General features: G+C 56.8%; 2 protein-coding genes across 4 annotated transcripts in view; one reads left to right on the top strand and one right to left on the bottom strand.

Moving 5' to 3' along the window:
- Positions 1-6,519, top strand: part of PPP2R2C (protein phosphatase 2 regulatory subunit Bgamma) — a 140,740-nt gene extending 134,221 nt beyond the window's left edge. The window contains exon 9 of the mRNA XM_046656491.1: positions 3,750-6,519. Within this exon, the coding sequence (XP_046512447.1) occupies positions 3,750-4,041 (292 nt within the window). The 3' untranslated portion in view covers positions 4,042-6,519. The remainder of the gene's footprint in view (positions 1-3,749) is intronic.
- An 11,477-nt stretch (positions 6,520-17,996) lies between these two features.
- On the bottom strand, positions 17,997-49,869 carry WFS1 (wolframin ER transmembrane glycoprotein). 3 transcript variants are annotated; one of them, XM_046656488.1, is made up of 8 exons: positions 49,716-49,869; positions 42,117-42,352; positions 32,742-32,824; positions 32,046-32,190; positions 30,096-30,266; positions 28,407-28,487; positions 24,921-25,066; positions 17,997-20,580 (listed from the first exon to the last, which is right to left on the bottom strand). In XM_046656488.1, the coding sequence occupies exons 2-8, from the start codon at positions 42,346-42,348 to the stop codon at positions 18,772-18,774; spliced, it is 2,667 nt and encodes an 888-aa protein (XP_046512444.1). In that variant the 5' UTR covers positions 42,349-42,352; positions 49,716-49,869; the 3' UTR covers positions 17,997-18,771. The 3 variants fall into 3 exon arrangements, with proteins under 3 accessions (XP_046512444.1, XP_046512443.1, XP_046512445.1); XM_046656487.1 differs by having other exon boundaries at positions 42,117-42,349; XM_046656489.1 differs by lacking the exons at positions 42,117-42,352; positions 49,716-49,869 and adding an exon at positions 32,935-33,159.
- Between the last annotated feature and the right edge of the window lie 11,981 nt (positions 49,870-61,850).

Below are 61,850 nucleotides of genomic sequence, written 5' to 3'. Positions count from 1 at the left end.
TCCTGGGTCCTGGGTCTTTCTGCCATGTGCTTGCTCCTGCCTCTCCTCCCCACCTCGCAGCCCTGTTACATCTGAGGGACAGGAACTGGGGACAGCTAGCCACGCAGACCCTGGGGGCTGTTGCTCCCCTCTGTCGCCTCCCAGGCTGCATGGGGATTGCAGTGACGATGAACAGCCCCGCCTGCAGCCCCTCTGCACCCCCAGCCTCGGGACCCCATGGCACTGGGCAGCGGGGTGGCCCTCTTGCCCTCCCAGCCTTGGTGGCAGCACTGGCTTCATGCAGCCCTGTCCTCTCTCGTGGCCCTTAGGAAGCCGCATACAGGGTGGTCCGCAGGCGGGGCCTCAGGAGCCACCAGCACTGACGTCCCTTGGTCTCCAGGAGTCTCTAAGCGGCTCCGTGGGGCCTGATGCCGGGCATGTCTTTCTTCCGTGGGAACAGCTCTCCGCCCTCCTTCCCTGGCCGGTCTCAGGTCGGAGCCACGGGTGAAGGTGGAGGGCGCTCCCGGTGAGGACCTGGCCAAGGGTCCCGTGCACACCTACCCAGGGGACCTGGGCATGGGCTCCAGTGACTTCAGAACGCCTGATCGTCTCTGGTTCTGGGGCGTTTTCAGGCTCAGCCGACCCCCTGCTCCCACACTGGGGGTCACACTGTAGCCAAGTCTCACGGGTCATAATTTAGGGGGATGTTTGAACTTCCCCAGGCTGAGCTGACGTCCAGAAGCGAAGTGGGGGCTCCCTCCACCCCCAGCAGCACGGGGTGGGCTCCCCCCCTCCTCCGGCCGGTGTGCCTCCACATGGGTGTCAGCTAATCGTCTCAACTGCAAACTGGTCTATTCACACAAATTAAGGCTTTAGAGGCGGAATTTTAGAACAGAAAAGAATGGAGCCAGAAAATACATTAGAATTCGCCACCTACCTCCCTTCTCCAGAGATTAGACAAATTTCTTAAAAACGCAGAACTGTTTGACTGTCCCACACTCTGGGGGGGCCCATCCCCACCCCCACCCCCACCGCTCTGCTGTCCTCAGAAAGCCTCAGAGAAGGCCCCTCCACTCACCGCTGGGCTGTCCCCCATCAGTGTGCACAGGGGTGGCCGGGAAAGGAACTTGCATGCATTTCTGACCTCTGAGGGTGGTTGGGACCATGTGTGACCCTTCCATGGCATTTGTTCATTCGTTTCCTTCATTCATTCATTCGGCAAATCCTTAGTGAGCACCTGCTGGGGAAGGTACCTTCTGAACCTGCAGGGCTGGCCGTGAGCAGGAGGTTCTGGCCCTCCCGTCCATTCCATTTACAAAGCATCTACTGCATCTCGCGGGGGCCAGGAGCACCCTCCCCCAGACCAGGGGCTCGGCCGGTCAGGTTCTGCTTGGCTGCTGCTGAGGCTCCCCACGGAGGCAGAGCCAGGCCCCGGGGACTGGACACAAGACACGCCTGCCCCGGGAGCAGGCACAGGCGGACGCTGGCCCACGGCGATTAGCGCTGTGAAGTGGGCCCGGAGGGGTCCCCCACCTGCCCCTCCAGCTCCCGTCTCCACCTCTGTCCGCAGAGCTGTGCCCGGAAGCTGACCACCATGGCTGCCCTCTGGCTGCTGGCTGGGTTTAACCAATGGGGACCCTAGAAGGAGACCTGAGACAGGAGACAGAGGGCCTGGGGTGTTTGTCCCACCTCCCTCGCTGTCCTCTCGGCTGATTCTGTCCCTTTGGGCACAGCTCCCTGTGTCAGCAGATACCCCCCGCGCTCTCTCTCTCTCTCCCTCTCCCCTTTCTCTCTCTCTTTCACTCCCCAGGCCTGGGGGTGGTGACAAAATCTCCAAATGTACCAGTCCCAGTCCCTGTGATGCCCTTAGAACATTCCAGAACATTTGTGAATAGTCTTTCTAGGGAGCTCTTCTCCAATCACCCAGTTGGTGTGTACCCTCGGTCCCTTGCCAGGACCCAGGGGAGCCTTGCCTCAGTCCTCCTGGAAGCCCCTGGGACATCCGAAGAAGAGCCACTTCAAGGAAGGGGTTCCACTCCTCATTGCCCCCAAATGTCCCCCTGCCGATCTCTGACACAAGGTCAGAGAAAGCAGTGTGGTGTCGGGACGTGGCACTGACGCTGCAGACCATGGCTCTGGCTGAAGTCCAGCCTTGTGGTGCGCGGCCATCTCCCGGAGCTGCACAGGCTGGACAGGGGAGCCCGAAGCCCCTCGTGGACAGGAACCAAAAGGCGGCTCTTGGCCCAAACTTGCCAGGCCTCAGCCCTGCTAAAAGCTTCTCTCTGTGAGGGATCAGAACTCCGAGGGCCGACTCATCAATGAGAAGCGAGACAGCAGAGGCCCTTGTGTCATGGTGCTGTGTTATCGCATTAGGAGGTGGTCAGATGTCGCTCCACCCTCTGCCCTCTGCTGGCGAGACCCAGGCGGCAGAGGGGCCTCCCCACCCCATACCCCACCCATCACCATCCAGAAAGGACCGACATTAAGAGAAGCTCCACAGGCGAGATGACAGTGTGACTTCTAGTCACAGCTTGTCCGTTCTCCTGTGGGCACAGGAGGCCGACGTCCCCTGGTGTCCCATAAAGATGCTGCAGGTTAGGGTCTCGGGTACCACACTCTCCTGGGGTCAGTCTGTCAGCCCAGGTTTTCCCACAGGAAGGAAACATGTCACAAGAAGATGTGTCACTTTCAGCCTGTGACACATTCACCCGGGGGCCCCTGAGCATCTGAGCCTGCCCAGCCTGGTGTGGCACTGGACGACCTCTCGTGGTCCATCCAGGTGGACCTCTGCCTTCTCGCATCCTCTCCACTCTACTGGTCCTATAACTTGGGTGATACTGAAGATGTGGCGCGTGTGCGTGACCCTTGTCAACCTAGGGGTCCACGCGGCTCTGTCTCAGGCAATGACACTGTCCAGAAGCACAGATCAGCTTCCGAAAGGGAGAAGGGCATTCCAGTCTGTGCACGCCTCTCCTGAAGGACATGGCAGGGAACTACTTCCCAGCCATCAGAATTGCTTCCTGGAACCCCCCTCAGTTAATTCGACGCCCCCCCATGCTGCCCCAGGGCCTCTGCTAGGCAAACCCCCCAGCACCTCCTCTTGGCCCAGGCCCATGTAGCTGGTATTCCTTCTCCCTGGGCTCTTACTGTGCGGATGAACTTATCCTTTGTCTCATGCAGCAGGAATCCCTCTCCTCAGGAGAGGAGAGCGGAAGAGAAACAGAGTGGATGGACAAATATAAAACTCTCTGTAGCGGGGGCGGGGAGGTCTGTGAACATCTGCACATCAACCGTGTGCAAAGAGCGTTCATTTAGTCACTCAACTACTCAGACAACAGCCCGGGTCCTTGCTGGGAAGGGCAGGTCTGATTGGTTCAGGGATCTGCCCTTTGTCAGCCACAGAGTTTACTTCTTAGTGTCTCTGTTTATTTCCCCTCTGTTGTTGCCTAGTGTCGTCGAAAGTCCAGGGCTGTCTCTCCCAGACTAAAGGGAAAGTACGGGGGCATCTTCTTATGATGTTTGAGAAGAGCACTGAAGGGGTCTTAGCTCCTGGCCCTAAGTCTGTGTTCTGATGGCAGTTGAGATGGGAGGGAGAACAAGAGACCCCCAAGAGGCAGATGGAACTGAGGCAGGGGGGCCCCACGTCTCCTCCCGCGGGCTCCCTTTCCAGGGAGCGATGGCCCTGCAGCCCCCAGGGTTATTTCCTGAGAAGGGCCGCGTTTCCGTCTCCCGAGGTCCTCCCCGCCTGACGCCTCTCCTTCTCCCGCCAGCGTCATCATGACCGGGGCCTACAACAACTTCTTCCGCATGTTTGACCGGAACACCAAGCGGGACGTGACCCTGGAGGCCTCCCGGGAGAGCAGCAAGCCCCGGGCCGTGCTCAAGCCGCGGCGCGTGTGCGTGGGTGGCAAACGCCGGCGGGACGACATCAGCGTGGACAGCCTGGACTTCACCAAGAAGATCCTGCACACGGCCTGGCACCCGGCCGAGAACATCATCGCCATTGCCGCCACCAACAACCTGTACATCTTCCAGGACAAGGTGAACTCCGAGATGCACTAGGCCCTCAGAGCCTGGTCCCGCCCGCCAGCCTCTGGCAGTGTCCCCAACCGTCAGACGGCGACCAAGGAGAGGAGGAAGATGGCAGCGGCAACAAGGACAGCCATGGCAGTGGGGTGGCGGTGCAGTCAGTGACTTTAGCCTCGTCCCTCCCCAGCTTCCCTGGGCCAGAACCGCCCTTGCCGGTGATGGTCTGTTTAAACAAGGACGACAAAGGATTCACAGCCACAAGTCCTAAAATGGACGTGACTGTGGGCCCTGAAGTTCGGGGTTCTTTCCTTCCCGTACTTGACCTGCCTGCGGTCTTTACCACATTGTTAGGATTTTTCATCTCTGGGTTAATTTTTCACTCCAGCGCTTCCTTTCCCGGGGAACTGGGAGCCGCTGGGAGCTGTTTCTCTCCTGCGCCTCCCTGGCCCCAGATCTTGGCTCCGGGGACAGATAATGGGGCGTTTTCAAACAAGCCAGCCAGGGATTCTTTTGATTATAAGCGGAGCGGTTTCCACTGTCTCCTTGCTGAGGGTCCCGCCTTTGGGTGTTGGGTCGCGGATTCATGCTGAGAATTTGCGGACGCAAGCTCCTCCTCTAGGTTCTTTGAATGTCTTTCAATATCTCAGGTCCGTGAGCGTTTCCTGAGAGGGAGGGGGAGATCTACCCGTGTGTGTGCCTGTTATCCTCCCGCCCGCCCCCCTCGCCGCTCGGGGCTGTGTGCCAGGCACGGTGCTCACCCCTTGGGCGCACTGATTCAGTCCCTGTGCCTGCTCTGCGGGGCACTCCTGCCCTCCCTCCACAGTCCCAGGGCACCTCGTGGGAACTCCTGCCGGCTCTGTCCATGACCTTTCTGAATCCCCATCATGACCCCGTGAGGTGGGTGTTCATTCATTTCCTCCATAAACACCCACTGCTCACCGAGTGCCAAGTGCCAGGGATCGAAAGGTGAATAATTTATCATCCACTCTGAACACACGAGGAAACTGAGGCCCGAAAGGATAAACAGTTGCTCAAGGAGTGCACCAGCCACGCAGTGGGGTCGGGACTCCCGTCCAGGTCTTCGCACAGGCGCCTCCTGATCCATTGCATTGGTGGCTCATATTAAAGGGACAGTCTAGCTTGGAAGGTTCTGGAGACGTCTCTTCATCCCGTGAAGCAGGACAGAGCAGGTGGGATGATGACGAGGGTCCGAGACTCGGAATGGAGAACGGAGAAGACCCCGGTGCTCCTCGCCGTTGGGTAACTTCAGGACTCCCCACTCTGCCCCACGTCTGCACCCGAGCTCCTCGCTCAGATGCACTGAACTGCCTCCAGAAGAAAACTGCATGATCTGACCATTTTAGGATACCTTTTCTTTAATGACCACACCGTCTCAGAGGACACTTTCCTGAGGGCCACAGTGTTCCTCCTGCTCTGTCAAGACCAGACCCGCCCACCGCACCAACCATGCCCACTTGTTGTCTTTGCCCATGGATTTGCCACGGAAGCACGTGGCTTTGCATTTTGATTCCAAAAGCAGAGTGCAGAGGCCCAACGGAATCCAACCTTTTTTAGCAAGATGTCCCCTCATCCGGGAACTAGACCCCGCCCGAGATTTTTCTCAATGGATAACGGTGTATTTTTGTGTGGGTCAAAGCACAAAACGCATGTGCGCTCACTTCCGGCCATGATATTTACACGAGGAAATGGGTCCATTGATATTTTTTTCTTTTTTAATCAACCTGAATGAAGAATGTTTGTTTATATATCACTGTAAAATCCAGGTGACCTGGACAGTATTATATGTACATATCTACTCTAATTAAAATTAACAATCACAGGATTGGGTTCCTTCTTTTCCCCTTTATAAAGAGGTTCAAGAATGTGGTAAATTGTATAGAAATCTTGCTGAAGCCAAAACCCAGCTCTGAGGGCCTTACACAATTACTCGGATATTTGGCACAATCCATTTCCCTTCGCTGTTCAGATGCTGAGAGGACACCTGCATTTGCAGCCGGAGGTCACTGACATTTACCGTCCACGGCGTACAAACCAGACACTGGACGTCCGCATATGCTTCCTGGTTCCTGACTTCTGTTTTAAACTTTGGATATTGAACCAAAAAGAAAAAATAAAAAAGGAAAGAAAGAAAGAAAAAGATCTCAGAAGGAAAGCATTCCTCTGGATCCCCAGGAAATAATGATGTGCGATGCAAATTGTGAATAAGATGTGTTGAGGGGGGAGGGGCAAAGCTAGAAATGGCAGAAGGGCCAGTAAAATCGTCACAAACGTTGCTTCCTTGCTCTGTGTGAGTTTTCCGCTCCTCTTGAGTGTCCGGGCGTGCACATAGTCGTTGTGAAGTTGTCGGTGGCTTTGATTTTCACGTGAGTCCCCCCAGGACCGAGCCAGGCGGGCAGGAGGGGTGTGCGGCGGTAGCGTAGACGGACCCGGTCGCTCTGGACTCTAACTCATAGGTGCGTTCCTGCTTTCTTTGGTGTCTCACCAATTAGCCAGCTGTTGAATAAAATTATAAATATGTTAATACCAGCTTTTTCCAATAAAATAACAAATGTTACATCGAAAGCGAGGCTCAGAAGGCTGCTTGTTTTCTGTGAGGCCGACCCCAGGGCGGGGTCCCAGAGGGCGGATGGAGACCCATGGGCGGGCGCCCAGGGGGAGGTGGGTGGGCCTCACTCAATGCTTGGTGCCTCCAGCCCCCAATGCAGCCTTGAGCCCTTCCAAGCTCTGAGGTCATCCCTGGGGAGACAGGGCTCTAATAATCCTGGCCTTGTGGGTGTGGGTGTGGGGTATGGGTGTGGGGAGGGGCGAGATGAAACCAGCCAGCCCTGCACGGCCCGGTGCAGCGCCGACACTCTCCATCAGGGCCGCTGGTCGTGCTTTGTATTGTTTGAAGCAGGTGAGCAGAGCCCACCACAGTTTCCAGATATTCTCACTCTTTCCCGGGATCTTTTTTGACCCTCACATCCAACTCACCCCTGGGAGCCCAGGCCTTGCCTCTCCATTTTCAAGAGGGCGTTTCCCCCTTCAGGCCCAGCAGGAGGAAGGCAGGAGCTGTTCTGCTGGGTCTGCTGGCAGGACCGACCTTGGCTAAATTCGCCATCAGCCACACGGCCCTCAGGACAGAGCATGAAGGAGGAGAAAGCTGCTTCCTGGCTGTGTGACCTTGGACATGTGGCTAACCTCTCTGAACCTCACATGTAAATAGAGAGCAGTGTTGCTCCTTCTCAGTTGGGATGACTGAAGAGATAAAAAATACGTTATTGAACCCCGTGTTCCACGGTGTGGGGTCTTCACGTGCAAGATCTCGTTTAGGCTTCTTATTATCCCTTTTGTAGGGGAAGCGGGAAGTACTGTTATTAGACCCCCTTTACACATGGAGAAACTGAGGCTTAGAGAGATTAAGGAATTTAACTTGTGCCCAAATTCAGCAGTATGTGGTAGAGTCTGGATTCAAACCCAGATGGTGAAAGTGCCAGGCACATGGCAGGTGCTCAAAAGATGGTAACAAATATCACGGCCTCGGCCCCACCCAATGCAGCTTCGACCGGCACTGCCTGGGCACAGGCTCCGGGACTCTGCTGGTGAGATTCCGGTTGTGCGCCTTGAGATGGCGAGAGTATCCTGGCTTATCCAGGTGGGACCAGCCTGGCACAAGAGTCCTTGAAAGTGGAGAACCTCTGCTGGCTGTGCTCAGAGGGAGATGCCCGACAGAAAAAGGCTCAGAGGGATGGGACACAAGGACTCCACCTGCCGTCGCTGGTTCTAAAGGTGGAGGAAGGGGCTGCCAGCCGAGGAACGTGGGCCCCTCCAGAAGCTAGGAAAGGCGAGGAAATGGACTCTCCCCGGAGCCTCCGGAAGGAGTGCAGCCCTGCCCACACCTTGACTTTAGCCACGGAGACCCACGTCGGACTTCTGACCCACAGACTGTGAGAGAATAAATGTGTGCGGTTTAAGCCACTGAGTGTGTGGTCATCTGTCGCAGTGGCCCTAGGAGATGAATACACTCAGGTACCCTCGTTCTGATTCCCCAGCCACTCCTATTGGTGGATTGCTGCCCACTTTGAGCCGATGAGGGCCCTCAGAGATGCCCAAGCACTTGCCTGAGGTTGCACAGCACGTAAGCAGGCAGCAACGGCAGGATGGGACTCCACGTTGCCCTTCTTTAGGGTGGCCGGGGTGAGACCCTGCAGAGAGCACCTGGCAGTGTTCAGGGGCCAGATGGTGGCAGAGAGGGGAGGGCAGGGCCCTTAGAGGTCCAGGGACTAGTGGGGAGCTCAGCCTCAGGCAGGGCAGCCAGGCCAGCTCTGTCTGCGCCTGCACACGTGGACGGGCCTCTACTCCATGCCAGGCCCTGTGGGCAGGCCACAGAGGGGAGCCTCCGAGCAGGTCACGTGAAATCATGCACACTCTGCTTCCCTCCCCGACCTCTCCCACCTGCAGACCATCGTCTGCTCGGATGAAAACGTAATTGTCCTCCCGTCTCTCCCCGGCCCTGAAAGCTCTGAGGCTGCTGACCCGCGCTGGGCTGTGTCCGTGAGCCTTGGCCTGGCGTGTGGGCCACTTGGGGATCTGCCCGGCTGCCTGCCGGCGTCCTTTCCCTCCACGGTCCGTGTCATTACTGTACTCACAGCGCGCACTGCTGAACGGTCACTGCACTAGGCACCATGCTGGAGCTCTGTGCACATCATCTCCTTTCATCTGCAGTCACCCTCGGAGAGGAGGCTGTGATTTCCCTCGTTTTAGAAATAAAGAAACTGAGACACAAAGAGGGGGTTGACTTGCCCAAGGCCACAGACTTGTGAGTGCTGGAGCTGGGATCTGACCCCAGGCAGCATATCCCCAAACCGGTCCTGGGCTCTCGCCACCTGAACCACCTCGGGTCCCTGCGGGCGATTTCTGTGGATGCTTCCAGGCCCCTGCTCAGGCTCTTCCTCTGCCTGGAACTGACTTCAACAGCCTGGAGCCCCCGGCTGAGTCAGGCCTGCATAAGTTCAGCCACTGGATGCAAACTTTAACAAAGGATTCCCAGCTTCCAGGGGCGGTTTCCTAGCAACCGAGAAGCTTTTAGAGCTCAAAATAATTGCCCAAGTCGTGAGTGATTCATTTCCAACAGCCATGTCCTTTTTTTAAAAACAAAGCCCCATTATCTCTACCTGGATACTGTCAGAATTACACAGGGGGCCCACACAGTCAAATGACATGATGAGTTTCAGAGAGGGACTGAAAATCTGCAAAAGGCAGCAACATTAGGAGGACAAAAGTAAAAATGAAAATTGAAAATAATCTATTATTAAAATTATGCAAAAAAGTCCAAACATGCAAAATCGATATGGGTGTGAGGAGAAGTGAATTCTTCGTTTAATACGTTTGTAAAGCCTATGAGAGGCGCAAATGACCGTGTCATTTATGAATGTTCCCAAATAAGAACTAACTGCACCTTGGAAGGGTCACCATCTGTCTTTGCAAATCTACTTAATCACTCATTTATTCATTCAACAAACATTTTCTGAGCACCTACTATGCGAACAGCAGTGAGGCTAAGTGGCTCAGAGCAGGATGCTGGAGCCCAGCTGCAGGGCTCATCTACAAAGGGTGGAGAATGACGGTACTCACCGCGTGGGTGGTGTGGGTTAAACAAGGAAGTCTTTGCGTAAGTGGTCAGCACAGAGCCTGGGTCCCCCGGAAGCCCGTTGATGGCATCATCGCTCTTCTCTCCCACTTCAGTGAAGTCTTGCTAAACCCTGCAGCGTGGGAGGAATTGGGGGCAGTCTGTGTCCATGCTGAGGATGAAGAGGCCTGGCTGGGAGGGCCACAGTGGCGGCCCGCGGGAGGGAGGAGGGCGCGGGGGAGGTGGGGGGTGGGGATGTTACAGGCCCTTAATTAATACTGGCCCTGATATCGGTTCCCCTACAGTGAAGCCAGCATATATGGGGTAAAACCCAAAGCACACATCCCAGTCCCCTGCTTCTTTAGCTACACTCTGCTTCTTTAACCTCTGACTCCCCGAGCTATGGAGCCAAACAGAAGTTACAAATTGTTGAAGCCCAGGTGGCCTCACACTGGGCTCCCACTAAAGTTGGGCTTATCACAGTGTGGGTCCTTGAAGTTTATCACAGGAAAACTAATGTCCAGAGAATATCGAGAAACCGAAGCTTCCCAGGCCGAACTCCTCGGCTTCCTGACGTCAGAGTCCACCACGGAGACAGACCGGCAAGGGCAGCCACCTGCAAAATTCCCTTACCTCCACCTCCTTGCAAGCAGCAAACCCTTAAAACCCTTTACTCATTTCTTAAGGGGGAGCTAACAATTCTTAAGGCACTGGCCGTTGCTTTGCTCCTTCTGCCTGGCAAAGAAAGTAAAGCCTTTCCTTTCCACTCCAGACTCTGTTCTTGTTCCTGGGATTGGCATCGGGATCAGAGACGGAAGCTTCAGTAATAGCGAGGAGTAGAGGGTTTGCTGCAGCCTGGAGCCAGCAGGCTGACCAAGACCACCAGCACCCGCCAGGATGGTCTGGGGGTCCGCGTGCATCCCCGGACCCCTGGAACTGCTGGCCGGAATCTGGATGCCCTACAGCCAAGCAGGGTGGGAGGGTGGTGGGCGCTTGCTGTTTGTTGCCACCAGCAGCCGCGTTCCCCTCTCTTGGTAACTGGGTCCTGAACTGGTTGGGGGAAGTCCCTGCTCCGTGTGCAGGCTGGGGGAGGTGTCAGTGCAAGTAGCCTGGCCCCTCCCACCATGGGGCTGGTGTGTGGCCCCTGGCCCTCGAGAGCTGGTGGGAGAGTGCGTGTGAGGCCCCGTGAGATGGAGACCCCAGGAGCCGTGCAGTTTCTGTCACTGACATAACAGTCCGAGCTAGTAAGGCGGCTTCAGTCTACAAGGCTGGCAGGAGCTGGTGGGGACGGGATGTATCTCTGTCCCTCATGGGTGTGGCCTTCCCATCACTCTCACTGGACAGGAATTAGGCACAGCACAGAGGAGGCTGGGAAATGAGGCTGCTCTTGGGTACCCAGAGGCCCAGCTCAAGGTCAGGGCTCCACTACCACAGAAGACGGGGATTTGTGGATACAGAGAGCAGCTGTCTCTGCCTCAGACAGAAAAACGAGGTGGTGCTGCTCCTTCCAGTGCCTGAGCCCACACAGCCCGAGAGAGGCCCTGGGTCTCGCCCTCCCACGGACTTTTCCACCAGAGTCCATTCTGTGACTTGCCACCAAACCATCCCAACAGGTAGAAGAGATCCGATCACTGTGCTCTTGTAACGTAACACGGGCTGCTTCTCCTACGGTGGTGAGCGCCCAACGGCTGGTCTCCCACAGGAACGACCGCTCAGGACAGAGAACGTCCCCTTTCTGGAGGCCCAATGGGGACCACAAGCGGGCAGATCCCGGAGAGGGGCAGCGGGGCGAGGGTCCCCATGGCACAGGTTCAGCCTGAGGGCAGGTGCAGGCGAGGCCACAGGGGAGGCTGACACACTGCCCAGGAGAAAACCCCAACTCTTTGAAGGATAGCAGGCAGAGAACAGACATCCATGCATTTCCAAGAGGCACTGGGTGTGGGGTCTCAGGAGCTAGGCAGTGGGGTAGCAGGTGCCCGGATCTGGGGACCCGAGCCCTGTCCTTGGCCCACATCTGACACCCTGTGACTCCTGCTTGGGGAGACCGGTCACCATCAAAGAGCCTGGGCCTGTCATGTCAGAGCAACAAGCAAGGGGAACTGGGGAGATGAGCCCTTGGGCACACCATGGGGGAGGAAATCCCCAGGGACTGAATGGTGGAGGCGGGCGAGAGTGACAAAGAAAAGTAGAGTCCTGGGTTCAAGAAGAAACAGAGATTAGGATGTGAGCCAAGGCCTGAACAGTGTCCCTGGGCCGAGGAGCTAACGACCACCAGATTCCCCTGTCCTGGGGCTCCCCCACCCGGGGTGGTCAGCAGCCCTGAACGCTGGGGCTGGGATAAGGCCGGTGCTGGGAGAAGAGCTGCAGGGATGCAGCGCCGGGGAGGCAGAGGCAAGAGGGAGAGCAGAGCGTGGACGGCGGGGCTCACCCAGGGGTGGTGTTTTGCCACCCAGGTATTTAGGGTGTTACCGAGTACTCGGCCTGCAAGCTGGATAAGAAGGAAGATCGAAAAGGACAAGAAAGTGGGCAGCGAAAGAACCTGCAGTGTCTTTAGGGCGTCGAGCTAGTTGTGGCAGGTGGTCCTCAATGGCAGGGACAAACGTGCAGCCTGTGGGGGGAGACGAGCACAGGGCTGGGGCAAGCTCCCCTCCGCCAGGACCCTAAAGGAGCAGCGAGCCGTGGCTGGGGGCCTGGGGGAGGGAGCTCTGCCCTGTACACCAGACTGACCGTGACGCTGTGTTGTACCCCAGTCTGGCTGCCGTCTGCCCGGCCCAGGTGAGTGACGGGAACCCACGGCAAGTTGTGGCGCAGGTTTGGGCCGGAGCTTTGGAAGGGACGAAAGTCCACCCGGAGACACTGGCTGAGGAGACGGCCCGGCAGGTGCAGGTGGGAAGTCAGGTCCCCCTGGAGACTGCGCCCACAGCAAGGGCGGCAGATTTAGGCTTAGATTATTTTTAAGAGGTGACTTAAGCAAGTTCCCAAGGACACTTGACATTTTGGGTGGTACAAATAGGTAATGACTCTGCGGTACTTTTTATCCCAACATTTAATTATGAAAAATGTGGTTGAGTACCCTTTTAAGAACATCCTTATCCATTCTTTTCATTCCTTTCTAAAAAGTAACTACTGTATCTAACTGACATGCCTATCCTGCCCCTGCTTCCAGAAGGGGCTCGAGGTCCCTGAGAACTTCCTGCTTCCAGGGGCACCTGTCATCAGAACACAGAGCTCTTCTGTCCCCTGACAAAATAGGCCCGTGTGCAGCAGGAGTGCCAGCCTGGTGGTCTGGTGGGTAAGCTCTGGCGCTCTTACCTCTGCGGCTTGGGTTTGTCTCGCAGTCAGGGGACCACACCTCCCATCTGTCAGTGTCACACTGTGGCAGCTGTGTGTTGCTGTGATGCTGAAAGCTACGCCACCGGGATTTCAAACACCAGCAGGGTCCCCCATGGTGGACAGGTCTCAGTGGAGCTTCTGGACTAGACAGACTAGGAAGAAGGAGCTGGCCACCCATTTCCAGAAAAACTGGCCATGGAAACCCTATGAATAGCAGCGGAGCACTGATACGGTGCCGGAAGGGGAGAGGATGGCGTGAAAAAGACCGGCAGGGTTCCCCTCTGCTGTCCCCAGGGCGCTGGGAGTCTGAATCCACTCGACGGCACTGACAGCACAATGACAGAGCACAGATGCTTCCCTCCTGGCCCATCCGTATTGCTACATATGTGCACTTCAGCTTCAACTACACGGGAAGAACTTTCAACTTTACACTGCTCCGCGTCGCTGGGAGGAGACCACGGGCGTAGGGGCCAGCAGGGCGGCAGCGCGGCTTGAATCCCAACTCCATCAGGACTAAGCTGTGTGAGCCGGGCCAGAGCACTAACCTCTCTGGACCTGTTTCTGCTCCGTGTGAGCTCCCGTGGCTGCTCTAACAGATCACCACAAACTTAGTGGCCTAAAACGACACAAGTTTATTATCTTCCGGTTCTGGAGGTGGGAAGGCTGGAATGGGTCTCACTGGGCTAGAATCAAGACGTCAGCAGGGCTGGTTCTAGAGGCTCTAGAGGAGAAGCCATTCCCTGCCTTCTCCCGTTTCTAGAGGCCACCTGCATCCCTTGGCTCATGGCCCCTTCCTCCATCTTCAGAGCCAGCAGCGTCGCCTCTTGAATCTCTGACTCTGACCCTCCCGCCTCTCTCTTATAAGGACCCTTGTGATTACATGGGGCCCATCTGGATAATCCAGGATAATCTCCCCATCTCAAAACCCTTGATGTCCCCCATCTGCAAAGTCCCTTTTGCCTTGTTTAGGGGATTAGGACATGGGCATCCTTGGGGGGCCGTTATTCTGCCTGCCACATCCTCAGGATGGAAATGTCTCTCTTGCGATGGCTGCTGTGATGATTAAAGGAAAAAAAAACATGTTAAGCCCCAGCACACAGTAGGACTCCATGAATGCTGGCCAATTGGACAGAAGCATCTAAGACGCTCACGGTAGGCGATTGTCACACTTTATTCTACCTGCCATTATGTCCCTTTATTTATTGGCTGACGGTCCCTCTCCCCTCAGGGAACATCACCCCCGCCAGTGCAGGGACTGTTCTGTTCACTGCTGCATCCCCTGTGCTGGGGAAGAGCGAAGCACACAGTGGGGGCTCAATATTTGCTGAACGAATGAGTATTAATTTTTTTCACCATGAATAAGAAGCCCTGGTCACCAGATGGAGACTGTGCCTGTCAAAGTGTGCTCTCCCCAGGCTTCCCCATGAGACTGTGATGGCACAGAAAGCTGGTATTTGTTTCACTCTGACACCCAAACAGGTGGCTCAGGAGTTGGGATGGTTAAAGGATTCTGTCATCTGAGGGCAGATTCGAGAAAGATGAGGTTCTGCTTGGTGGGCAACTTTGAAACAGGCAACTGAAGAAATCTGGGTTCTGCCACCTGGGAGTGTGGGCACATGATGTGGGATCAGGATGTAGGAACTGAGTTCAAAAAACGGAAAAGCATGTGGAAAATTGAACATCGAGTAATCGGTCTCTAGCAGCGTGTCCAGGAGGCGGCAGGGTGGTCTTTCTGACTGTTTTCAACGCCCCCCAGAGAATGGTCAGTGCAGGCTCCGTGAAGAATGCCCCTCTGGGGCGTGGGCAAGAGGGGGTCTCACCATGCTGCCTTGGAAACTGGCGCCACACCCTCTCCAGGTGCTCAAGATGGCGCCACCCAGTTGGGTCTTTCCTGAGCAGCTCAAATGCTACTATTGCCTCATGGAAGCTCCAGGAGACCCCACCCTCCGCAGATCACACAGCCCCGCCCCCGTGCTCCCACAGCCCCCCGGGGATGAAGGCCCAGCAACGAGGTGCCCAGACGTGGTGTTGAGAGCTGCCCCTACGGCCGGCATGGCCTTTCCTGGAAGATCTGAGGGACAGCCCCTCTGTGCAGTGTTTTGAAAAGGGAATTTAAGACCCAGAAAAATGGTGATTTCTTCATGGCCCGATAAAAAGAACAAGATTTGGTTCCCATCCCAGCTCTGCCACCTCCTAGCCATGTGACTTTGAGCAAGTCCACACAAGGTAAACATGAACTTTTAAGCATTCTCATATGTCAAATGTGGAGAGGGGGAGGCGTGGGACCTGGTTACGAGGACCAAATGACCTCACGTAAACAAAGTGCCAGACCCACAGCAGAGCTCTGAAATCTGAGTCTCTTTCTCCTGGCAGAGGCGGGGTCAGCTCGGGGAAGCAGGAGCCTTTGCCCCCAACAGTCTGACCTCCATCCACCCCTCCATGTGTCTCACACCTGGTCCTGGGCCCGCAGGCAGCGGCTTGTTTATCAACAGGAAAGGAGGATGGCGAGCACGTCATGGAGCCTCGGGACCACAAGGGCCAAGGGCATTCTGATGTTTTCCGCCTCGTGGAAGCTGTCCAGAGCCGGTCTCCAGCACTCCAGGGCTGTAGCCACCAGGCCTGCTGGGAAGGGAATGGACAGCTTTTCACTTTTTCTTAGCGGGGCCCTGGCTTCGGGGCCAGGAGGGGCTCCCAACTGCCTGCGGAACGGAGGCCCAGTTCCAATCTGGCCTCTTGACCGTAAGCTCTCTCCTCGGGAAGCCCTGGCATCCTGGGCCATGCCTGAGGCCTTCCAGGGTGCCCCGAGTGTGGACTAGTCTTCCTCTGACCTCTCCAAACCAACTGCTCCCCTTGCTGTCAAAATGGGGCAAACCCCACACCCTCCCAGCAGCCTTCCTGCCCCCATCTCCTACCACAGGCTGGAAGGTCCCCGCTCTCTGGGCTCCCACACTTTTGACTCTGAACCAGGGCTACTCACGTCTGACTTGTGCGATTTTCCTTGGGGCGGGCCCTGGGTTTGACTCCAACTGTGGGATTACAGCGTCTGCTCAGCATCATAGTGCAATAAACATTTGCTCAAGGGCGGCAACGAATGCATTCAAGGCTCATTAATTAAGTTAAACAAAGAATGTTTTAGATGGTAAGTCACAGGTATTGGCCAAGCTTTTCTGGACATGTCATCATGAGGAATTGAACCCGTGACACAGGGAGGGAGGCAGGACGTGAGTCCCAGGGCGTGGGGGTGAGGCGGGGGGGCAGACAGCATCATCAGCCCCCAGCCCCTGTCTGGATTAAGCCACTCCAGTCAGCACCAGTCTAAATTTGGTTATTTTCACAAAGTTTAACTTTTTAAAAAGCCAGAAGAGGCGCCGGCCCGGTGGCACAGCGGTTAAGTGCGCATGTTCTGCTCCGGCGGCCTGGGTTTCACAGGTTCGGATCCTGGGTGCGGACATGGCACCACTTGGCAAACTATGCTGTGGCAGGCGTCCCACATATAAAGTACAGGAAGATGGCACGGATGTTAGCTCAGGGCCAGTCTTCCTCAGCAAAAAGAGAAATATTGGCAGCAGATGTTAGCTCAGTGCTAATCTTTCTCAAAAAAGAAAAAAAAAGCCAGAAGGGACAGTTTGCCTCGTGAGGGACTGTCTGAAGGTTCTTAATTGGTTCTCAAGCTCCATGAATGTTTAACTCCTTTTAAAAAATTCACAAATGTTTACTGAGCATTTCCTAGGGCCTGACTATTCTAACCACAAGAAAATTAACTCGTTTAACCCTAAAAAAAAGAAAACCCATGAGGCAAGTCCTGTTATATCCCCAATTTACAGAAGAGGAAACTGAGGCCAGAAGAGGAAACCATGACCTTGCCCAAGGTCACACAGCTGGGAAGGCCCAGAAGTGGGTTCAGACCCGGCAGCTGGCCCCTTGTTCTCACCTGCTGTGTATGTTACACGTGGACTTACAAATAACACTCGTCTTCACTTCAGACTGGAGTTCTGTACATTTAGTTTCTTAGAAAAGTTTTCACTGTTAAGAAGTTTTAGAAACCACTGGCCCGGCCCAGACTTCTCGTTTTACGGATGGGGACACTGAGGCCGATAACAGGGGCTGAAGGGCTCCTGGTCACACAGGGCTTTGTGATGGAGGCCATAGAACTGGGGCAATACCCAGTCTGGGGCCACCCTCATGAGGCCACACTGCCCCTGCACTAAGGAGGGGGCTCTGCCGGGGAGCCGAGCAGGGTGGTGGCCCAGGGGCCAGGCAGATCTCAGTCCAATCCTGCCTCTGCTGCTAACATGGGGCATGACCTCCTCCCTGAGCCTCAGTCTTCTCTTCTGTGGATCAGGGTTGTCACACAGTGAGGATCGGACGAGGTCATCTGTGTTCCCTTGGAAAGCAGCAGTGGCTCCCCATTCCCCACTGGACACCACCCCCCGCCCCCGGACAATCAGGGGTGCATCTGGGAGGCGAAGTGGAAGTGTGAATGCATTTCATGGCTCACAAATCTGTGGGATCAGAGAGGGGGATGAGGGGTGCCAGTTTTGTCCTCAATGTCAGAGAAGAAACCAAAGACCTGGGGGACTCAGACAGACACATATCCCCCGCCGAGGGACCCTAAATGGCTCAAGTTCTCATTCTAATTCTATGGAAGTACCATCGTCTGCCACTGAACATGGGATATGGTTTCACAAGCACATGGCTGAACGGGGGCAGCTACCAAGCATGAAGGCCCACTATGCGCTGCTGCATCAGTGACGCAGGTGCACAAATAACTGTGACCACACGGCTTCTCACCCAGGGAGAGCTGAGTGGACACCGGGTGGTCGCAGCCGGCCCTGGGGGCCCCGGCCTGGAGGTGGTGCCGGGGTCTGCTCACTGGCAGGCGGGCTGTCAGCTCCCGAGAAGGGCAGTTCTGCTCTTTGCAACTCACACCGCACCTGGGTCTAGTTCAGAGCAAGTGTAGACACCTGCTGATTCTCATGCATGTAGAAGAGACTTTTAAAGAAAGGAAAGAGGAAAAGGACAGTAATTGCATCAAAGGTTTTATTTCGGCTGCTTTAGGACCTTGGCTTTCCGCTCCGGGACAGAACTCGGGCAAGCTTTCTAAGGACAGGGAAGGGATGCCCCGGGGTCTTAATATTTCCCGGTCCCGGTGGATTCCGGCAAGACCCTCAGAAACTCCCCTCTGGCTCTCCACTGGATAGGAGAGCCAAGAGGTGGGCTACAGACCCAGAGCTCAGCATGGGCACGCTGTGCTGGGGCTGCCGCTTCTCTGGCCCCGATGGATGGAATCCGGCAGGGTCCTGACCACATGACAGAGCTCAGGCAGCCTTGCGCAGCCCCCAGGATCGGCAAACAGTTGTCAAGGCTTAGCAGCCACCAAATAAATAAGAAGAGCTGTCACGGAGTTTACAAAGCAACACATTTGGTTCTTTAAAAAACAAATCCAACACAAAGTAAATAAGGGGCCATGGGTGCTGGGAGGTGGGGTGGGAGGGAGGACACCATCTGTAAAGTGCTTTTCAGGACACAGGAATCCCAGTCTAGCCTGGCATGCCAGCCCACTCTAAAGGTCGGGATTGTGGGTCAAGACCGTGCATGCAATTTCCAGCCCTGCTGGCATCCAAAGGAGACAGAGTTAAAGCAGGCCACTCACAGAAGTGTGAGCAGACCACACGCACACAGAGGCCTCCAGAGCTCGGCATTTGCAAATGGAGCACACACACGCATGCACACTTAGTGTTAGTACTGTGCCGTCTGGCTGGGTGGCCACACGAAGGAAAGGCCCCTCAGCAGGGCCGCGATCACACTGCCGACAGGAAGGGGAAGAAGAAGAAGTCGAAGGCAAACTTGACGGCACTGTGCACCGTGCTGCGCCAGTCGTGCTCGATCTTCACGTGCCGCCTGGCCGGCAAGAGCTCAGCCATGCAGTTGAGGCAGCTGATGGCCTTCAGCTCGAAGACGGGCCACTTGCTGCCCAGGCGGCCCTCGAGAATGGTGCTGAACTCGATGAGGCTGCCCTGGCGCAGGTTGAGCAGCACGTTCTTGAACTCGCTGCTGGCCCGCAGCACGATGTCCTTGGTGACGTCGTCCTCCTCCGGGCTGCGGCTGCCATTGGCGCCTCTGTATGGCATGCCCACAGTGATCTCGAACTTGTAGCGGTCAAACTTCTTCATGTGGCAGGGGTGCTTGGCCAGGAGCCGGAGGCGGCAGAGCTCCTCCTCGGCCGTGGAGGCGTTGCCGGGGCTGCAGGAGGGGTAGGGCTCGCCGTACAGGCAGCGCATCCAGTCGCCGATGAAGAACGGGAGCATGTTGATGGCCGACTCGGCGCTGTTGTCGATATCCGTCACCCGGACGTACTTGAAGCGGCCCGTCCATGTGACCCTGTGGCCCTCCAGGTGGCTGCACAGGATCTGGGTGCGCGCCATGTTGGTCTCCTTCCAGGCGCGCGGCCCGCACAGGAAGCCGTACTGCTGCCAGCTGAGCGTGGAGTTGTAGACCGTCATGCCCTCTGACCGGTACACGTAGAGCCAGCAGAAGAGCACGATGGCCGTGATCCACACCAGGATGAGCTTGACGAGCGAGCTGCGCGTCAGCGACTTGACCATCCCCACCACCGACAAGTTGGCCTTGGTCCACCAACGCAACAGCAGGGGGATACTGCAGACCACCATGGTGACCACGATCTTGGTGAGCTCCAGGGACACAAACCAGCGGGCGAACTGCACTACGCCCATCAGGGCCAGGCCAGCCACCAGGATCGGGAGAGCGAAGAGGAAGAGGAAATAGCCGATGGAGGCGCGGACCAGCCCCAGGCCGGTGGACTCGAGCAGGACGACCACGGAGAGCTCGCACCACATGAAGCAGACCAGGTAGGGAACCAGGTAGCAGTAGGTGCCCTTGAAGCGCCTCAGCCGGGCCATGCGGAAGAACAGGTATAGCAGGTAGACGTAGAGCAGGCAGGGGATGCTGACATGCAGGACAGAGAAGTGGCCGAGGGGCACACTGACGAAGGGCTGACCCAGGAGCTTCAGGCAGCGCCAGTCCAAGGGCACCGTGGGCAGGAGGGAGAGCAGGCCGGCGGCCACCTCGGTCAGCAGGGCCCTCCTGGTGTAGGGCTCGGCACAGGTGCTCAGGCTCAGGTAGCTGGTGATGGTGAAGAAGATGGACACGATGGCCAGCTCTGAGCAGGGGATGCAGTCCTTGCTGGCGATGGGGAAGGAGAAGATGACGAAGACGACGGAGAGCAGGAAGTGGACGTAGGGCTCCAGGTGGTTCCAGCTGAAGTTCACCTCAGCCTGCTCCACGTCCAGGTTGGGCTCGAAGCGCAGCAGCAGGCCCGTGAGGGTGCGGAAGCTCTCCCAGGCCTTGCCATCCTGGAAAACCTTGAGGGTGCAGATCACCATGGAGACGAAGGACAGGTAGAAGATGACCAGGGGGACGAAGAAGGCAAAGAAGTCAACGGTCAGGTTGCTGATGATGAAGAAGAAGATGAGGGCGTTGATGTGGTGGGTGGGCACGATGGTGGACAGCCAGTGCATGCCCGCACGGGAGGCCACGTCGATCAGGTACTCTTTGATTTCCATGATGGCGTGCAAGGGGTACTTCACCACCTGGGGGTGGAGATGAAGACGGGCATGGGAAACACGCCAGGACAGGAGCCCTACAAGCTGTCATCTCAGCACTCCGTGTCAACGACCCTAGCTCTGGGCGCAGTGACAACTCACTCCTGCCGTTTTCCCACCACTGGGCCTTTTGTCCGAGCGGTTCCTTGCACATGGAACACCCTCTCTATGTGGTGACATCCTCTCCATGCTTCCAGCCTTCCGTTGATTCCACCCAATCCTGAAGGTCCTGGCGCCCCCTCTTCTGGGCCCCTGGAGCCTGTCCCCGACTCCCAGCTTTCTGCCAGGTTTCCAGGCTCCCGCGTGCTAGCACCCCTTGCAAGCCCTCAAGTCCCTGGAGGAATCCACCTGGCTCCCCTCTGCCCTCCCGCTGGTAGAGATGACAGAACCCTGGGCTGTTGGTGTGGGAGCTAGGCTGCCCTGCAGCAAGGATGTCACCTCCTGAGCCTCGGCTCCCCATCCATGAAGCGGGAGAGGAACCCTTACTCTACAAGCCCACTGGGCTCTGGAGGGCTGGCAGATATGCCAGTCCCGGGAGTGGCAGTGGGAGTAGGGACTCCAGGGAGTGTGGTACACGTGTGAAAAGCAGCGGCTCGGCACGCCTCTGCCGAGATGATTCCAGTGTGACGGGCCAGAGGAGATGCCTTGCTAGTGGCAGGAGACCCTGAGAACCAGCTGCCTGCCACCATCCACCCCCAAGCACACGTGCGCACGCACACACCACACTGCTCAGAACAGACACAATCCTACGTGGCCACGTTCAAAGGCAGCCCCCTCCCTGCCGTGGGTCCCACTGCCCCAGGCTGCACCCAATGCAAAGGGCACAAGTAACCCTTGGCCTTTACAGCACAAACGTGAATGAAGGGCTGCGGGAGGCGAGTTGAGGAGCAGCCTGGGGAGGGGGGCGGGGACTCTGTCATCCAGGGCAGTCCCCCACCTCCTGCCAGGACTTGGTGAACTCAGAGGGCTTCAGCCGTGCCGGGGCTCGGGGGAGACGAGAGAGGCTGGAGGGGCCAGTCCTCGCACAGTGTAGCAAGTTCCAGACCACATGGGAGAGGGTCCTCAGAGCAACTGCCCAAGTGTGGGGGCGGGAAAGCCTAGCTTCACGCCCAGAACCCATGCAAGGGCTGTGATGGAGCCAGCCCTCAGTGCCCAGGCGAAGTGGGCGGCACCGGCCTCGCCATGCCCTCAGGACAGGCTCTCTCGGAGGGGCGCAGACAAGACTGGCCAAGGAGAGGAAGGGATCCTGGGTGAGCATAACTGAGCGACAACCGTGGGATGGGGCCACCATCTGCCCAAGAGCCTTGGCTGTCCACTCAAGATGATTGGCATGCCTGGAAGCAACTGACAGATTGAGTTTTCCACAGATGAGAGGGATGGGCTGATAAAGGAACTGAAATGTTTAAGAAGGAGTATGTGCACCCACATCTATATGTGTGCACACGTGTGTAGGAAGAGCTGCATTCCTCACATGTCTGCCACGGGCCACTTAATCTCTGTATTATGACAAACAAGAAAATGAACAAACGAGTAAGCCAGCTGGCGGCCAGCTTGCCAGAGAGCAGACCAGCATCTGTGAAAAGGAACTTGCTCCAGGCCTCCTCTGGGAGGGCCCTTGGGCACAGAGCAGGACCAGCCGGCTGAAATCAGCGGCCTCGGAAGGAGTCCACAGGTGTGTCCGCCGTGGCCCGCTCAGCTAATTCCTGCGGAGGTGGACAGACTAAGCCGCCCCCAGAACCACTACTGCTCAGCATCATCCTCTCGGTGCGAAACCAGCACCAAGCGGCCTTGGAGAGCTGGCCTGGAGATGCCCGAGTAGCTGGCCCCTTATAATTAATCTGAAATGCTGTCCTAATGCTGAAAACCACTGGCCCTTTTTTTTCCGCCTGTAAAGCAACAGAACCACATGATTGAGAGGACCTTTAAAAGACCATGAAGCTTCCAGAACATGATGTGAATGGAGTCCGGCCTCTGCCACACACTGAGGCTCCTGGGCCACTATGACCACGCAGTCTCCTCTTTTAGGGTCCCAACTCTGCCCCCTGCAGTTTCCACCCAGGTCCTACTTCTTGGGGCCTCGCCAAACCGCAAGACTGAAAACCTTTTCTGGAGAGAAAGTCCAAACAAATTAAAACAAACTCTTCTTTGAGCAGGAAAAAAAAAGGAAATTAAGAAAAAAATAAGAAGTCAGCTCCATGAAAGGCCAGTAAGGGGTTCTGGCCAGGCTTGAGACCACCAGCTGTCCCGCTGACATGAGTGAAAACGTTCACATGTTGGGCTTGCTAATAATTTAAGGTAAAAAACATTAGGATTTTAAAATATTACTAAATGTACTTATTTATTTATTATTATTATTATTTATTTTTGGTGAGGAAGATTGTCTCTGAGCTAACTAACATCTGTGCCAATCCTCCTCTATTTTCTATATGGGATGCTGCCACAGCATGGATTGATGAGTGGTGTGTAGGTCCGTGCCCAGGACCTGAACCCACGAACACCAGGCCGCCAAAGTGGAGCATGCAAACTTACCACTTAAGCCACAGGGCCAGCCCCTACAAAATTTATTTTTAAGAGGGCTTCATTTGTCATGAAAGGCTCGAGAAGAGAAGTGTTCGGAGTCTGGAACGGCCTTGTGGGGTCAGGTGAGCTCACAAAGAGCCCATCACTTTCACTTGGGGTGGAAGGCCCCCCAGGCGCGCGTCCCTCCTCTGCTCTCCGAAAGGCTGCTGGGAGCTGGAACGGCTTTTAGGTTCAGGAGGTGCTATGAGTCATTCTCTTTCTTTTGCAAAAGCCTTTTAACAAGACAAACTGTAAAGCTTTGACAGTTTCAAAAACTGAAATGAAACACAGAGCCTTGTTTGTTTCCTGTCAGAATAGTTTAAATCTCTTTCCCAAAAAGGACTTTCGGATGTTCTGCAGCACTGAGCTGACCGCCCCTAAGCAGGCCGCGTCTGAAAGGAGGCACTGCCTGCAGAGACGCTGGGCCGGGCCGCCTGCCCAGGGTCCCCTTCTGTCACCTCTGACCTTCACTGGCATCTGGGGAGCGCCTCCAATTTGCCAAGAACCAGGGCACGTGCCCACCCTCCCTCTCCCGCATTACTAAGCAAAATCACGCACTGTGAGCGTGGAGCCCAGGCCTGCCTCCCTGGGGACTTTCCGCACCAGTGGTCCTTAGCGGAGCCGAGGCTTTCATCATGGTGTCCCACCACACTGGCGCTCCCCGGGCGCTCACTCAGCTCCCTGCAGCAGCCCCGCAGTACTATTCCATCTGCCTCCCCACCCGCAGGTGGCCTGGCCTCAGTCTCTGCACCCGGGCTCCTGGCACAGTGCTCATGTGGAGCTGTCTCCCTCACGGGGACTCTTCAGCAGACTCCTGTCCCCCCACCCTCCGCTGGTGGCTGATGGGGGCTCAAACACGCCCCCAGTCAGCTGCAAACACCCAGAACCGAGGGGGGCTCCTGGCTGAGGAGCACCTGGGCTCTGTGACAATGCCCGTAGGCCCCTTGTGCTGGCCTTGGCCCTGGGGGCCACATGACGGACCTGTCCAGGTCAGGTGGCCAAACTTCTGGAAACCCTGGTGTTCTCTGCAAAGTAAGACGTGGACACAGCTCACTGACCCCGTGCCCTGGACTGTGAGTAGGTCCGTGAGAGGGTGCATGGCCGCGTCATGTCTCCACAGCACGTCTCACTGCACGGCCAAGGGCAGAAGCTGTTGCCCAGGGCACAGCCGCCCACCCCAGCTTCGCACCTGTCTCTGCGCCCCTTGCTCATTCCCACCTGCTGCTGCTCGCCGGCCAGCAGCAGCAGGAACACACCATGGTCACCTCCTCGCCATGCCACCCTCCCCTCCCTGTGGCCGCCTCGCTCCGAGCCACACAGATGGGACAGACGGCACCACGGCAGGACCCTGTCTCCCCAACGCTAGCATTTCGTTTTCTGGAGAAGGCCACATCAAGAAGTGACCTCGACTCTGTGCCCTAAACGGGTGATTTTTCAAAAGAACCACGGTTAAATGAGAGGGGGACCCAGTGCGTGGCACCCTGCTCTCCACATGGTGCCCCACAGACAGAGGCACAGGAGGGCCTGCCCCTCTGTCTCCCAAGCACACAGCCCGACTGCACCCTTGGCTTCAGAGCCCGAGTGCAAGAGGCCTCCCTCCACGGGGACATGCCCCGCTGCGGTTACGGGGGCGTCCCTGCAGGATGGGCCTCCCAGAGACAAGATGCAGTCCCAGAGACCCCATGCAGGGCAACGACCTCCCACGACAGCTTCCTGGGAAGCGTCAGGGGCGCGGGGTCAGGAGGGCTGTGGGGCACGGCCCTGCTCACCTTCAGGCGCAGCGGCAGGTCCTCGGGGCTCTTCCCTGCCAGCTCGTCGTCGTCGTCGTCCTGCAGGAACAGGGTGGTGGGGATGATGCCCTTGGCGTACTTCTTGGTGATCTCCACGAAGTCATCCAGAGCGATGGAGTTCTTGGCTAAAGCACAAAAGAAGGCTCTGCGTCCACCCCCACTGCAAGCACACGGTCACCCCGCGTGGACGGGCGAGGCAGGGCCAGCGGCTCGGGCCAGCCTGGAGGGCTGGGTGAGCGGGCAGCAAGCCCCTCTCTGTCCTGGACGGACAGGCAAGGACCCAGGTGCTGGGGCTGCTGTGTGCCGGCCTCCATCCCCCTCCTTGCCTTGGGACAGGCTGGTCCTGCTGGAAGTGTCCCTGCTCCCGGTCTCTTCCAGCCCAGCTCAGATGCCAGCCCTTCAGCCACCTTCACGACCGGCCCTGGACACCACCTCTCCCTCAGCCGTGGCTTCTCACAGCACCGGGCAGCTGCCCTGCAGCCCAGACACCTGCTGTCCCCTCCGCTCACCGCGCATCCAGTGAGGGCCCAGCATGCTGCGGGCACTTCCCCAGGCACCAGGAAATGCTTGGGGTGGTGCACAAACAGCCCGTGTGTGCCCGATCTGGGCTCCCCATCTAGTGGGGCAGTCATGCTGAACCACGCTGGCCGCTGGCCAGGGGCTGTATCCACATTGGCAGCTCCCCTCCGGGCGGCAGCAAAGCAGGGACAGCACTAACATGAGCCACCATGACCATGAACAGGCTACTGGATGCAGGCTGGCCTTGCCATGTCGCTGTTCACGGGCATTTCTGAGGCCTCCTGTGGGGGCTGCGTTCTGGGTGATGGAGGCCCAAGAATGAGCTGATCAGGGAAGACAGCAAACACCAGCAATAACGACAGAGACAAGCAGTGTCTGAACGCACTGAGCCGGGAGAGGGCAGGGCAGAAAAGGGGGCGCTCAGTAATCCTGGGCGGGACGAGGAGGAAACGGGAGCTGAGGGGGCTGGAAGGATGCCAGCTTCTGCCCGAGAGAGGGCACTCAGGAGAGCTGCGATGGGAGGCTGTGACCTGACCCGGATGAAAGGGGCCCGCAGCTGCTGCCGAGAAGAAACTGTGGGACAAGGGTGTAGCACAGACTGTCAGGCCACGGCCTCTGGATTCACTCTAAGGGCAAGGGAGAGCCACAGAGACCTGCGAGCAGGCGAGCAGGAAGGACGGACTACACCAGGGACAGAGAGGAGAGGCGACCATCAGGAGCACGGCGGGACCCCCAGGAGCAGGTGGTGGGACCAGATCCGGATGACGGCCGTGGAGGGGGCAACAGGGAGAGCTGATGGGCTCTCCCAACAGCAGGTGTGGGTGTGCAAGAAAGAGGGCAGTCAAGGAGGGCATGGAGGATGTGGTGGCCATGAGAGAGGGGGTGGCCTGGTAGGGCTGTGCTGGCGGCAGTGGTGGGGTGGCCACATGAGGTCTGAGCTGATCATGAGACGACCAGGGGAGAAGATGTGGCGTGGAGGCTCAACGCACAGGGCTGAGTGGCCTGGTGGGGGCTGCACGTTTGGGGGTCATGGATGACATCTGACACCATGAGATCGACCACTGAGGCAGTGAGTACGGACACAGTGGGAGTTGGGGGTGGCTCCCACGTCCAGAGGGTTGTGCGACACAACACGACAACTGTGTAAGGACACTCAGAAGGAGCGGCCAGAGCAGCAGGGCAGGCCAGGCGGGTGGACGGAGGGAGAGATGGAGGAGGAAGGGGGGCCCTCCGTCCACGCTGCTGCAGGATGAGGATGGGGAGCTGACCCGGGAGCAGGGTCATAATGACCTGGACGAGAGCCATTTCGGTGGGATGATAAGGGGAGAGAGCTCAGGGTGGTGACTAGATGCCCCTTTCTAGGAGTTTCGCTGGACAGGGGAGCAGAGAAACTGGGACGGCTGATGGGAACGTGGGGTCCAGAGAGGGTTTCATCCTTTTTTCTGAGGGGAGAAATAAGCACACATTTGCAGACAGCTGAAAATGTTCCTGTGGAGACAGGAGACGCTGAGGGGAGGGCAAATAGTGGGACGATATCCTCGGGGGTGAGGGGCGAGGGGCCGGGAGCCTTCACCGGAAGGGAGGGCTGAGCCGGCAGGCAGAGGGCCGGGCTGCCCAGTGGACAGGACTTTCCAACACGCCACAGAGGCCTGGGCCCCGGCCTGTCAGAGCCCAGGGCAGGGGATTTTCCCATCTGGCCCAATGGCCTTCTGGCAGGTACGAGGTCCACAGGAAAGTTCTGCCGTGGTTAATCCTAAAACCCCCCAGGAGGAGCAGGCCTGGGCGTGACATTGATCTGAACTCCCGCCTGCACCCTATTTCAGGAGGGACTGGCGACCTCGTCTACTGCTGCTCAGGGGACTTCACCCCAAACACACTCAGACACCCGGCCCCTCTGGGCTCAAAACTGTTCAAAAGCTGCTGGTCCTCGAGTTTCTATTAGTCACAGGTTCCTCTCCATCTCAGTGAGATGCGCTGGTTGCCTCCCCAAATGGAGCAAGAACGCAGCCGTGCAGCCCTTTCTGCCCACGGCCTCGGGAGGGCCACTCGGAATCACAATTCCATTTGTCACCAGAGAGCCAATCACACTTCCTGACAAATCCGTCCCAGCCTAGTGGGAGAGGGACATGTGCCCCCTCTGCATGATGCCCCCACTGCCACAGAAGCTCTTAGGACTGGCGGGGTCCTTCAGCCCTCTAATCTGACCATCACTGTGCAGAAGGGGAAACTGAGACCCAGGGAGGAAAACCAGAGCTGCGGGAGGTCACATGAAGAGTGGTGGCAGAGCTGGGGGAAAGACCGCGCCTCGTGCTAGTGCTGAGCAGTCCCCACGTCCTCCCACCCGCGCGTCTCCTCCAGGATGCGGCCGGGACACTAAGACCAAGAGTGCCCCCACACGCCAGGCAGCTGCACGCAGCGGACCCGAAGGCCTCTCCTAACTGGATGTCTCAAAGGGACCCCAGCTCCGCGGGCCCCCACGCCTCCACGCCCTCCCGCCGCACGCTCTGCTCTCCACTCCCGACCTTCCCTCAGCCCACACTGGGGTCCAGCCTCGCGCTCCGGCAGGCAGGGTCCCCTCCGGGCCGTCGCTCATGCGGGCCCTCCGCCCCGTGCACCGTCCCTCAGCCTCGCCCTCCTCCCCTTGCTGACTCGCTCAGGACCCCCAGTGCGCACACACACCCACATTCCTCCGTCCTGCAGCCCTCTCTGCCCTGTGTCTGCCTTCCCTCCAGTGCGCTCCCAGTGGGCAGGGTCCAGATCCCAGTGCCCAGAACATCGACACAAACTGACAGCTCCAAACGGCCTGGACTGAAAATCCAGCTCATCTCCGAGAGCCCAGGGGCTGGGCCTGGACTCCGCAGGAAGGAGCAGACGTGGTGCCCGGGGTGGTAGAAGGGACAGCACAGCCAAAAGTGTCACAGGCGCAGGACTGACTGCTGTACTCACATTCGCTGCTGACCAAGCGCTCCAGCACCCGCCTCTGCTTCTGCAGTGACTTGGGGACGGGGCCTGGCTGTGCCCCTCCATCTGCAGGGGACAGAGCAGACCGAGAATCAAGGCAGGCTGCCTGTCCCCCATGCCCCGCGGCCCGCCCACAACCGGCCCGTGCACTCCTAGGGCATCCCTGACCTCTAGGGACTGCAGGGCCTGGGGCCTCCACGCAGCCCTTGGTGGCCAGTGCAAGGCCACTGGCCTGGGCAGCCAACTCTCAGCCTCCACCCCCTAGGGTGACCCACTGCCCCAGGGGCACTCCCACCCCACTGGGCAGAGTCTGCCCCTCTGTGGAGGCAATCAGAGTACTGGACACAGAGTGCTCTCTGCTCAGCATAACCTGTCTCCAGACACCTTTACTGGCATTGTCCCTTGGTGTGATTTTCCCCTGGAACAGACTGAGCATCCCAGGGCCAAGGCCAGGCTTGCCCCTGTAGCCCCAGGCCTGGTGCTGGAAGGGGCTCCACACGCGCCTGTTCAGTGAACGAACCCTGCACCAGGAGAGAAAGGCTGTGCCTTCCTATCAACACACCCATCCACTGCGCCCCCACTCCAGCAAGCATTCGCCGAGCTCCTCCCGCAGGCCAGGCACCAAGGCGTGCCCTTGCAGGGGCAGGTCACCAGCAGCCGAGGGCCACGGCAGCCTGAGTGGGCTGGAACTGGCTCAGTGGGGGGTGCAGCAGGAGAGGCCTGGCTGTAGCACTGAGGGGTCTCTGGGGCTCTACACAGGGTGCCCCAATCCTGTCACATCAAGTATGCCTCTTGGTGGAGGGTGCTGCCACCCAAGCCCCAGGCTGCATGGCCGCCTCTGCTTGTCCCCAGCACCCGGCCTCCTACCCCAGCCAGGAGAGCAGGAGAGTCCCAGGGGTTAAGTCAGACAGGAGTCCTGCCCCCAAGACCCCAGGAGAAGGGACAGAAGTGTCTGTCTCTGATGCGTTGGCAGGTGGTCCCCCAGCCCTGATCTGCCCTTGAAGGCAGGAGATGGCGGGGGGAGCCCCGGGCAAAAATTCATCACTGAATAGCTGGAGGCAGCTGCTCCTCACAGTAATGGGGAGAAAGAGTCAGGTGGGCCCCCAGAGATGGAGAGGCCACCCAGGCGGGGATGCCTGCCCTTCTGCCCAGTTTGTCCTTCCGGCTCGCTGCCTGTGCTGTTAGGGAAAGCCAGGTTAGAAGGAGGCTGGGGGAGGCCCAGGAGCCACAGCAGGCTGGTGCCCCTGGAGCCTTGGGGACCAAGGTCCTGCCTGCATCTGTCACCACCCCCCGACTCTCCGTCCCCTCAGGAGCAGTGAGACACCCTTAAAACAACAAAGTCTCAGCAGGAGGGGGAGGGAATCCCAAGAGGTAGAGCAAGTGAAGGTGAAACCAAAGCAGAAGGGCTGCTGGGCGCCCAGCCCACGGACTGAACCCGGAGCTGAGGGTGGGGCTTAGGAAGGGGACCCCAACAACAGGGGGATGCCCAGATCCCCCAAGGAAAGACCTTCCACCTTATAGAGACCCATGGGATCCCCACAAGAAGGTCCCTGGGGACCCCAGTTAGGCTTCCAGAGTCCCCACAGGGCTCCCAGAGGGAAGCCCCGAGAATGGCAACAGAAAAGCCCATGAGGTCCCCACAGGACGGTCGGCCCCACGGGAAGGTTCGCGTACCGTGCTCGTTGACCTGATCCACGTTCTCTAGCAGCTCTGACACAGCCACCTGCTTCTTCTTCTTGGGGTTGAGCTTCCAGTACATGACCAGGGCCGCCTTGCGCACAGCCCGCTCCAGGTCTGTCTCGGAGGAGAGCTGCTTCACCTCCTGCTCGTTCTCCGACGTGATGCCTGAGGGATGGGAGGTGTTAGAGGCTTTGTCACGCCCACCTGGGAGAGTCCGTGATGCTCGGAGCCCAGGCCAGCTCTACCTGAGGGGCTTGGGAAGGGACTCACGCCAGAGGCCCTGGGTCACCCGGGTAGAAACCAACATTTGACCAAAAAGGACATCTGGCCAAAGTCCCAGCTGGTGTCCGCTCTGTAGGTCAGAGGCTCGGCCTGGCCTTTTGGCAGACACTCACCGGTGACCACTGTGGGTGGGCACCGTGCAAGCCCTCCTATCCTCCTGGCTTGCTCCCTTCTCCCACTTCATCCTCACAAGGACCCTCCCGAGTGGGGGCTGCTGTCCTCATTTTACAGATGGAGAAACTGAGGCACACAGGGGTGTCATAGCTTGCCCAAGGCCAGAGAGTCAGAGAGAGACAGAGCCAGTCTCGAACCTGGGTCAGTCTCTCTGCATAGTTACCCGCCTGGGTGCCACCGCGGGCACCCCGTCCACAGGGCTTGCCTAGGAAAGCCATGCTCCCGCACAGACGGCCCTTCCCAAGGAAGACGAAGACGCCCAGAGAGAGGGGCGCAGGTTTCACAGGCCGGTCAGTGGCTGCCGTTCTCCCTCCACTGCCAACCGCCAGAAAGATCAGTGCGCCCCTCCCAGAGGAAGACGGGATGGAGGGCTGGCTATTTTCCTCCTTTTAAACATTTTACAAATTTTCCACCTGAGCACACGTTTCCTTTATGATCAGGAAGCACTCGTTGTGAGAACGTGGGGGTGTGGGGCACGTGGGGCCCGGCCCAGCCCCCTTCCCTTCCACGGCCTCCAGTCCTCGGTCCTGACTTGCCCTCCTCACGGCCTCTGGGAACCACCGGCCCCGACAACAAGTGGGCCGCACTGCCTCACTCCGGCCAGCACGAGGCCATTCTGCCTGCTCCGGAGAGGGGAGGGGGGGCTGGTGAGAAATTCTGGCTAAGAGAACACCACCATTCTGTTTCCAAAGGCATCAGTCCAATTTCCAAAGAAAGCAGACTCTCATAATAATGTAACTCTTAAAAACATTGTGATTCAAAACCAGGAGGAAATACATCAAACTACGAACTGCCTCTCTCTGGGTTTCAAGGTTATGGGTAATTTGTATCTTTACGTTTTCTATATATTCCAAGTTTTCTATGATAAGCATAAAACACTTCTACCCAGAAAAAAAAAGTCATTTAAAAACTCCCTTTATGATATACACTTTCACCTTTCTCTGAGGGGTGGAACTTTCAAGCAGCACACTCCTCCACGACACCCGGATGAGCCACGTCCCTTGGGCAGGACAACGTAATAAGTGACATGTGGCCAGGCTATGCTCCCTGCCCCCCAGTACCCAGCCCTTCTCGCAGCGAGTCATCTGAGCAGGTTTCACAGGCCTATGGTCACCCAGCCATTTCACCCAGACAGGATGGAAAGACAGTCCAGAAAGTTCCATCCTGCCTAAGACCACCGTCACCTTCTCCAACTTTACCACAGAGAAGCTTGTCCTCCACTGGCTCCAGGATCCGCTCCTCAATTTAGATTAGAACCCAGAAGGGATCGACTTATAGACACCAACACGAGCAAAGAGAACGAAAGCGGCTTTGCTCAATCATATCCCGTGTTATGCTCCAGAGACAATGTCTCAATGACAAAGCCGCAGGCAGCAGAGAAATGACACTTCTTTCCCAGCGGTGTCACTGTCGTCAGCGCTGCAGCTGTTAGGGGAGGGGGCAGCACAGACCCCTCGGGCGGCTGCACGAAGCCTCCCGCACACCCACCTTTCCTGTCTGCCAGGCACCGGCGAAGCAGCTTGACGGCCTCGCGCCGGCCCTGCTTGGCGGCGAGGATCAGCCAGTCCACGGCCGTGCTGTTGTTGACCTCCTCGTCCGCATCACCGGCCAGCTGCAGGTAGTGTCTCCCCACCTGTGGGCCAGCCAGACGCTCAAGCCGCGCCTGCTGCGGCCTCCCCGCGGAGGACAGGGCTCCTGCCAGCACCGTGCAGCCAAGCCACCACCCCCGCCCCCTGCCCGCCACCCAGGCCAAGGAGAAGGGTGGCGAGAAGGGGGTCCCGCTGGGCGTCTGCACTGGCCTGGGCCAGTCGGGCCCTCAGAGTTCTTGCTCCTCCCGGGACAGTGAGGAGGGTGAGGCAGCCCTGCTACAGGAGACGTGAGAAGGCGTGGGGACACCAAGGGCACACGGGAAGGATGGACGGCGTCCTGGAGGAGATGGCACCCAACACCAGGAGTGAGCAGGACACAGGAGAGGAACACGTGCTCCCCAAATGGTGGCAGGAGGACAAACGATGAGGTGAACACGGGAACACATCGAGTGGGGTTCAGTTCAGGTGCATGACGGGCGCAGTCATTCCACCCCGCGCCCTGGCGGCATGGCACCAGCTTCTCCAGGGCTGGAGCTCCGTGCCAGGCCCGCCATGCTCAGGGCTGTGGCCTCCCACCCCAGACCGTGGTCCTCACCTCCGTCTGCGCCTTCGGGTCCCCGGCCTTGGCCTTCTCCAGGACTTCTTCAAAAGGGGTTTCCATGTCCCCCTTCATGGGCCCTTTAACATGGAAAAAACAGACAGACAATGTCATGAAGCTGGCCCTTGTCGCTTGTCAGAGGAGCGGGGGGCACAGTGGGAATGGCTCCAGACCTGGAGCAGCGTCTCACATTAAAATCCAGGTGAGGAGCGTGAGCGCAGACATGGAGAGAATATGCCAGAAAGCTGCCTTCCAAGGACGCAAACAGCCTCGGAGCAGACAGCAGAACCACCAGGGGGTGGTTTGCAGCAGCAGCTCAGCCTCTGGGTGCGAGGTGCACAAGGGATGGGGCACAGACCCGAGTCCCACCTCCACCCCTTGGCTTGCTGCAGCCGGGCCGGCTGAGCTCAGGCCTGCTGTGCCGGGGCTCTGGAAAGATCTGCGGGCTCAAGTTTGAAAGCCGCTGATCTATATAAAGAACATGCACCCAAGCCCAGCACCCCAGTAAACAGACCAGATTCATGTTTTCCATGATTGTGTCATCTGCACGCATGTTTTCAGGAGGTCATAATCAGTGAACAGACATTTTGATACACAGATGGTCCCCAACTTACGATGGTCCGACTTAGGATTTTTCAACATTACGACGCTGTGAAAGTGACATGCATTCAGTGGAAACCGCACTTTGGATTTTGATCTTTTCCCGGGCTAGCCCGATGCGGTACAATACTGGCTCATGATGCTGGGCAGGGAGCCGCAGCCCCGGTCAGCCCGGCGACCATGAGGATAAACAACAGATACAGTGAGAACCCTCCTGTCCCCAGACAACATTCTGTTTGTCACTTTCGGGACAGGATTCAATTAGTTACATGAGATAGTCAACACTTTCTTCTGAAATAGGCTCATGTGAGACGATTTTGCCCAACTGTAGGCTAACGTCAGTGTCCTGAGCACGCTGAAGGTGGGAGAGGCTCAGCCAGGATGTTCCGTAGGTCAGGTGTATTACACGCATTTTCAAATTATGATAGTTTCAACTTACGATGGGTTTATCAGGACATAACTGCATCGTAAGTTGAGGAAGATCCATTTATATATTTAATAATGAGGCACAGCCGACCTCCCACGCTGCTCTGTGGTGAAATCCACCATTCCAATGGCTCAGCCATCCCAGCAAGGGGACGCGCTCAGGGGCTGGGCCTCTGGGTTACTCCAATACTCTCTAATTTTATAAGACAGCGCCCAACCACTCTGCGCACACGTTTTTTCCTGTAGGGGTTATTCTAGCATACGTTCTTCAGCTAAATTACCAGGCCCAGGGGTTTAAACACCATATGGCTCCCTCTCTATCTTACTTTCTAAAAAGTCACCCCAAGTTACAAAAGCATCATATAACTCCACCAATTTTACTGCCTCACCGTCAATGGGCAATAGCAACAAAAACGTTTGGAAAAGTCACTTTTTACCAGCCCCTTTCTTTGATTTGCACAAGCAATCTTTGGGGGCCTACGCCCAACTCCACACCTTGCCTCCATCCATCGCTACACCACCCTGGCAGGTAGCAAGACACCTCGCGAGATACCTGGGATGTGGCTGGAGCACGAGCCAACCACGCAGTAGGTGCTTACTAGAGATTAGGAGACTCTCACCCTCTAGATACTTCTGGAAACAGAAGGCAGAATTCGGGGAAGCAAGAACAGTGCCAGTAACACTGCCCGACGACCAGCCTGCCCTGTCTGTTCACCCAGGCCTTTCCCAGAACCAGCTCCGCCAGGCTCAGAGACTCTGCAGCAACCAACGCCACTGGCCCTGCATTCAGAGCACCCGAGTCTGCGGGACACAGACTCCAGGAGGAGGCAGCAGGGGCAGTGGCCTAAGGCGACACAGCCTTCGAGGTTCAAAGGCCAAGGGCTCACCTCCAGTCTGGAGGGGGCACAGGCAGCCGGGGACGGCTCGAAGGGAGGACTACTTAGGAGACCTCGAAGGTCAGGCAGAGGCCCTGTGCCCTTGGACGCTCGCCAACACACTGACACCTCTCGCTGTGGAGTTCGGCCTGGGCTTCCTCATTCAGGCCCTCAGGACCTGACCTGGCAACGGCTTCAGCACTCAGGACATCTGCCCTTCCCCAGTGGTCCTGGACCTCAGTGCTTCCTGAGTCGTCAAGGTCAGTTCTCCTTCTGGATGCTGTCACACCCCCTCCAGCCCCTGGAATGTACTTTCTGGCCAAGGGCTCAGACTCAAGAGAACAGGAGAATGCAAAGCCTGCAGGCTCCAAGCCAGGGCCTGTCCTGCCGGCTTGCAGGGAAGGAGGGTGTGCACGTAGAGAAATCTGACCTGTGTCTCAATCCGCCTGAGCATCAAAGAGCCGCGTGACCTGGCCAGGGTCATTCTCAAACCAGTCGTTAACATCCATCCAGTAGGATGGTTTATGAAGAATAAGATACTTTGTATTAAGTGCCTGGTCCAGAGTGGGCGTTCCCACAATGTGAGTGTCTTTCTTTCCCTACTTCCCATTGCTCAGCTGACCCCAGGGCCTTTGCTGCTCACTGACACTGCACTTCACAGCAGAACACTGGGCATCTCTCATGAGTTCAAAACTCTTTTCCTGACGAAGTGAATTCACAAGTCCCCATCCTTTTTTTTTTAAATCAGAATATAGAAGATTCAAGCATACATCTGTTGGCTAAAAAGATTATTCTAGTCCATGATTAATTTTCGCAGAAGTTATTCATAGCCTGACATTTTAAGAAGTCTCCCCAATACACAGAAGCTCTTGAAACATACGCAACACCTTCATTATTCCGGCTTCCATTTGGCACTGGTAGAAATATTTCTACAACCACTCACATGTTGGGCCCCGGCTGCAGAACAATCAGGGCGTCCTGGCTTTCCCATTTAAGTGGGAGCCTCCACACAGGGCAAAGGCAAGATCCCACCACCTCACCACTCAACGGGGAAGACGGCCGAGGCTGGTGAGAGGGGACTCAAAGGACCACAAAACACACGCCAGTCCTGGCTCCTCCTGCTAACGGTTCCTTGATGTCCCTTTTGGGGACCACTCTCCCCTACGCTCAGTCCTCAGGTCTGGTGGCACTGCCCCTCACCGCTGCTGCAGGGTGGCTCCATCTCCCTAACTCCGGCACCCGGATCAGGCATGGACACAGACCCCAGGCGGGCCGGCGGCGTTGGTGCTGAATTGCTGGGAAAGAGGCTCCCTCCTCCTGCCAGATCTCGGCCAAAGGACGTCAGTGTGGAGCCCTGCAGGGCAGCCCACCTAGAGTGAGGGCACGCGGGAAAGCAGAGTGGGGGAGATTCCTGATCACGTCATCCAAGCCGCTGGATGCGGCCGTGAGTAAAGCCAGCATAGTCTAACTCTACAGATGCAGGAGACTGATGAAGCCCCCTCCACCCGTTTTTCTTCTGGTGACAACTTACATTGTGTTTCTGTGTCACCTGCCACTGAAAGGGTCCAGAGTTTGACTGTTTTTGAAAGTCTTCCTGCGGAACTCGAAGGAGCAATAACCAGAGGTGCGTGCCCTGGGCAGGTCTCACAGCCTCCGCCAGACTCCATGGAGGACCATGCCTCCCATCTTTTAAATTCTTTCCCTCCCGTGGAGCCCATGCATTTGAAGGATTTATGGAAGCCACACTGAACAGGTAAACGACCCTCACATTCTCACGAGCTCTTGGGGAGGAGCACCTCCAGGACGCCGTCCCCTCTCGCCGGCACAGCCCATCACGTTTCCTTGCTGGAACCTGGGAAAGCATCTCCCACAAATCCCACGAGCCTTATGGGGACAATCCGTGTCCAGTGGGGCTGACCCATCTCCATCCCCTGGCTTGTGGCACCGCGTGGGACAGCGGAGCTTGGGAAACGCTGGGCGGACAGAGGGATGAATACCTGGTGCCAATGAGGGAAGGACGGCAAGCTCTCGCCTGCCTCCCACATCCTAGCGCAGGGCCTGAGCACAGCCCATGCCTGGCCTGGCGACTAACTGCCAAGTTCGACCCCTGGGCTTGAGCAAGTACTCTGCAGAACTGGAAAAGCGTGGCGAGCAGCTATTGCCCCCACTCATTGAGCGCGTCAGGACCACCCAGGGCTGCGGGCTGGGGAGCCTTGGGTGCCCCTTCCCAACAGCCCCTACGGCTTCCGCCAGCTCCGCCAGACACGATGCTCTCCAAGAGGTGGCGAGAATAACAAGAAAGGAGCTGGCCTCCACTTTCACACGACGGCTGCCATCTAGACACGCTGAAGTGCACTTTTTAAACTGCTGAATACACGCCAAAGGCACTTAAGAGTGCAACCTGACACATGGAGTACATACCCACGATGCAACGAGAAAGAGTCACTGTCTCTGACATGGTTGCTGCCTCTCACTTCCTTTACTCCCCATCCCTGGACAGGTCTTCGCCTCCCAGAGTCCCTGGTCCCCTCATGACACCCACCACAGGGGCTGCGGTGAGGGGCAAGGTGAAAAGGAACCAGGGCACATCACGTGTCCTCATCAGCGCTGTGGCCAGAGCAGTGGGAGCTGGGGTCGCCTTGCACAAGGGGGTGCCACACACAGGGAACTGAGGTCGCCTTGCACAAGGGGGTGCCCCACACAGGGGGAGCTGTGGTCACCTTGTACTAATGGGGTGTCCCACACATGGGGAGCAGGGGTCACCTTGTACTAACAGGGTGTCCCACACAGGGGGAGCTGTGGTCATCTTGTACTAATAGGGTATCCCACACATGGGGAGCAGGGGTCGCCTTGTACTAACAGGGTATCTCACACATGGGAAGCTGGGGTCACCTTGTACTAACAGGGTGTCCCACATATGGGGAGCTGTGCTCACCTTGTACTAATGGGGTATCCCATCAGCCTTTGTGACGCTGACTCTGGTTCTCGTGAACAAACAGGGGGAACAATCCTTGCAACCCCGTCTCTCCCAGGGGCTGGCTGAGCTGAGGCAAGGAGTCCAGGTTGGGGGTCCACCCTTCCGACAGACCCCGAGCAGGCATTGCAGACTCAGTCGCTCCTCCCCAGGAGACATTAACTGAGCATGGGCTGCACCAGTCTGAGCGCCAGGGGCTGAGGGCAGCAAGCCAACCCCTGCGTCTCCCCTCCTGGGGGGGGGGTCCTGCCTGTCTTGCCCACTGCCTCCTGCATCTGGCTGGGCACACCCTCAGTCAGCACTGGCATGAACACTTCCTGCAGGCTGCACTCCCACCCAAAGGTTCCAGCTACCATCCCTGTCCATGGCCCTGCAGCTGCCCAAGTGAGCACCAGCCCGGCACTGACAGCTGGGAGGCCTCAGAGACGCCACAGTCCTTTGGCTGGAGATCCGCTGTGACCCACCGAGGTCAGCAGAGGGTGGCTCGTGCTCCGCGGGCCCCTGCTCAGGACACAGTTACTCGTGCAGTTCTGTCTCTCCCTCACCCGGGGCTCCTGGGGGGCAGGCCTCAGCCTCCACCCTTGGACCAGAGAGGATTCCGGGGGCCAGCTGACAAGCCTGGGGTCAAATCCCAGCACCCCTGATTTGCTGGTGCACAGGGCTCCCTGGAGAGACTGACCTAAAGGCACTGGGCACACACGGGCGCTCCATCTGCGGTCACCACGGTCACTGGTGGTGCTCATTACACCTTTGCTAGACAGGCAGGTGAGCTAATTAATTAAACCTGACCTGAAAAGCCACTCCCTGGGCAGACGCTCTCTGAGCTGTGCAGGGTTGGCAGGGCCCGCTGTGTCCACATCAGTGACCAGCGACGATTGCAGACCAGCTGGGAAAAGGGAGGCAACACAGCCCAGATGCAGGGGGGCCGGGACCCCAGGTGGCCAAGCTGTCCTATGCGCGCTGTGCACTCCCCTCCCCTCCCTTGGGGGCAGGAGCCACAGAGACCACATCTGTTTCCTGACTCTTCTTATCTGAACCAGTCTTGACTCCATCCTCCATCCTCCGAGGCCATTTTGCATCACCCAGATTGAAACCAAGCACACTCCCAGCCCTGGCTTCTGTGCCCTGGGCCGTGAGGCATGTGTGGCCGGGCCGGGGTTCTGGCGTCAGGCCCTGGCCTGCCCAGAGGCCTTGGAAACAAAGCAGAGAACACAGCGATCTCTGAAGGAGACACGAAGATCAGAAGAGCCAGAGGACGGGGCATTTCTGGGGTAAGTTGGGTGCTGGTCCAGCGTGAACCACACAGGGAGCCTCGGGCTGTTTCACCTGCGCTCGGAGGGCGTGCAGCCCTGCGGGGCCGGCGTGAGACAGCAGACTCAGGGCGCCCATGCACCTGTCACTCAGCGCCTGGTCACTTGGGCAAGTAGTGCCTCAGTTTCTTCATCTCTCACTAGGGATAACAACAGAGCTTCCCTCACGGGCAGCTGTAAGGGGCCACAGAGACCCTGAGGACATGGCACACAGCAGGTATACCCACAGGTGCCCATCGCGGGTGTGGGGCCTCTGTGTGGGGGGTGTTGTGAGCCGGGGTACTCACCTTCGGCAGCTGGCCTCTCTAAGGGAAAAACAAATGACGAAGGCTGGGTGAGCCGGAGGAAGGGGAGATGAGGCGTGACCAGGGGCAGTGGGGGCTGGAACTTCCTGAACCCAAAGTCCACCAGGGGCAATGAAGCCCCATCCCCAACTCAGCCTGTGAACAGGAGAGATGTCACAGCGCTTGCCCCGCGGTGCTGGGGGAGACCGAGAAGGCACCCCTCCCGCACAGGCACGCATGCAGGCATGTTTGTGCACAGACGCATGCACACACAGGCGCGCACACACAGGCGCGCACACACACACATACAGTTTGTAGCACAAGCAGCCTCCCTCGGGGGAGAGAAGAAATCTGATGCACACACACACAGCCCCAAGCTGACACCAGGACCAGTCACCAGAGAGGAATTCAGCGGAGACATAAAACTTGACGGGTGCCCCGGCATGCAGGGGGACTCCCAGGAGGAGCTCTGAAGGGGACTCAGGGAGTGAAGCAGGCCTGGGAGTCTTGGTGACATTCACAAAGCACGTCAAGTTTGCAGCTCAAGATGCAGATCATCTCTGTGTGCTACCAGGCTGGCTCGTACAGGACAAGGGAGTCTGGACTCAGCGCTGCATCCCGACCCCAGCTCGCTTTCACACGCACGGGGCCTAGCGAATGTTCGCTCAAGGCACAAGGTCCCAGCACCGGCGTGATCCCCACGCCACCTCCATGTGGTCGGTATGATCGCGCCCACTTCACAGACACAGAAACCCTCGGTGAGGCCTCCCGACTCCCTCAAGGCACACAGCTCAAGGCCACCAGCCGAGCCGAGTCACACTTCGGCTGGTCTCTGGCCTTCCTGGACCACCTCAGGGCCCTGACATTCAACAAAGAAACAGTTTGTGTGCACAGACACGTGCTCCAGGAGTCCCGGCTCGGGGGGCGGGACACACTCACCGAGAAGAGGAGCTGGCACCAAACCACAGGGAGTGTTTGTCAAACTGCAGATTTCGACCCAGTAGGTCATAAAATCAACTTAACAGCCCACGAGCTGCATTTGTTTTTAAATAAAAGGAACAGAACGGAGACTATCAGACTGCAACACACACAGTAAGGATTGGGATTGTTTGGGAAACTTCCATTCCCACTGAGTGTGTGGGTGTGTGTGCGCATGCCCACCTATGCGTGCGTGCCAGCTCAGGGTGGCACGCATACTTCTTGCTGTGGGTCAGGCCAGAGAGCTTAAGAGGCAGCAGCACCTGAAGAGCTGGCAGGATTTCAACAGGTGGGGGAGTCGACGGCAACTTTTGGGCAGCGGTTCCCATGCAGCTAAGGGGAGGTGGGAAACGTGGGCGCAGATCCGGAGCACGTGGAATGGGCCCAGCTGAAGGGAGGGGTGGGCAGTAACCCACGAAGAGAAGCAATGGGCTTTCACCACCCACCACGCCTTCAGACCTGGTGTTCCGAGCAGGACAGCAGAGCCGGAGCAGGCTCTGTTCTTATGACCCCATCTGTCATCAGAGTGAACGGTCCCCAGTTCGCTGGGCTGGCTGCTGTGAGGATGAGATGGAGGACGTACTGGAAAGCACTGGGCAAACTATTAGAAAGAGTGATGCCAACACCAGCTATGTCTTCCCCAAACATCCCAGCCAGAGGCCCGGGCTCCTCCCTTGTGAGCACCCATGAAACTCACAGTGAGGCAAGAGCACTTCTGCCCACAACAGCCCCCAAGCATGGAGGAACCTCTCAAACAGGGATGGTGGAAGGCCTGGTCACCGATCCTGCCCTCAGCTCATTCCTGGTGTATCTCAATCACAGGCCAGAGAACGAGCATTATCACCCGACCCCTCCCGTTCCTCCTCACTTAGGAGGTCTGAGGTCCCCAACCCCACCCCAGGCGAGGCCATTTCTTCCCTCTGGCTCTTGCCCAAGCTGTGCCCTCTCCCCGCAGGCTAGCTCTCACTCAGGCATCATCTCTTCCTAGAAAGCTGGCCTCCTACCTCCCCAGCCCCGAGTCCAGGGCCACCTCTGTGCTCCCCAGGCCCCATTATTCCCTGTGCTCCCCAGACTGTGGACTCCCTGGGGCAGGGGGCAGGACTGAATCACCTGTGCTATCAATAGCCACTCGGGACCGGCAAAGGGCCACGCTCAGCGAGCAGCAGCTGGACATACGATGGACCAAACCCTAGTGCCCCTCCTCCCACATCAGCGAGGTAGCCAGCCCCACAACCAGCTGTCCTGTCCCACCCAGGTCTTCGCACCATCTCACGTCTGCCCCTTGGGGTGCCTCCTGGGAAGGCCTAGGGGAGTGGAAACCTGAGGAGGCCCAAGAGTGGACTGGGGCGGCAGCCCTTAGCAGCCCAGCCTAGAGATGGAGCACAGTGGTCCAGAGGGCCACAGGGGCCTGGGCTTGGGCCCAGGTGCATTACAGGGCGGCAGCCAGCCCTTGAGAGGAGTGGCCACGTACGGCCCCCAGACTAAGCAGAGCTGCCTGACCAAATGGCCCCTGAGGAGTGGCCACAGTGGACAGGGACAATATGGGCTTCCCTGAGAACTGTGGGACCAGAGCTGGGGGAGGGGAGGCCTTCCTTCCCCTCCACAGTGCCTGGTGCAGAACCGCCTGCCAGCCCAGAGCATGAGCAGGTCAGAGCCGTAGCCATCTGATTATAAACAAATTAAGGAACCGTGACGTCTGCCGCATTCCAAGTTTGTGAACTTAGGAGCCAAGCCCGCTGTGCAGTAAGAACCAGAGGCCCTGGGTGGAGTGGGTGGGCCCTGACCCACAGGGACACCCCCACAGGAAGAACCTCTCGCGGGTGCTTGACCACGCACTGGGACTCGGGTGCTCGTTCTGTTTCCACAGAACAGGCCAGCCTGGGCTGAGTGAGGACAGTCCTGCTTCCAAGGCCCCGTCCCCTTACCCGTTCCGTCCACTCTCTCTCGGCTCCTGGCACGCGGGGCCTGGGGCCTGGCTGGGGCAGCTGTGTCTCCCACATCTGGTCCAGGTCCAACTTGGGGTCCGGGAACTCGGGACGTCCCGCTCTTCTCCTGCTCCACCGAGGCAGTGGCGTTGAGCCGCGAGCGGGACTGGGGCTGCAGTGGTGGCGGAGGATGTGGGCCAGAGGGGCTCGGAGAAGGGGCGCTGGGGTCCATCCTGCTGGCAAGAAAAGCTGCAAGTCAGACACCGGGGCCAGCCGAACCCAGCCTGCTCTGGCTTCTAGTTTTGGGTACAGAGAGGGGACGACGGCAAGGGAAAAAGGGTGGGGGCTGCCTGCCATTCTGCATGTGATCCCATGCCGCCTCACGACAGCCCTACACGACCGTCCCCACTCTACAGATGAGGAAAGCGGAGGAGGACACTCACTCGAGGCCGTCTGACCCAACAGGTGCACAGCGGCCACACGCTGGGGCCTGAGGTCGTGAGGCTGTGAGTCCCCTCCTCACCAGGCATGAGTCTCAGTCCTCCTCTGAGCAGTGGGGACGACGGAACGTTGTGAGGATTCGATGAGATAATCCACAGGGAGCACTGAGCACAGTGCCCGGCTGTGGAGGCTTGAACAGCGGCCTCCGCATGGAATGTCCACCCAAGATCTGTGAAAGTGACCCTACTTGGAGAAGGGGGGCTTTGCAGATGCTACCAAGGGTCTCGAGATGAGATCACCCTGGATTAGGATGGGCCCTGAATCCAATGACTGGTGTCCTTCTAAGAGGGAAACACACAGAGACAACACTGGTGAAGACAGAGGCAGAGACTAGGAGATGCAGCTGGAAGCCAGGGGTGCCAGGGAGTCTGCTAGCCACCAGGACCAGGACCCGGAACCGGAGAGGCAGGAAGCAGCCTCCCTCAGAGGCCCCAGAAGAGCCAGCCCTGCTGACGCCTTGATGCTGGACTTCTGCCTCCAGAACAGGGAGACAAGAATGTCTACTGTTTAAAGCCACTAAGTTTCTGATCATTTCTTTTTTTTTTTTTTTGGAGGAAGATTAGCCCTGAGCTAACATCCGCCGCCAATCCTCCTCTTTTTGCTGAGGAAGACTGGCCCTGAGCTAACACCCGCACCCATCTTCCCCTACTTTATACGTGGGACGCCTACCACAGCATGGCATGCCAAGCGGTGCCATGTCTGCACGCAGGATCCAAACTGGCAAACCCCAGGCCGCTGAAGCAGAACGTGTGAACTTAACCGCTGCCACCGGGCTGGCCCCTTTAGTAATTTCTTATGGGAGCACAGAGTAAAAGTGACATGAATGTGAGAAGGCAAGGACTGGAGGGGAGGAAGGGAGGGAACCAGCGGTGGAGCCAGGATTTAGTCCAATCTGCCTGACTCCAAAGCCGGCTCTGCCAGGCCCTGACCCCAGGGCACGAGTCACAGAACTCGAGCCACCGGATGGGAGCACATATTAAAGCGCAGACTGATGTAAGCCGAGTGGTGTGTGAGAAGAGACGACCATGACAGATGAGAGAGACGGAGATTCTAGGACCGTCTCACGACAAGGGGAAGTGTGTGAAGAGCTGATAAAGGAGCTGCACACACTGTTTACAACGTGGAAAACCACCACTGATGCCGTCAGGGCAACCACGAGCCACAGACACGGGGCTGAGAGCTCCGGGAGGTCCTCGAGGCCAAGGATCCCAAACCTAGGGGCCCTGGATGGGCCTCACAAGCCTCCAAAACTATCGGGACCACATGCCCACTGTGTGAAGGATCTGCAAAGGCTGTTGCTCAAATTCCCAAAGGATCCCATGACCCTCCCCACCTCAAGCCCATGTCCATCATCCACTGAGATGAGGCAGCTGAGACAGGAGAGGCTGGTTCTGAGGGAATCCGGCTCCCACCCTAACCTGCCACTGGCCCCGTGCGCTCAGCTCCACCCTCACCAGCTGTGCGGTTCTGAGCAGGCCACGCCCCTCCCCTCTCTGCTCCTCAGATTCAACTGTAAATAGGGACAATCACCCCATGCTTGGGGGTGCTGTGAGGACCAGATAAGACCACAGACCACAAGCTGCACGAGGGGACAGGGTCCCAGCCACCTCCCAATGCCCAGCTCCAAGCACCGAGCTGCCAGAGTAGGCGCCGACGGACGTTTGTGGAGACTGTTGTCACAGGAAGAGTCAGGGGTGGCTCCAGGCTCTAAACACCAGTTCCCAGGAGGTACACATCCACATCTGCCCCATCCCCAGCTACAAATGGGTCCCAAAGATCGGATCTGCATCTGCCAAAGAACCGTGTAGATTTCAATCTGGACATTCCTCCCGCAGAGGGACTGAGCCCTTACTGTAAAACACGCCCCTGGGTGCAAACCAAAAGCGTGGTCAAGCCATGTGAATCCGCTTGGAAACCGGTGCAGAGCTCGGTACTGTTTCCACTCCAGCCTTCTGGGAAACAAACAGGCGACTCCTGCAAAACTCATTGGGCTGCACATGCAGGCGAAAGGGCAGGCAGCCGGCCTTTGGGGGAAACCAGCGGGAACCCGCCTACTGAACCCACTCGTGCGTGCAGGCCAGTGGCTGGCCTAAGACTGCCAAGAAGCCAGGTCTTCGAACCACATGGGACCACGTCCTACCTCACCATCTCCTGTGGCTCCCACTGCCCCTGGAATCGAGTGCCACCTTCTTGGAATGGCTGAGGGCAGCTTGCCTTAATGAGAACTGACCTAGACCAGGGAACCTCGGTCATTAATAACAACGGAAACAAACATGCATCCGGAACATGCTCTGCTCTCAGCACTTGGCACGGGTTTTCTTGGGGCTTCTCAAGCAGCCCTGTGCAGAAGGCACTGCTGTTACCCCGGTGTTCTGGTCGAGAAACAGCTAATCCTTCAACCCTCACCGCGTTTCACCACAAGCAAACCTGGGTCCAAAAAGGTGAGATTCCTACCCAAGGCCGTGCAGCTCATCGTGGAATTCAAATCCACGGGCCCTGCAAAGTCTGTCGGGGCTCTGCAATCCCACCCCACCACACGCCCCACCCCCAGGCCGCTCACCCCCAACACGGGCTGTTCCTTGACATCCATGCAACTGCTGACCTCCTCGCCTGTGCGAGCCCTCTCCCTGGAATGTCCTCCCCCTGCTTCCCCAGGCCCAGGCCCAGGCCTAGTCGTCTTCAGGGCCTCGCCTCCTTCCCGGGAGCGTCCCAGCTGCCTCGGCTGAGCCCTGTCTCCCTCACCTGCTCTCAGGTGAACACACAGCACTCAGGGCTCTCTCCACCGGAGCCCGCTCTAGCAGAGGTGGACCGCAGAAACTCCTTCCTCTCGTCTGTCTCCCCCTCTCAGGGGCCCCCGGTCAGGGGGACAGCACTGTCCCTGGCCAACAGAACACAACTTTACCACCAGAAGCAACACGGGGAGTGGATCCCAGTTCTACCCTTTACCAGCAGCTACTTAGCCTCCCTGTGTCTCAGTCTCCCCATCTGTAAAGTGGGGATACACCTCCCATGGAGGGGTGCTATGGGGAGTACAGTGTGAAGGATAAGAAAGCCGTCTGCATACTATGAAGCATTAACAAACCCAAGCCATTCTCTCAGGTGCTAAATAAAGGCATATTCAGCTGAAAAACATAATAGGAATTTCAGGAAAACACAAGTTCTGGCTGGCCCGTTGGGCTAATCACTATGTGTGTCACATTACAGCCAAAACAAAACTGTGTCAAGTAAAATCTCTGGTTAGTAAGAATGGAGGAATAAAGGAGAATTCACTTTCGGGTCCCCTGAGAGTTGGCCAAGCCCTTTGTGGATAAAAGGGCTGCTTATTTTAAAACAAATGAATGGTTCGTTGCCATGGTTGGGTCACAGGGTCACGGTTGGGTCACAGGGAGCATCACAGATGATCTCCGGGTAGAGGGACCCACAGAATGTCTGGCCTTTCCTTCTTTGGCGGGTCTTCTCTCCAGGACACTGGGGGCCCTGAAGGTGGGGGCTGCATCTCCTTTTCCTGGAATACCTGCCGCCTTGCCTGGCACATAAGGTACACCTGAGGCTGCCTGGCCTTGGGGAAGGAGCCTCCCTCATCTTGCCATGTGACCCTAAGTAGGTACCCCCCCAGGCCCTGGAACCCCAACTGCAGCACAAGAGCATCACCACCCCGCTCTGCCCTGGCTCCGAGACTCCTCCGACCCACCAACGAGAGGGGCAGTCAACCCCAGCTGCCACCTGATGGCCAGAGCAGCGGCTTGGAACCTGTCCTTGTGTAAGATCCAAAAAGCAGCGTGGTTGGCATTCTTTCCACATGAGCACCAAGGCATATTTTTATCCCATTGAAACACAAAATGCCAGCACCAAGGAGCTCGGCTGAGGGGCTGCCACCCCCGGAGACGGCTGCTAGGACTGTGCGTCCACTGACTCGTGGAGAATGACTGCGTGTGGACGGCTGCCAAAACGCTCTAACCCTTGTTCAGGCCAGCCCCCACCCTGCTCTCACGGGGGGCAGCCCCATCTCTGAAATAAGCCCCCGGGGAAACCTTAAAGACATTCCCAGGCCCTCTGACCAGAGCTTCCACTGCTAGGAGCCAAGCCCAGAGGGATGACCAGGGATGCGCCCAGGTTTCACACTCACTCCCCAAACGTGCTGTTCTTTGACACCCTCACGCAACTGCTGACCTCCACGCCTGTGCGCTTGCAGAGCCCTCCCTGCTGTCCACCCCGGCTGTACCCTCCAGCACTGGCCAGAGAGGACAGTGATGAAAATCACAGCCCCTCCATATGGTGCTACACTACAGGGGTGTCAATCATGACCGTGTCTAACAACCTCTGAAGATGAGGAAAACGTTTGTGTTCACACTGTTAAACAGTATTTAAAGCGGCATGAGGTATTATCCCGAGTCTATAGCGGATGAAAACAAAATTTATCTGCAGAAAAAGATGGAAAAAAATGCCCCCAAAATGCTAATACTGGCTATCTCTGGCTGGAGGGATTACAGGTGGTTTCATTCTATTCTTTTTCTAAATGTACTTCCTTAATTTTCTCTAATGAACGTGCCAGGTTTTTGGAATTACAACAAAATGTTATTGTAAAACTCACCTGTGTCTGAGCCCTAAGGGAGCAGGCCCCGGAGTTCCCAGGGTCCCGGATGTCTGCTCTGGCCGGCCCGGCCCAGCCCAGCCCCCTGGCACAGGGCTGCTCCTCCAGCCAAGGGCACAAAGCCCTTGGAGGCTCCGAGATACCTATTTTTGCCCCAAAGTACTAAGGACCAAACCAAGGAACATCTCGGCTCTACTGGATGTACCAAGTTCACAGGAAGAAAGAGGGGGTCAACCTGCGAATGCCCCAGGCAGGGATCACAAACAGCCAGAAGCGTCTCCCAGAAGCTGAGCCCCCACCACACACGTGGCCCCTGCATGTGCCTGGGCAGGTGGGTCAGTGGGCTGATCTTGCGCCGGGCACTGCGCCGGGCCCCCCCCGGCCGAGAGGACTCCTGCAGGGCTGCGCTTCCAGAACTCAGCCTGGATAGGAAGGATGACACCTAAACAGACACCACAAAGACGGAGACCTTGGGGGCTGCAGGCACAGAAGGGGCGCCTCACTCTGCTGTGGCAAAGGGGGAGGGTAAGGATTCTGGAGGAGAGAACTTGACCAAGCCTTCAGGACAAGCAGGCACAAGCCAGGCAAGGGTGGAGAGAGGGGAGGAAGGAAGGTGTCTGGACATTCCCACAGGCGGCTGCCCAGGAGAAAAGGCAGAGGGAGATGAGCCAGCAGTGCAGCCGGGAAGGTGCAGGCGGCTCCTGGGAAGTGACCTCTGGGGAGGGACACGGGAACGAGAGAAGGGGCTGAGCAGGCAGCCAGGGCAGGCACTGAGGGCCTGAACGAGTGCCAGGCTGAGAAGACTGGGGCCAGAAGGAAGTGCAAGACAGTGCTGAGTGGGGAAGTGGCAGTTCAAGAACCATCGGGCTGCTGGGGACGGATGGGGAGACCAGGGAGGGGGCTGGGAGGCCCAGCCAAGGGCAGTCATCTGAGCATGGCTCTGGGGCCAGGAGACAGGAGCATCACCACCTGAACGCCAGGGGTGGGGAGGCAGAGGGTGCCTGGTTTGTGGCTGGCCCAAGGTGATTCTTTCTGTAGCAGAGAAGTGGGAGAGGAGGGGGAGCTGAAGGAAGCACACAGCCCCCTCTACACATGATGATCCTTATCACCACCATGGGGACCAGGCTTTGGTCTCCGTCTGGAAGTGCAGGCATTTAAGGGAGCCGGGACCGAGCTGGGTCTGTGACCAGTCCTGAAGGCCTGTCCAGCCCTGGCTTGGGAGGGGGAGTGGGGAGCCCCTCCACACACTCTTCCATCCTGGGAAGGAAGAGATGTCGTTCCCAGCAAACTTTCCTGTGTCCAGTCAAAGGTCCACCTGCTGGGGGAGGGGAGGACAAACGAACCTCTCTAAATCCCTGGAGGGGCTCCTGTGACAATCACAGCCCTTTGGAGACAGAGGGGAACAGGAGGGGACACTGGAAAGTGTGGCCTCTGGGCCTCCATCAGCGCGGCGCCCTCCCCGGGCTGCAGTGAGGGCGGGCAGCCAGCACAGAGGGTACCCAGTGCTCCAGGAGTGATGGATCCAGGCAGAAGGGAAAGCTCTTTACACAGGGCCGAACGCCAGGGGTCACAGTCCAAGGTGAGGAGAGGCGGGGCTGCCCTGGCTCTCAGCTGCCCAGGGCAGAGGTCTCCCACCAGCTGCGTGGTCCCGGGCAGGTCACCAAACCCCAAAGAGCCTCAATTTCCTCATGTGTCAAATGGGGCTACGATCCCAACCCCTAAGAGACTGAGAGGGTTAAATACTGTACCAATGTTATTCCTTGGAATTTCTTAACATCAACTACAAGGACCGGGGAGGGAGGACAGGAACCCGTCACGCCCAAAAGGGCCGGGTCAGAGTCCGCAGAAAGCTTCCATCTGTCAAAACAGACATCAACGTTCCCAAGGCCGGGTACACCCCAGCCAGGACCCCAGGCTGCCGCGGGGACTCCCCTCCGCCCCCCATCGAGGAGGAGCCCTACGGGGAGAGTAACTGCCACACGGATTCTAAGTGGGCTGTGGGCCCTTCAGCCCGACCCAGAGGCTGCCCTCTCCGGCGGGCCGGGGACCCACTGGAGGACTGCACCCCCACCGCCCCCGCAGCCCCTACTCGGGGTCCCGGGCGCCTTCCAGCCGCCCAGCCGACGGCCGCGGAGGAAGGGCCGCGACGGTGCATCTCGGGACCCGGCGCTGCTGGGCGCGGGGAGGGGTCGCCCCTGCCGCCCGCAATGGTGACGGTGCTCGGAGCGCGCGGTGCCCACGGTTCCCGGGGGGCCGGGGCTGGGGCGGAGGGGGCGCGCATCCCCCGAAGAAGACCAGACCCAGGCCCGGGCAGGGATCGCCGTGGGCGTCGCGGAGCGGGCGGGACCCGGCCCCCCCCAACTTCTGGGGCACTTGCAGGGGCATTGGGACCGGCCGCCTAACCGCTCTGATGGGGAAACTGAGGCCCGAGGCGGGCGGCGCCTCTCGGCGCTCCTGGGTCTCTCTCCAGCCCCCCTCGTGGCCATCCCTCGCCCCGAAGTACTCACCGGGCCGCAAGTGGGCGCACGCGGCGCCGCGACGCCCTCGGGCCTCGGGGCCCGCCGCAAAGTTTCTCGGGAGGAGCCGGACTCGCCGCGGCCGGAGGGAAAAAACCACCACAGAGCGGGCGGCGCGGCTGCAATGGGAGCCGGTGAGCGCCGACCTCGGCGCCGAGAGGGGCGGGGCCGGGGGCGGGGCCGCAGCCTGCGCTCCACTCCCTAAGCGTCCCGGGGGATGCGGCGCCGGCTCGGCCCGCTGAGCGGCTGGTGCGCCTGCCAATCACCTGGCGCCTCCGCCAATCACGGCTCGTCTCGCCTGGCTGCCGCCGCCTCGCCCCCGCACAACCGGGCAGGGGAGGGCCGAGTGGGCGGGTCCGGCCCGCCCACGGCGAAAGTTTCCGAGCGGACTCGGGCCGCGGCCCCGCCCCGCCCCGGCCCCGCCCCGGCCCCGCCCCCGCCCGCACGGCGTCCCATAGCTGGGCGAGGCTCCTGGCCTCTGTAACAGGTGGTTGGACCCTTAGAAAAAACTCGGAGCGCCTTCCGCCCCCCACTCTGGCCCCAAAGCCCCCAACTTCAGATTCATGATCATTGCTATTGCAATATTAACTAACACGTTGAGCGCCTACTGTGCGCCAGACGCCTTAATTCCTGTCTAGCCGGAGAGAGAGAGGCCCTCCTGATAGAGCCGCAGGAATAGAAAAATGTGTCCCATTTAAATGTGTACACGTAATCAAGGGCAGCTTAAAATGCACAAATTCAGATGCAACGCAGTGCGCTGTACACAAGATAATGGAGGGGCTCGTTTAAGAACACACATTAGCCCAGGGAATGATGCAAGGCGCAGGCGGTTCGGAGACTCACTTATTTGGGTCCTTTCCCGTGTCTGAGAGGTGTGGTTTGGAGATGAACTCAAAGGTCTATCCCCGAAACAGGCCCTTGGGACTGCGAGGCCCTGGCCTGTGGCCCCGGGGTCCCCTTGGGCTGTGTGTGCTCCACGTCTGGTCCTCACAGCCAACCTGAGATGCCTGTCGTGGGTTATCATTCAGAAACTGGCTCAGAGTGGCTCCCAGAGATATGTTACCACCATGTTGGGAGCAAAGATTTCATATGATTTTGGAGATGATTTCCATCTGCTGGACACCCTGCCCTGAGGACTTTTCTCAAAGCTTCACAGTCCCCATCAGTGATCTCGTTTTGTTCTCCAGCTGTCGCTCTCCATCCCACCCCCAGCTCTTCAGCCAGCCAGCACCGTGAGGCTCACAGGGAAGGAAGGAAACGGCCACGGAGCAGCACCCGCTCTGCCCCAGGGTCGGTTTGCAGGACTTTCACTCATGGAGGTTTTTCATGTCACTCCTAACAACCCAGTGAGGCTGGTGGCATCGGGCTCATTTTTATTGATGAGAAAACTGGGGCTTGGATGTGGATAGTTGTCTGTCCAAAGTCACACAGAACTCTTTCCCCTCTTATACTAATTACAGAAAATTCAGGGAATTACAAAAAGTAGAAAAAAAGAAAAAACCACTCAAAGAGGATTACTGTTCACATTTTGGGGTCTATGTACATTTAAGAAAGGGTTTCCCGGTCACCATGATCACACCGTCTGTGCGTGCATGACTGTTTCGATAGAGCGGAGTCCAGAAGCAGACCCACTGGGTCCTGGCAGACTTTTTCTGATCTATAGATACATTTTACCAAAACAAGTTTCTCAAAGTTGTTTGCAGTTTACCTCTAAGGGGCACACACGGCGTGGGGAATTACCTTTTTGTCACCCTTTCCTAATATGTTAAATAAGAAATGGTCTCTTTGCAATTTTAATGTGCATTTCCATGGCAACTAAGAGGCTAGACATTTCATATTTCTTAATTTTGAGAAGCATCTACTCTCTCATTTGTCTATTGAAGGCTTAGAGGTTATTTAAAAACCAATTAGGTGTTTTTTTTCCAACCCACCCATTTTGACCGCCTATCCTCTCCTTCAGCTCGGAGGACTGGGGGCCAGTCTGAAAGGCTCCTGCTGCCCACCCTTGGGAACCAGCAGCCCTCCTCACACCTGCGAGGCCAGAGCAGAGAGGCCTCTCCCAGCAACTCATTCTTCACTGTCCACAAGAACGAAAGCGGCTTGTCATCCACCACCTGCTGGCTGCCCACTGCCCAGGAGACCACCATGGCCTGGTCCTTACGGGCCCTGAACACACAGTACAGAGAAGCCAGGACGCTCCCTAAACCCTGTGTGGGGACTCAATAAGCAGAGGGAAAGGACAGATTGAACAATTCCTCCTGGGAGGCCTGGGAGAAGAGAAAAATGAACTTCAATAAAAACGTACGTGGGCCAGCCCTGGTGGCCTAGTGGTTAAGTCCAGGGCGCTCTGCTTTGGCAGCCCAGGTTCAGTTCTCTAGCACAGATGTACACCACTCATCCATCGATGGCCGTGCTGTGACAGCAGCTCACATACAAAAAGAGGAAGATTGGCAGCAGATGTTAGCTCAGGGCGAATCTTCCTCAGCAAAAAAAAAAAAAAAGTACAAGACTGCTTAAGGAGCCTCGGGCAGTGCATAGCAACATCTCACATACTCTGTGGAACAAAAAAGCTTCAAAAGTCATAGGCAAATTCAGAAAGAAAACCATCGAGCTGAGGAAAATTAGCAAACGGGAAGATAGCATGGAGGAAAAACACATGAAAAGCATCAGGAAGGAAAGGAGAGGCTTTGGGGAGAGTTCTGGCAGGGACAGCATGCAAAGAACAGGAGCTGGAGGGGAAACTAAAATGAAGAAATGCTAGAAGAAAATGTCTCCGGGCCGGAGCTAGGCTGTGTGGTCTCCAACTGCAAGCGTAAGGAGAAAGTCTCGCAGAGTCCCAGAAAGAACCAGTCACGTCCAAAGGCAGGAGAATCAGAGTGGTACCAGATTCCTAGGGGACTTTGGGACAAGACACAGGAACTCTCATGGTCTGATGAGGGAGCCTTCCCCTGCCATGGTGGAATTCATCTTCCAGGACAAAAGAAAGAACATCTCCCAGCGGCAAGCCAGCGAGAGGGCCAGGCCACATCCCCTTTCACCCCAGAAGTTCCCTCTCCCCAAGACAGTTCAATCACAGCCGAGATCCCAAGATAGAGCAGACGTGGAGAACAGGAAGTGGCAGCCAGCAGTGCCCCTTGCAAAATACTGGTTAAATCTAAATATGGCTGGGCCTTTGCATAATTGCTAAGTAAGGAGGCTTGAAACACATGCCACGTACTGTACGGGAAACTCATATTAGCCTGGAAGTAAAAGATAGACTCAACCTGAGCAAAACCCAGGAGCTGAAAGAGCAAGGGGCGGAGTGGAGAAGCCAGAACATTCTAAGATCACATCTGGTTGGGGGAGAGGGAGGAAGTTCAAGGATCTGCTTTGGTGCCCAGTGGGGGGGGGGGGGGGGGGGGGGGGAAGTAGGAGAGGAAAAGCTCGTGGGGGGTCATTGCCACTTACTTTCCATACATGGACAGGGAACTATCAGCTTAATTAGGACTATCAGGAATCAGAGAGCAGCAGCTGGTGGAAAAGCAGCAGAGTAGAACCTGTGAATTCATGGGTTGAGGTGGTGGGCAGAGAGAAAAAGCAAGGAGGCAAAATTAAGGAAGAGAAAAAAGAGGAAAGAGCAATAACAGAGCTTAATAAAAGTAAACCTAAAATGAGATGAAATACACAAAACCGTGGATATCAGCTTTCATGAGACATGTGAATGGTTTGAATTTCCCATAAAAGCCTATAAGATTGGGGTCAAAATCAAAATCCAGTTATGTGCTATTTACAAGGAATGTACCTAAAATGCTGACAAATAGAGGATCAAAGCGGACACCATTTGAATATTAAAATTAAGAAAAAACAAGAATGGCAGATTGATATTGTACAAAGAAGAACTCAAGGCGGAAATTATTCACAGGAACAGAAAAGGATGGTATGTAATGACGCAAGGTACCTCCACAAAGATTCAATAGTTGTCAATCTCAATGCCCCAGAAAATATGGCAGGTGTGATGGTTACTTTTCCGTGTCAACTTGGCAGGGCCATAGTACCCAGATTTGGTCAGATACCGTCTAGATGTGGCTGTGAAGGTATTTTTTTAGGTGAGAGAAACACTTGAACCAGGAGACTTTGAGTGAAGCAGATGACTCTTTGTAATGTGGGTGGGTCTCGTCTAATCAGTTGAAGGCCTAAAGAGAAAAAGACGACGGTCCCCTGAGGAAGAGGGAATTGTGTCTGCGGATTGCCTGCAGATTTGAGCTGCAACATTAGCTCTTCCCTGGGACTCCAGCCTGCTGGCCTGCCCTGAAATTTCAGACTTGCCAGCTCCCACAATCATGTGAGACAATTCCTTAAAATAAATCTCACTCTCTCTCCCCTTTTATATATATGTGCCATACACATATACATATATATATATGGCAGGCGGCCTGTCTTCACTCCCCCACAGAGCCGAGTCCTGTGCTTTGCTGTTGAGTGCTGAATGAGTGAATGCCTGAGTGAATGAATGAGTTACCCTGTGCACGGACCTCATATAGCTCTTTCTTGCCTTCAGGACAGTGTCCAGACTCTTTAAGGTGACATCTAAATATGCTGCCCACACTTCATTCCTATAGTCCCACCTGCAGTTCTCTGATTTCTTCCCCCACTTTTCAGATTCTTCATTCATGCTCTTCCTGACTCCTATGTCAAGCCTACTTTAATTCACTCAACAAACATTTATTGACTTCCTACCAGCTTCAAGCATTGGGCTTCATGCCAAGCATATAAAGAAACATGAAGAAGGAGGTAGGTGAGTTATCTTCTGGAGGACAGCAGAATTGGATTTTTTTTCAGACCATTGGTGCAATAGGCCAAAAATGGTCCCCCAAGATACAGGTCCTGCTTCCCGAAACCCATGAATGTCACCTTATTTGGAGAAAACGTCTTTGCAGATGTGATTAAATCACACATGAGATGGGGGATGATACTGGATTATCCAGTGGCCCTAAATGCAATCAGTGTCCCCATAGGAGGGAGGCAGAGGGGGATTCGCACACACACACAGGAGAAGGTGACGTGAAGATGGAGCAGGAGAGGTTTGCTGGCCTGAGGATGGGAGCAATGCGGCCACAAGCCAAGGAATGCCAGCCGCTACCAGAAGGCGGAAGAGGCGGGAAACCGATTCTCCTTGATTTCCGCCCAGTGATACTGATTTCAGACTTTTGGGCCCCAGAACCGCGACGGAAAAACTTCTGTTGTTTTAAGCCACGGAGTTTACGGCACGTAATCATCATGTTGTGTCGGGCCCACAGTCCTGCTGTCATGTGGTGTCTGCTGGGGTCCTGCAGATGAGCTTGGGAGAGGCATGGGGATTCCAGCCCCTTCAAGGGCGGCCTTAGGGTAAACGCAACCCGGGTGCTGAGCCACCCCTTCGCATCCAAACCAATGCGCGCCAAAATCAAGTAGCCAAGGGCCAAACGTCCCTCTCGTAGGTCCCAGGAGGATGAACAAGCAGGACTGAGAGCTGGACGCGTCCTCAAATGACCAGGCTGAGTGGTCCCGGGGCTGTGGCCCTCAGGGCATTTGCAACAGTCAGTAACGAGGCCCTGAGTGTGGGGCCCACGGGGCTAGTGAGATGAGCACAACACGTGGGGGCATGTTGGCCACACATTGGACCTCCAGGACGGTGCAACCCCAGGGCCACCACATCAGCATCCCCAGGAGGGAGGCCCAGGAGTCCACATCTTCACAGGTTCCCGGGGGAATTCTGATACTCGGGCAAGTTCGAGAGTCGTGAGTGGAAAGCTGAGTGCTTCGCGGTGCGACCCGTCACTGGCCCAGCAGCACCGGCGTCTTCCCCTGAACGAGTGTTCGAAATGCAGGACCCTGTGCCCCACCTACACCTTCTGAGTCGCAGTCTGCATTTTAAAGAGACCCCCTGTGATTTGGACAGATATTAACAGTTGGAGGAGCCCTGCTCTAGCCTGGAGGCTCCCAGCCCAGGCTGCAGGAGTGCTAGAACCACCTAGCACGCCCGTCTTACCCAAGCCAACAGAACCAGAGGTGTGGGTTTCACGGGGAGTCCGGGATAGACGGGGAGCAGAGGAGCCACGTTCCGCATTTAGCGAGGTCTGGGGTGCACTCAGGCCATGCTCCCACTGTATGCAGGACCCCTTCCCAGCCTCCCTGCTGGAGGCTGTCCCACCTGGCCTTGGCCAAGTGTCTAAGGCAGGAAGCTCTCCTTGGTGTCACATCTCCATGGATCTTCCTAACACCCATGACCCACTGGATGGTCTCTTGCCATCTCATTTTTTTGAGGAAGATTAGCCTTGAGCTACATCTGCTGCCAATCTTCCTCCTTTTTCTGAGGAAGACTGGCCCTGAGCTCACATGTGTGCCCATCTTCCTCTACTTTATATGTGGGACGCCTACCACAGCATGGCTTGCTAAACTGTGCCATGTCCGCACCCGGGATCCAAACCGGCAAACCCCAGGCCGATGAAGCGGAATGTGCGCACTTAACCGCTGTGCCATGGGCCGGCCCCCGCCATCTTTTGAGGTGGACATCACATGTCACACAGCTGGTGGGTGGCAGAGCCTCGAGCTCCCACGGCCCTGCCCCCTGCTCCCTTTCTTCCCTGCAGTCTCCCTGCGCATCTCCACCACACCCCACACCCCACCAGCAGCTCCCCCATCCCTTCCCTCCTTGATAAACCTGAGCTCACAGCCCACTCTGCAGGCTCTGGAACCACAGCAGAAGTGGCCAGAGTTCCCACCAAGGGCCTGGTGCTGGTCACATGGCTCCCTGTCACCACGACGGGGTGCTACTCAGGGGCTCCCCGCCCCCACGCCTGCCTGCACCTCCACACGCCCCCACACGTGCGCCTCCACACACACAGTGCATTGTAGCTCTGAGTCCCCCCAGGAGTCTGAGTCGTGACTTACTCATCTCTGAAGGCTGGGAGTTAATGCCACCTAACGGCCTCGAGATGAGTCACCAAATTGGGAAGTTGCATATGTGGAGGGGGTGGGGGGTGGGGAAGAGCACTGAGGATTCGAAGGCAGCTTCAAGGCAGAAGAAGGACAAATGCCCCGCACAGAGGAGAAGCACTGCCCCAAGACCACCCCCCGTCCCCATCATCCCACTGTCACTGGTCACTAGTCAGGCTTCTCCAGAGAAACAGAACCGACAGGACATATATAGACAGATGGAAAGAGACTTACAATGAGGGATACACTCACAGGATTCCTGAGAAGTCCCACCGTCTGCGTCTGTAAGCTGGAGACCCAGGAAGGCCGGCGGTGTGGTTCCAGTCCAAATCAGAAAGCCCGAGACCCAGGAATGCCGAAGTCCGAGGGCAGAAGGTGGACGTCCCAGCTCAAGCAGTGAGCAGATTCGCCCTTCCTCCACCTTTCTGTTCTGTTCAGGCCCTGAAGGACGGGATGATGCCCGCCCACGCCAGGGAGGGCGGTCAGCTTTACTCAGTCCTCATTCAAATGCTAATCTCTTTTGGAGCCATCTTACGCGCTCAGAAAGAATGCTTTACCAGCTCTCTGGGCACCACTGACCCAGCCGAGTTGACACAGGAGCCACTGACGGCATGGTCAACAGGCCACAGAGCTCTGTGTCGCCAGCTCTGTGGACACAGCAGAAGCGTCGGCGACATTTGCCGAGCAAGTTCTTGTGCCTGGCACTGTGCATCTCTCATTTGATGCTGAGTCCTTCTTATACATGTCGGTCATCAACAGGGCACAGGAAGAGGTGTTCTTTGAACACCTACTATGCGCCCCCTCACAGGCCTGCCTGGGCACCATGGCAAGAGCTGGAAACACCCCATCCCTGCCCTGCAGGGGCTTGTGGCTAGTTTGGTTCAGAAGCTGGAAATACTAGCCACCTGTTAGAAAGCAGGGACGGGATAACTGGGGAGAAGCCACACCAGCCTGCAGATTCCCAGCAAGAGGAAAAATTGCCGTTGGCTGCCGTGGTCAGGGAAGGCTCCCTGGAGGAGGTGCTAATGTCATTGTTTTTGTCCTTCTTCCTCGTCTTTTTTCTTTCTTTTTTTTTTTGGCTGAGGAAGATTCACCCTGAGCTAACATCTGTGCCAATCCTCCTCTATTTTTTGTATGTGGGACACCTCCACAGTGTGGCTGGTGAGTGGAGTAGGTCCATGCCCAGGATCCAAACCCACAGACCTGGGACATCAAAGCAGAGCATGTGGAACTTTAGCCACTAGGCCACAGGGCTGGGGCCCTTCCTCTTCTTTTTTAATAGACTTTATTTCCCAGAGCAGTTTTAGGCTCACAGCAAAACTGAGCAGAAAGTACAAAGAGATCCCGTAACCCCCGCCCCCAGCATGCACAGCCCCCTCCACTATCAACACTCCCCACCAGAGTGGCACTTTTGTTACAATCAATGAACCTGCACTCACACATCATTATCACCCAGTGTCTATAGTTCACATGAGGGTTCACTCTTGGTGCACCTTCGATGGCATTTGGACAAATGCACGATGACGTGCATCCCCCATTACAGTAACAAACAGAGTAGCTTCACTGCCCTAAAAGTCCCATGCTCCACCTGTTCACCCTTCACCTGCCCCCCTGTAACCACTGATCTTTTTACTGTCTCCATAGTTTTGGCTTTTCTGGACTGTCACGTAGCTGGAATCATGCAGAATGGAGCCGTTTCAGATTGGCTTCTGTCACTTAGTAACACGCATTCAAGGTTCCTCTATGTCTTTTCACGCCTTGCTGGCTCGTCTCATTTTAGCGCTGAATAACATTCCATTGTGTGGCTGCGCCACAGTTTGCTGACCCATCTCCTACTGAAGCAGCAAGAGGTGCTGGCCTCACATCCGAGAGCTGAGCCTGGGGGGTCATTAGGTAAGTCTGGCTTAGGCGACTCACGAACGTCTCTGAGGTCACCTGGTACCCCTGTGCCCTATGGGTCGTTGGGAAGGTCCGTGAGCTAACCTGTGGGGAAGTGCCTAGGACAGTGCCCCCGCACAGTAGGACGACTAGATGCTGGTTCCCTCTGCGTCACACCAGAAATCATCACCACACATTACTAAATGGTTATATGGGGGTCCGAATGGCCTCCCCAAGATGTGTCTCTTTGGTTAAGGACAAAAGACTCTGAAAGAAACTTTGACCTCCCCTCTAGTGGCCTAAAAGAATTTAAGATAGAAGGCCTGTCCCCAGGACAGGCCAACACCATAGATAACTCTGGGTATTATATCAGTAGGCTGGGAGGGTCCTTGCTAAGCCCATTCTTATCAAAGTTCTGTCTACCAAACATTAGCTTTTCCATCTCCGTGTGAATTGCCTTCCTCCCCTTTGAAGCTCCAAACCACTACCCCCAACAACCTCCTTGGTCTTTAGCTGGAGATCGTATTGAAGGTGGCGGCTTTGGCCATTCTGGCCAGTTGCTCCATTTTCCTGGGTCTCTCCCGTGTATGCATGTTAAAAGCTTTGTTTGACTTTCTGCTGTTATTCTGTCTCGAGTCAACTTAATTCTTAGATCAGCCAGAAGGACCCAGAGCATAGAGTTATCGCTCCCGGGGGCTCATCATCCCCAGGTTACAGGCAGGGAGTCAGGCTCTGAGACTTTGGTGGACATGCTCAAGGTCACTCTGCAACCCTTCTTTGGTCTGATTGTCCCCTGTGCTTGCTGCAATGCCACACCACCACAGATCTCTTGTCTGAAGCCCGAGAAGCTCACCTGGGAGCCGGGTGGGGGCACTAAAGGCCTCTTTTAAACACCCCCACCTCCCCCGCCACGGCCTGGGTGTGACTTCCTCCTGTGGGGGTGGTGGGAGGGATTCGGCTGTTCCTCCCTCCTGAAGGGACATGCTTTCAGGCCCCAGTCCCTACTGTCATCTTACAAAACCCAGAGCTGCTGGGAGAGGAACTTCCTGTTCACTTTAGCAGGAAACAATAGAAGAAAACTTAGCACACGGCACTTACGAAATGTCGAAAGGAGCCCAAAATTGCCCAATTCGAAAACCTCCCCAAAACTCTCCAGACACCCGCCTGGCTTAGCAGCAGTGATCAGAATAACACAGACACGTGCTGACGCGCAGGCTGGCGGAGAAGGCTGGTGGGGTGGAAAAGAACTTTTGATATTTGTGGGAGCAATTTGGACAGTTTAGCAAAGGAGGTATTGTTTTTGACAATTGTTAGAAATATAAATCACCCAGAAAGCTTAGTGTGATCAGAGATAATTGTTTTCCTTAAATTTTCAATACAATGGAAGCTGTCAGACTCTGGCTGCGGCTTGCTCCGTGACATGCCAAAGAGCTTCTGGTACGGGAGAAGGGGCCCAGGTACAAGGGGTCATCTTGGTGCTCGCTTTGGGACTATTACTGTTTGGGACGTGAAATGCATGAATTCGTTGAATTGAAATTTTCTCCTATAGGAAATATCGTATTGGTGGCTCTGCTCAATTCAGCTTGCATTTGTCCCACCCCGACAGCAGGGAGGATGGTCCAGCCCAGTGTCAGCACATAGATGCCTGGGTAGAGAGACAGCCGAGCCCAGGACACGCCACACCAAGGGCAGCACACACGGTTATTTTCAGAATAATGTTCAAGGTGGCGAGTGCATGACAGACATTTACCTGAAGGTCCGGGGAGTCTGGAGGGGGCCTGGGGCAGCTGGGGAAAGGTAACAGTTGAACTAGGTCCTAAAGAAGGAACAGAGTTTTCCTCTAGGAGGAAGAGGGAAAAGGCATTCCTGGAAGAAGGCAGGATGGATGCAAAGGCATGGAGGGGGAAGCGAGCAGGGTGCGTCCAGGCAGAAGTGTGGGTTGATGAGAGCAAAGGTGGTGGGGAGTAGCTGCCCGTGAGGCTGGAGAGGGCTAGATGGTGAAAGAGTTTGGAGATTACCCAATAGTCAAGGGAACAGCAAGTCCTCCCCGACACCCCCTTGTGCCTTAGTCATCCCTGGGGAGGAAGAAGGCCTCTTTCAGGGGAATCAGTTCTCTATTGCTGTGTAATAAATGCCAAAATTTAGCACCTTAAAACAACCACTTTACCTGCTCTTGATTCTGGGGTCAGAAATTTGGGCAGGAGTCACTTGGGTGGCTCTTTTGCTCCATGTGGCATCAGCTGGGGTCATTTGTTCCGTTGCCATCATCCGGTGGCTGAGCAGAGCTGGAAGTCCCAAGAAGGTTTCATGCATATGGCCCCTATCTCTCCTCGTGGCTGCTTGGGCTTCCTCCCAGCATGGCAGTCTAGGGCAGTCAGACTCCTTACATGGCAGCTGGCTTCCAGAAGGGCAGGGTTCCCAGGGGAGCAAAAGCAGAAGCTGCACCTCTCTTAAGGCCCAGTCTCAGAAATTAGCATTTATTTCCACAATATGTTCACAAGCTATTGTTCAAAATTAGTCTCAGAGGAACCAGCCTAGACTCAGTGTGGTGGATGATGAAGAATTTGCAGCTGTTTTTAATCTACCACAGTGTGGGAGTTCCCAGGAAGTTAAGTGACCAGTCCTGTGTCACAGCTGAGGCAGTGCAAAGGCAGAACTCAAGCTCAGGTCCTTGGCTCCCAGCCGGGGCTCCGTCCTCAGCACACAGTCCTCAAAGGCACATTGTCAGAATGGAACCATTTCATCTAAAAAGGCAAATTGCTGCAACTGGGGCTTTGATTTTTTCCTTCACTGAGTGTCCGGGGGCTTTTTAAGAGTCTTTTTAACTGAATGAAAAAGGCAAGTGGGAAGATTTTATCTTTAGTGGAAAAAAAATCAGATGTCAATGTTACTAAGCAACAAATAGAAGGCAAAATGAAATGAATAGCATCAAATTAAAATTAAATAGAGCTTCCGACCATTGTCATGTCACAGCTCACAGAAAAAGTGCTTGTGTGGCCTGTAAGGAGTGGATCAGGCTACTTGAGGGGGTGCTCGCTGGCCTCTGGGGGCTCTGGGCACCTTCAGCAACAATGTATCCCAGTGCTGAGGAAGTGACTATTTGAGCACATGGTAACCCACTTGCAATCACCTCCACCATCACCACCACCTCCACAACCATCACGACCACTTCCACCACCATCACCACCACCTCTACCATCACCACCACCACCATCACCACCACCTCCACCACCACCTCTATCACCACCTCCACCACCATCTCAACCACCACCACCATCACCAACTCCACCATCA

The sequence above is a fragment of the Equus quagga genome, chromosome 3 (genome assembly GCF_021613505.1).
Source record: "Equus quagga isolate Etosha38 chromosome 3, UCLA_HA_Equagga_1.0, whole genome shotgun sequence".
NCBI lineage: Eukaryota > Metazoa > Chordata > Mammalia > Perissodactyla > Equidae > Equus > Equus quagga.
Note: the sequence above shows the minus strand (reverse complement) of the source record. Positions and strands in the feature narration are given on the sequence as shown.

Bases quoted from the DNA above. Each gene is read 5' to 3' on its own strand.
- WFS1 (XM_046656488.1), bottom strand. From the start codon at position 42,348: ATGGACCCCAGCGCCCCTTCTCCGAGCCCCTCTGGCCCACATCCTCCG. The intron at 28,488-30,095 runs GTACGCGAACCT...TGTCCCCTGCAG, and splicing joins GGATCAGGTCAACGAGCACG to ATGGAGGGGCACAGCCAGGC. The intron at 25,067-28,406 runs GTGAGTACAGCA...TTTGTGCTTTAG, and splicing joins GCGCTTGGTCAGCAGCGAAT to CCAAGAACTCCATCGCTCTG.